Source organism: Haliotis asinina, chromosome 6 (genome assembly GCF_037392515.1).
Source record: "Haliotis asinina isolate JCU_RB_2024 chromosome 6, JCU_Hal_asi_v2, whole genome shotgun sequence".
NCBI classification, from domain to species: Eukaryota; Metazoa; Mollusca; class Gastropoda; order Lepetellida; family Haliotidae; genus Haliotis; species Haliotis asinina.
Window position 1 is genome coordinate 69,860,772 of NC_090285.1, and position 60,948 is coordinate 69,921,719.

Below are 60,948 nucleotides of genomic sequence, written 5' to 3' on the forward strand. Positions count from 1 at the left end.
TTTGGTTTTTACTTTTACACTTTGGTTTAGTGTATGTTAACATTTTTACATTTTTTTTCTTTCATTGTATTTTGACAGTGGTGGTTGATATGGGGCTTCACACTACATCTGATCGTCCAAAAAGGCGGATAAAGTTATGCATCATATGTCATTCACATTACGTCGGAAATGCGAATGCGTAGCGATACAATTCGATGCTATGAAAAGAGGTCCTGCACCTATTTCTGAAGCATTGCATTGGAAAACGCATGGGAATTCCTTTGATGACGTAATATATTTAGACGTGCTCAAGGGCGTTTTCCCCACCTCGTGTCCTCCCGTCTGTAGTTTGGCGTTCAGATGTAAGTGTCAATCGATATTAGCGCATTTCATTTGATACACTTAGTGTCCCAAATCAAAAGTCGATCTTATGGATGTTCGTTCAGCATATATCACTACAAATGGAAAATACAACATTTCTTAGGCTAAATACATTAGACTGTGACCTCATTGCATTAGCAGTTGCCTTAAACCGTGACATTGTCCAACAAGAGAATATTGTAACCTAAGTGTACATAGAAGGGGATGAACAGACGTGAGAGATTTCACAAGAGACTTAATCACTGTGTCACAGCGTTCAGGGTTCAAAATATACATACAGCCATAGTCACAGAGCGAAGCAAACAACAGTGGAATGTATACACAAGTGCATTGGATGTCCATAAACACAGTCCACAGTTCACAATGGTAGTGGTTGTAATCCTGCATGCGATGCATAACTGTTCTGTATATTGCCGTCTTCCAGAATAGTGTAGTACTGCCTGATGATCACGAAACCAAAAATAGGAACAATTTCCCCCAAGTCTGAAATAATAAATACCTTGTCACTAGTCACGTTTTGAAACCATAACATGTCGTGTCAACACATTTAACACAACTAAATTCTTGATATAAGACCAGAATTGATACCCAAAGTTTCTGCAAGAAACACTTTAAAAAGAACACATTTTCTAATCTTCATCAAAAAGTGACAATTTGAAATCTACATATTTAACTTTGTTGAAACCATAAATGTACTCACAAAGGCCTTTTCCTTACCTCTACCTCGACAGTATGAAGTTCAATTGTGTTAAATGCAACTAAGTAAGACTTTATATAGCAAATTTTACAGCCAAATGCATGTTTTTCATGTGTGTAAATCTATGTGTTTGGGAGCTGTGTTCCCACACTAAGGAGGTGTTTGGGACATTTGTTCCCATCTTAAAACTCTCTCTCTCTCTCTCTCTCACTCTCACACATACACACACACACACACACACACACACATACACACACACACCAAACAATCTCGAGAAAAGGGCAAGAAACGTGACGCTTAGTGAGTAAATAAAGTAGCGTCCAAAACAAACGCCACGAAAATATAAATGATTCTAAGGTGACAAAATACTGTCTGTTTGAAAACAGCTAAAATCCCATTTATTGAACACAACATGTCTATTCCCAATTGTTGCGAGAGTGTATATTCCGTGATTTGAGTTGTTATTGATTATCATTGCGGTGCTTGTAATTGAGTCACAATATTTAAGGTTTTAGTGTTAGTTATTCACATTTCCTACAGAGAATTATTTAACTGACGCGCCTCTAAGGCAGTACTTTGGAGTTCTCTACCCTTGGCTTTTTATTTGTTGACTTCCGGGAAACATAAACATGTTCTAGAGCGTTCCACATGAGTGGCGATGGTCGTATGTGCTCGAACTTTCAGGAAATGACTGAATGTATATGTAAATGCTAGTTGCTGTGTAGTCGACGGACATGGACACGGACACAGAGTTTAACTGGAGTAATATCAAACAGCTTTGTCAAGGCCTGATCTACTAACTGCTGCTTACATTCTGCATAACGGTTTCTCTCTCGCACTAAGACTTTGGTGAGTTTGCTACATATTGTGTGGCCCTTTGTCTCATTTGTATTTGAAATCGGTATTGTGAAATTGACTTGTGATTTTGTATAACTTGTTCTCTTTGCCTAATAATACAATATTTGAATGTTTTAGAGTTGTCTTTGTTCTGTTTTGCTGGTTTACAGGGGATTTCCTACACCATTAGTCAGGACCGTAAACGTAACACCAATGAACACTTGCACATACATTTAATTCGTATGTTGTGAAACAAGCAATGAATGGAATTAGTGCACAAACGTATCCTATCAATATTGGGTATACAAGCTGACCAGGCTTCTTCCCTTACATCATGTTTGTCGACTGACAACCAGGAACATGCCTCTTTTTACGGCAGAACATAGGGAGAGAGCAATGGGTTTGCCACAGATGGGAGCAACACAAGAACATGTGGCTAAGTCAATGGGATGCTGAAAATTGACTGTCACCATCACACGTCTACGACAGACTGGCAGTACTACAGATAGGCTGAAAAGTGGTAGACCGAAGGTCATTACCCAGAAGAAAAATGGTATTTACGGGGGTTTAACCTGAGGAACCGTGACGTCATCAAGCGTCAACAGCCTTGGACATCCAGTCAGCAGACAGACTGTGGCCACACGACTCCGCAGTTACAGGCTCCGTACCTATTGACCTTTCAAGGGCATGACTTTGGCATGCCAGAGTGCCAGACTGAGATGGACCAGGACTGTTCCACACTGGCAGCAGAGAATGTCCTTTAGTGACGAAAGCATAATATGTTGCAGCTCCTCAAGATCTGACTCCAGTTGAGCACCGTTGGGACCAAATGGGACGTCGTATTCGGAAATGCCAAAAATCAGCCATTGACGAGGCACACTTTATCGAGAGGAATGGCGTAGGATCCCTGATGAAGACGTCAGAAGACACGCCGACTTAGTTCGACTCCGGATTCAGGTCCACGTCACAGATGGGGTTGGCTAGACCTGGTACTGAACAATATCTGCAGCCCAGAAAGATGGAAAAGCTAACAGTCATTTCTGCATTGGTGATGAAATACTGGATAATGCACTCCAATGTCATTCATGTGCCATTAGACCACGAGCTGCGTCGTTTTTCCTCGTTGTCCACTAAATACCGTTGCTGAATGATTGCTTTTCACAATAGAACATTTAATTTTATAATAATTTGCTTTTCTCGGTTTTAGACCAGAAAAATATTTGGTGGCGTTTCTTTTAGACGCTTGTTCATATAGTTGAGAGTGTTGTGTTTTCAGACATTACGAGTGTGAAGAAATTCAGACCGGACAACGTTACATGTTGAACATCTCATAAACATGGTTGAAGAAATCCTTTGCTGTCCTCATCCTAGTGCATTCTCGTGTAATCACATCTTCAATTTGAGATAGGACATCCTGAAACTGTTCTGAAGGAAACTATTTTTCGGAAAGTTCCTTAATCAGTCGATATCAAGAGCCGTCCCTGTGTCTTCGTTCATTGAGTGGATGCACCACCATCCCCTCTCTGAAATATCACTATTGTAGTGTAGAGAGATTGCTCTGTTTTTTCTTCCTCCTCCATTAGAACTTCCATGTTAAATCGTGAATGCAAACGCAGTTCATAAACTGTGGAAAAACGTATATAGTGTGTATATAAAATTGCTTGGGTCAACCAATGCGTCAAAATTTTAGGTCGTAGTGTGGAGTCGGCCTTATGGTGACCAGACTGTTTACCACAATTCCGTTTTTTAAGGACACCTCAGGATTCAGCAGGGTAGCAACATCTGCTTTACCACGGACGGATGTTGTTTCACGGAACGTTGTCGTGCTGATGTCGTATATGTAATGTTAAGAGTGACATATATCCTGGAGCCGCTACCTAACACTCTTCCCTCCAACACCACAAAACACAACATGCCACTCAATTAGCATAATGGCGAGAACCTGAGTTTTATTGGGGCTTCCGGAATATGATTTTAACAAAACGTACGCCAGCTGTAAAAACAGCTGTGCTCTGAGTAGTTACAAACATCAGTAGATTTTATCATCCCAAACTGTTCCACGGAAATATCTTCTTCACTTGTGTGAAATCAAACGTTATCTCCTTTTGACAGATTTTGCACAATGCCCAGTGCCACGCGGTCATGAACTTGATGCTATGACATCGCTTTACTGCAAATCTAGTAGCAGTGCTGTGTTCAGAAGTTTTTCATTGAAAACTAATGAAGATTGATTTCGGATGATAATTAGAATCTCACTCCGTGTCTACTGATATAAGTTATATCAATACTTGTTGAAAAAAGTAGAAATATTTATATTTCTTACTTTATCAAATCGTGTTGATATATTTGATATCAGTAGACACGCGGGTGAGATTCTCTCTATATATTACATCGTATGTGGTAAACTGGTATCACATCTGCTGAAAGGTAAATTGAGATCATCGTGAAATATCATACAGTTCTACGGGTGCCAGTGAAATTGCCCCAGCCAAAAATCGCCGCAGCAGATTTAGTCAGAACGCAACATATTTTTCAAATCGCTTCACGTTTGATCATATCGTCCGAGGGGGTAGTCAGATTGTCCAAGTATATTTAAAATGGCTTAATATATAGGCCAAGAAAGCACATTTGTTTCAACTTCCGTATTATATTCTTCACATAATATTATATAGTAATATTTCTGACAGATTTTCTATTAGTAAACTATTAAGTAACATTCATGCATAGACACTGTAATGCCAATTATTTGATACTGAATTACAATAATAAAATACATGCCGAAACATGAGTCTCATTAATGGCGATTTTATGGCGAGGTTTAGGCAGCATACCTTAACTAAGAAATCTCAGACTGCCCCGACCGAAAAATCTCCGAAGATGGCCGAGCGTGTTTCCTGCATTACCGACATTGCTTCCGATAGGGGCGATGTGTTTCTGTTATTACCGCTAAACTACCGATGCCGCTGCAATTGTTTCGCGAGTGGGCTGCGTTTGTTTACATTTGAGATGCAATTCCTTCAAATTTGCTGTAATTCCTGCCATTACTTAGCGGGGCCTGATATTGAGTGGCTGGATTTTCATCCCATGTGGAGAATACATACACTAGGTTCTTACTTTCGAGTTATCGTTGTCTCTTAAGAAGTAAAGTTAGTAGAAAAAATACTATGTTTTCACTCACTGTCAGTGCCAATTAGTGACCATGTTAAAATCCACACTCACTAGATTAATTAAGAAAAGCTCTAAATTGTGTTGACAAGTACTATAAGGTGACAGGCCGGCGAAGCCACATTTTAAAAATGACTATTGCCTCAGTCTCAGTAAACTTAGTCTCTGTATTTCGTTACACTCCACCACTGAGTCTAACAAAACCTAGTAGAAGGTCGCGTCAGGTAACCTTTGAGCGACCAGTGACCGTCCAATCTAACGCGAGTCGGTTAAACAGATTTAACCAATCAGACAACGGCTACTATTTAGGGATCGGGGGGACTTTCAAAATATTCAGATCACTGACAAAGATCTTTCCACAAACAAAAATCCGCTTATAACACAAGTATTTGACCTGCAGTATATACGCTTTGGGGTTTCTGTTGACATGGTTACCATTAGGTAATATTTCCGCAAGATGACAGCCTTGAATATTGCCCCAAACACCCTTTTCAGCGATTGTTTACTCACCGTTGTCATGGCTGGACGTACGCCGTGTGCATCACCCGGAAACGAGCGCTAGAAAGTATTCGGAATCGTTCGGGTACGAACCTTTTCGAGATAAAAAGTTCAAAAGGTATGTGCGAATGTCCACTTTCGCGATTTGGTAAGCTGTGTTGTGATTGGTCCATCTCAAAGGTTACCAGACGCGACCTCGACTAATGAACATTTTATACAAACCTTTCAGTTTATTCTTACAATTGTTTACAAAAGCAACGATAACATGCAAGAAATTAATATTACAGTGTTGTCTATACATGAATATTACCTTAGCTCTTACCAGTTTATTAATAAAACATTAATCAGAAATACTACTGTATACTATATGAAGAATATAATAAGGACGCTGACAAACTACGCACTTACGGCTTATATTTAATCATATTAAATATACTGGGGCATTTTGACTACCCCCTGCTGCAATCTGACCAAACTTGGTGTGATATGACCACAAATCTGGGTCATTCTGACCAAATTTGCTCCGGCGATTTGACCGACACCCCGTTCCACAAGAACGTCCCACAGGAAAAAACATACATCATAAACGTATGACTTGCAAGGTCGTCTACAACAAACTGGCACCACTTCTGATCGCCCAAGGTCGGGTCGTCCACGTGTGACGTCACGAGCAGAAGACCGTGACAGATTTCTGCCGGCTACACGAACCAGTGTTGAGATGTTTAGAGGTCGATTGTCCTCACAGACCATTCGAAATCGGTTGCGGGCTGCCAATCTTCATTCTCGACGTCCGTGTCGTGGGCCAATATTGACACCGTTTCATCAACGTTAACGTCTGCTGTGGGCCCAAAGTCAACTTCGATGGACCCCGAGAGACTGGAATCGAGTCGTCTTTAGCGATGAATCCAGGTTTACCCTCAGATTCGCGAACGGCAGGCAGCGAGTCTGGAGGCGATATGCCCAGTGTTGTATACAGGAAGTCGACAGATTCGGAGGCGGAAGTTGCAGGGTGTGGGGTGCTTTCTGTGGGATCAACCACTCCCGACTTCTGGTCATTCGTGGAAACCTCACAGCTGCTGCATACTGCGACCAGGTGCTCACCGTGAACTTGTTCCTTTAGAGGCGGCTCATGGCCCAAGTCTACAGTTCCAGCATTATAATGCTCGGCTGAATACCGCGATGTTGACACGAAATTTCCCTCAAAACGCTGGAATCAACGTCATGGACTGGCCACCGAGGTCCCCTGACCATAATCCAATAGATCACGTTTGAGATGCACATGGGAATAGGCTTCGTGGTCTTAGGAACCAACCTCAGAATTTGCAGGCATTTGGCGCTGCTTTGCAAGAGAAATGGCCCAGAATCCCAAGTGTTCACAAGCATCAGGCAGTCGACGAAGAGACAGTGTTTGGCACTGGTGAATGCGCGGGTGGACATACGCAATATTGAACTGAGAAATTTCGAATTTTTATTCTTGTGACCATGTTTTGGAACGGCGGTGTAGCTAATGGAACTGATTGTGGCACTGTCTGTGTATCGAGTACATCACGCAGATCTCAGCAATGAAACAATAACAACTTAACCATCTTACCGTGGCTTGTTCTTTTATAGTGCCCTGAAGAAAGAATGTGAAGTTTCTTTTTGAGTACATCAACTTCTAAAATGCCAATGAACTGATGACCCTACAAATAGGACAATAACAACCAAGAACAAGGACGGCTATTGCCTTGTTCCACCTCCTGTATGAAACACAAGAACTGATCTGATTAAGATTCTCCTTTCTCCAAAAACGAATGACGAAGCTCCGTGAGTCTCTCAATGAAGTCAACACACAGATATTGCGTACTGAATTCTAATGACACACTAGGATTACTGAAGAGGGAGGATTATGGAGATGCTACGCAAACATCTTGACCCCAGCTTCAGATGGGATCAACCAACTCAACCCTTCTTTAATACTGGAGTTAAAGGACTAGGCACCGTTTCACAAAACTCTCGTAAGCCTAAGGTCTCGTAAATTTTCTCGTAGCATTTGTACCTGGCATACTGTAACATAGGAGGTGCAAATGCTACGAGAAAAGTTACGAGACCTTAGGCTTACGAGAGTTTTGTGAAACTGGGCCTTGGTTCAGAATGTCACTCACAGAGACATGTTTCAATGCAGACGAGTTAAGTTTACATATATCATTATATGTGTGCTGGTTTGCTGTTGGTGTGTTAAGGGTACATGCATGTGTAGTGGTTCCCTTGTTGGTGTGTGAAGTGTACATGTATGTATGAATGTTTCCCTGTTGGTGTGAGAAGTGTAGTACATACATGTGTGCTAGTCTCGCTATTGGTGTGAGAAGTGCACATACATGTCTGCTAGCCTCGCTATTAGTGTGAGAAGTGCACATACATGTCTGCTAGCCTCGCTATTGGTGTGAGAAGTGCAAATACATGTCTGCTAGCCTCGCTATTGGTGTGAGAAGTGCACATACATGTCTGCTAGTCTCGCTATTGGTGTGAGAAGTGCACATACATGTCTGCTAGCCTCGCTATTGGTGTGAGAAGTGCACATACATGTCTGCTAGTCTCGCTATTGGTGTGAGAAGTGCACATACATGTCTGCTAGCCTCGCTGTGTAGGTTTCGCTGTTGGTATGAGAAGTGTACATACATGTGTGTAGGTTTCGCTATTGATTTGAGAAGTGCACATACATGTGTGTAAGTTTCACAGTTGGTGTGAGAAGTGAACATACATGTGCGTAGGTTTTGCTGTTGGTGTGAAAAGTGTGCACAGATGTGTGTAGGTTTCGCTGTTGGTGTGAGATGTGTACATACATGTAGGTAGGTTTTGCTGTTCGTGTGAAAAGTGTGCACAGATGTGTGTATGTTTCGCTGTTGGTGTGAGTAGTGCACATACATGTGTGTAGGTTTCGGTGTTGGTGTGAGAAGTGTACATACATGTGTAGTGGTTTTGCTGTTGGTGTTAGAAGTGTACATACACGTGTGCTACTTTCGCTGTTGGTGTGAGATGTGTACATACATGTGTGTAGGTTTCACTGTTGGTGTTAGAAGTGTACATACACGTGTGCTACTTTCGCTGTTGGTGTGAAAAGTGTGCACAGATGTGTGTAGGTTTCGCTGTTGGTGTGAGAAGTGTACACATGTGTGTGAAGGTTTCACTGTTGGTGTGAAAAACGTATATACATGTGTGTAGGTTTCACTGTTGGTATGAGAAGTGTACATATATGTGTGTAGGTTTTGCTGTTGGTTTGAGAAGTGCACATACATGTGTGTAGGTTTCGGTGTTGGTTTGAGAAGTGTACATACATTTGTAGTGGTTTTGCTGTTGGTGTTAGAAGTATACATACACGTGTGCTACTTTCCCTGTTGGTGTGAGAAGTGTGCACAGATGTGTGTAGGTTTCGCTGTTGGTGTGAGATGTGTAAATACATGTGTAGTGGTTTTGCTGTTGGTGTTGGAAGTGTACATACAGGTGTGCTACTTTTGCTGTTGGTGTGAGATGTGTACATACATGTGTGCAGTTGTCGCTGTTGATGTGAGTGAGAAGTGTGCATGTGTATAGATCATGAGGGTGGTGAGTGACTGGGAGTTTTTTGTTGCCATGGTGATGATCACACATTAAAGGAGTCAGCAGCTAGTGGATCTTTAATTTGGAAGACACAAAGAAGAGAAGTAAATCTTCATGTGATGAAACAAGGTCATGTTCTCAACTTGGATCTTCTCCACACATAACTAAATATGGCAGGTATAATTACATCTGCATTATTGCACAAGGTAGAGAATCAATAAATCATGAACTAGAGATGACTAGCTGGGGCACTGTCCTGAGTAATCACATCCCTGAGATCAGATCAGGCTGAGACACTGTCTACAATATGGTGTAGCATGTGACCATGAGAAACTTCGCTTGGCACAGTAGTCTCCCTTTAAAGATAACAGGACTTATTTCCAGTGAACTTGTAAATCACTTGTGCTCGTCTTCCAAATCTGTGTGAACACCTGTGACTAACTGTCTGCACAGATCGTCATTCCTTTACTGCCTCACTCAACATATGACAGGAGGTGATTGGGGTATGATCTGGGATCTTCAACAATGTACTCTACCAAGGCCCGTTAAGGAGTGAGTATGGTTTACACTGTTTTTACCAACATTCCAGCAATATCATGGCAGGGGACACCGGAAATTGGCTTCACACATGGTGCCCAAGTGGGGAACTGAACCTGGTTTTCCAGCATGGCGCTGGATTCTTTAACCACTACCCTACAACCTGCAAATTCAGGAAGTATGTTGTCTTGACAACTGTTTCACTGAGTATGATGCATCTCTGCACTGAGACACTTGCTACTGTGTTGTGTGGAGAGGGGACAGATGTATGTTGCTCGGCCACGTATCAGCTGGGAGTGTCGCCAGATCGCTCTTCAAGTAGCTGGTCCATAATCCTCAGACCCTGTTGAAACATGAGTGACTGTGTACAAAGAAATCAACAAAGCAATATATTTCCAATCACTAGAATTATGTATTAATCAGCTCACATCTGTTAAACATGGGACAAATGCTCAGAACATACTTATCCTCTTTGCTTTAATCATAACGTAAAACAATTCAAAGTTAGACAATGTCAGGCAAAGAGTAAACCATCAGTTTGTCAAGAACATCTTTTTCTTTTTTTCAAACTTTTTTGTCCACCAGTTTCACAACATTCTCCAATGTAACATGATGATCATTAAAGCGGAAATGCCCACACTAAATGTTATGTTCCTCCAACCATACTCACCCTCTTCACTCCTGAATGTAAAAATCTCTCTGCAAACATTTCAAGGACTCTCCCGAATGGTCCAAAAGCCTTCACATCGATCACCCCATGTTGCTCCAGAACAGTCCTGTGACAGCAAGTTGAGAACTTTTCATGAACGTTGTCAAAATGAATTATTAAAGGCACTGTTTGCAGCAAACAAGTAACATAAGCTCTCAAATATAAAGGTCACATGCAACACAAAATCAAAGTTAATTAAAACACAGTCATCACTTATTCATGACATAAAATGCATTGATGATTAAAAAAAACAAATAAACAAAATTATAAGCATATAATCGCAAATCAAAAGTGCAATATTTGTACTTGGATTTACCTCTTTTAAAACAATGCAGCTGCAATACCAACCCCAGTCAGAGCTGGTGGATGTGCACTCAAATGGTATGATGCCTTTTCATTGGCCACTGGTCCATTTGCTGATACACTTAGCTGGCTCTTTGTTTATGGCTTTTAATCCCGATAGGTTAATTTCAAATTGCTTCCGGTCAATGACTGATGTTGCACAATGCATAGCAAACAGGCAGGCAGACATGCATGTGTCAATAAACCAAACTATATTAAAGGTGGTTTATATTCTGAAATGATTGCAATCATATTCACACCAGATTTGGGGGCTCCAAACTGCTACACAAAGTTTCGTACGCCAGTAATGTATCAAAGGTAAAGCTGACAGGAACCTGTGGAGTTTCCATATGCACTAACCAAAACTTCAGACCACCAGACTTTAAAAATATTAGTACTCCCTGTTGGTTGCAAAACATCAAAGAGTGATAACATTGGTAGTCAATGTCTGACATCAAGCCACCAGTCACGGATAACATAAGTACAATGTCAGATATTGATGACGAGTGAAGAATCCGATATAATACACATGAAGATATAAGAAGGTAACACACCATTTAGGATTCTCCTGACAAGGTTTAAATGTTGATTCCTCCCACATGTGGGCGTACTTGGACCATGTGATATTGCAGCTCCGCAGGCGAAACTCAGGTTTCCGAAAATCTAGCCATGCCTCTTCTTTCAACAACATGTTTTGTTCATTCAACACACTGATCTGAATGTGCAATAAAACAACAGTTTATAGTTATTGCATATCTGAATGTACATGATACAGCAGTGTATATTTAAAAATAAAAATTTGCAACCAAACATCACTTGACATGAGACATGCCTGTTATCCACAGACTGTTCAAAAGGTATTAGTGTGAGGCATTCTTATCTAGTTGAATAAATAATGGTGCACCTACCAGTAGAAGAATGAGATTTAATGTGTACTGCATGTGCAATAAACAAATATTAATTTCAGTCTAACTGGGGCCTAATAAAACCTTCTGTCCTTCTTGGTAATGCTAATTAGGTGCTGGAATAATGAAGATTTTGGTTTCTGGTGACCAATCAAATAGAGTGAGTGAGTGAGAATGGTTTTATGCTGCTTTTACCAATATTCCATCAATATCCAGGCAGACGACACAGAAATAGATTACCCCACTGACCCATTGCAATAGAAAATGATTAGTCAATACTTACAGACCGGAGTATGTTTGGAATAACGTTTGTGCACACTGCTATCCTTTTCCTGTAGTCAATGCCCAGAGTGACATCTGAAAAAACCGTTCAGCACAGCACAATCAGTAAGAGGCAAATCTCACAATCAGAGCGGCTACTGACATTGAGCGAGTGAGTGAATATGAAACAGCTCAATATGTAAAGGGGGCAGCCAGTCTCACATTACTTTGGGCAGCTACTGACATTGAGCTAGTGAGTGAGTGTAGAACAGCACAATATGTAAAGGGGGCAGCAAATCTCACAATACATTGGGCGGCTACTGACATTGAGCTAGTGAGTGAGTGTAGAACAGCACAATATGTAAAGGGGGCAGCCAGTCTCACATTACTTTGGGCACCTACTGACACTGAGCAAGTGAGTGAGTGTAGAACAGCACAATATGTAACAGGCACAGCAAATCTCACAATACATTGGGCAGCTGCTGACATTCAGCGAGAGAGTGAGTATAGAACAGCACAATATGTAAAGGGTGCAGCAAATCTCACATCACATTGGGTGGCTACTGACATTGAGCGAGAGAGTGAGTATAGAACAGCACAATATGTAAAGGGTGCAGCAAATCTTGCAATACTTTGGGCAGCTACTGACATTGAGCAAGTGAGTGAGTGTAGAACAGCACAATATGTAACAGGCACAGCAAATCTCACAATACATTGGGCAGCTGCTGACATTCAGCGAGAGAGTGAGTATAGAACAGCACAATATGTAAAGGGTGCAGCAAATCTCACATTACATTGGGCAGCTACTGACATTGAGCGAGAGAGTGAGTGTAGAACAGCACAATATGTAAAGGGTGCAGCAAATCTTGCAATACTTTGGGAAACTACTGACACTGAGCAAGTGAGTGAGTGTAGAACAGCACAATATGTAACAGGCACAGCAAATCTCACAATACATTGGGCAGCTGCTGACATTCAGCGAGAGAGTGAGTATAGAACAGCACAATATGTAAAGGGTGCAGCAAATCTCACATTACATTGGGCAGCTGCTGACATTCAGGGAGAGAGTGAGTATAGAACAGCACAATATGTAACAGGCACAGCAAATCTCAATACATCGCAGTGGCTACTAACGTTGAGCATGGGAGTGAGTATAGAACAGCACAATATGTAACAGTGTGTGAGTGAGTTTAGTTTTACACCACACTCAGCAATATTCCAGCTACTTAGTATATGGCGGCGGTCTGTAAATAATCAGGTCTGGAACAGACAATCCAGTGATCAACAACATGAGCATCGATCTGCGCAATTGGGAACTGATGACATGTTTCAACCAGGTCAGCGAGTCTGACCACCCCATCCCGTTAGTCACCTCTTATGACAAGCATAGTCGCCTTTTATGGCAAGCATGGGTTGCTGAAGGCCTACTCTACCCACGGGACGTTCACGTTTACAATATGTAACAGACACAGCAAATCAATACATTGGTGCGGTTGCTGATATTTCCCGAGTGAGTACAGCACAATCAATGACAGGTCCAGTTAATCTCACAATACACCTGAGCAGATACTGACACTGAGTTGAGTACAGAGCTGCATACAGTGAGTGAGAAAGTGAGTGAGTGAGTGAGCATGGGCTGTACCCATGCAGACTGTCTGTAAATAATCTTGACCAGACAGTCCAGTGATCAACAGCATGATCTACTCAACCGGATACAATGATGTCAAGCATGTCACCGAGTCTGATCACCCGATCTCTTTGGTTAATGAAGACCAATTACAGCCTGAACTGTCATCTGAGAATCAATCACAAAACAAAAAGTGATATATGTATCAGTGAACAAACACATGGATGAACAGTCTCATTACAGCAATACATCAATAACAACATTTGTGTCCTGTGATTCTATTCACTATGATTATGAAAAGAAATTTTGAACTGTAAGTTAACAATGTCAAATTGTGCCAAGGTAATAACCGCTGATGACAGGACCCGTGGACTGACCCCTGATTCCTATTTGCAGGATATTCTCCAGCCATATCAAGGGATCTGCCTCTAATCTACAGTTTCCCTGTTTTGTTATCAATATTTCTGTGGAATCCAGTAGGTGTCCAATCAGTGGGTTCTGTGTACACTTTAATAAATTCACCTGCTCAGTACCACCTGCACACTTCTCGTAAATTCACCAAAATAATTTGTATCTGGACCTGAAGTTGGGCTGAGTAAGCAGAAGCATGTCAGTATCTGCTGTGAAAGCATACCTGTCTTGTGTTCCACTGTTTCCACCCGCTCCACATACTTCTCCTGCTTGCAGGGATACTGTAATACGACACTGGGCGGTCAGCAACACAAGATAATTGTGTTTACATTAGATTCCTTATCTGTCCCCTACACACTCTCCAATGTAATTTTCTAAAGCTAAGCTAAATACCTGTTGAAGCTTCTGTAAAATCATGACCTCCACGTAATTTAAATTACTCCATTTAACTGCAGACCAACACATACAAACCCAACTTCCTATCAGTATGAAATCAATATATCTGATTTATTTAGATCATTGGGCAACCCATACACCCAGACTTATCTAAAAACATTTCAAATTCAATAAGCATGATCACAAACATACTTTGTATATTAGTTTTATCTCCACTGATGTCAACAAAAATTATAGATACAAAGATGTACTGGTGAGTAGTCAGATATTGCAATTTTTAGTGTTTTTTAACGATTTGCTTCACTGTTTCTTAACACAATGAAACAAATTTATCTTCATGATAGATTAGTTATTCACCGACGTTCCCAGCATGTTAACAGTAAACCAATCGTGTTTCAGAGAAACACAGTCAACAGGAAGTGTTGTAGTGTAAATTGTAATTTCCCAACAACTAACAAGCCAGTTATCACCATTTCTTAATATTTCATGCCATTCATTAAATGTGACATAAATTTGGTAATAAAACTATTGTGTTCAAAAACTTTATATATTGGAGAAATTTCAAAAATGGAGTTTTTGAAAAAAGAAATTTGAAAGAACAAAAGTTGCTCTCATTGTGAATGTTGACGGATGCTAATAAGAGGTGACACGAATAATGGAGATGTCACTGCGGGGTTGAACTTGTGAAAGTTGACTCTTTGAGTAGCTGTTTGCAAGTTTGGTAATGCCTGTTTTCTCTGGGGAAAAAATAAAGATAAAGGTGAAAATTGACTATTATATTTTGTCAGTATCGTCTGAATGTTATCTGTCGAGTCCATACAACGGAGAGGTCAATTCAAAGGTTAGTGCATGAGTGTTGGCATTATGAGTGTGTTTAGACAAAGTAAAACCTGCACCTTTCAGGGGCTGAACTGGAATGTCATCCATTCACAACATAGCCAGGATGATTCTCATTCAAGTTTCATCATTTATGAAATTTTATGTCACCACACTAATGGTCATTAGTGACGTTTTCGGGTTTAACCCCCTGGATGCCGAGTTTTTTTTTCAGGCGCACATTTTCATAAAGTTTGAAAAGTGAACGTTGTGCGAGATTTGCGCTCGCGTGGTCCTGGATCTGCGTACGGCTATGAAATTGCACAGACATGTAGGATATTTGATTTCCTATCCGTTGGTATAAATATAATTGCGGCTACCTCAGGGGTTTGAGAAATAGACACTGCTAAAGGTTGTCCAAAACTTTTGTGTGTGTTCAAAAACAGTAAATTTCTCAGTTTTTTATCATGCACCAATAAAAGCACTCTGCTACGATTTTTTTAATTTGGCATCTTTACGGGAAGTGTCAGCGAAGAAAATACAGCTTGATATCTGAACGACATAAGTGTATATGAAATGGATGTATGTGCTAATGCATAACGTCATACTCACAAAATCAAAAATGACCCGCAATAAATGTCAAAAATCGGTTTTCTACTATGACGTCAAACGTCGACAGAGAGGTCATGCACGTATAAAGATAAGGGGGCATAACTCAGCTATGGTTTACATTAGGTCAATGTAACTCCGATCACATGGAGAGAATTTGCTGTGGATATGGACAGTATATTTTCGTGATGTTTTGTTCACAGTGAACCAAACTATTCCAACACAAATTTCCCCAATGTGAGAGGATACCTTTTGGTAGTTTCACAATTTGTAAGAAAAGATGCAAGTGTACTACATCAAAAATCAGGCAATAGCGATTTGGATGTCCTTATCCCATACATATTTTAGTTCTTAGATTCCCATATTCTCCTGTTTGTGTATATGTATTTTTATTAATTTTCCATCATTATTAACGGAGTAACAGCCACATTTTCAAACGTAATGAAATAACTGAAAATAATGCGACATTTTAGTTGACGTCACAGCATGTTTTGTGCATTTTGTGACGTCGGAAAAAGACTACTCTGGTTGCTGATTAGTATATATCTAACCTAATTTCCACTCAATGTGTAAAAGATTTCGGCTTCTGTGTCAGAATTCAACACTTTTCAGCCAAAATATAAAATGAATGGTATTATCACTGAAATAGTGTCCTGAATATATCAACAATTACACGGTTTTACTACATATCTTATTGTGAGCAACACGCGCACCTGCCTAGCATCAATTTAGCATAAATGAAAATTTCACAACACCTGAATATTCATTGAGTATTCATTTAGGAAAAAGACTTTTCTTCTCATGATTACGAAATCAATTCCCTTCATAAGTATGCAATGAAAGGTACAAAGAGATCGATGTTTCAGTAAAGAAGTATTAGAAAATGGACGTAATGCTTGTCCAAATTAAGACTTGACCTGATGTATATATTTTTAATAATTTCCGTATAAATATTGTTTGAGTTAGACGTTCTGCCATCAGATATATTTTAATCGCACTTGAATTGACTTTATTATCGTAAACAATGATAATGAATCATGAAACGTTTTGACAAACTCGCACCTGGTCAATTAATATTGATAATAGTTTTGTGTATAAAAACGACACGAACCAATACAATGAACAAGACAATTCCTTTAAATAGTAGTATGTGTGCCCCTACATTTGATAAAATGTACAAATCATTTTCATTAATATTATCCGTTTTACTTATAAGTTGGAATTAAATCGTTGTTTATTAACCTGTTCATATGAAACTGCAATATTTGTCCCAACGTACTGAATATTGCACATCACGGGAACTAAAGCACATGTTGCAGTAATGGCTACGTGTGATCTTCCAACACTTGTGTAGAGGCTTAAAATGGGGTGTAGTACACTTACTGAGTCAATTTCCCACGTAAATATTAGTCAAACAATCAAAAGCTTTCAAAGAATAAAAACGGATACCTTATATCCACACATGATATGGTGTTGAACATGGATATACGTAGATACTGAAATCAGTTTCATGAAAAAATATCTGAACGATGCGCAAAATATACATCACAATACTAAAAGTGCAATCGGAATGGTATGGGCATTGTGTTTACTCTTGTTCAACCGACCTTCACCTCAAGAAATTGCCTAATATGTGCAACAATGTTGACGTATGACATCACTACCGATGATCGATTTCTTTCAAAATGGCGGCTTCGCTGAGAAAGGTACACAGGATTTTGCGACGACATTTTGCTTGATTCAGGGATCTTTTGTATATAAATGTGAGATGTAAGTAATCAGAATTATTCTGACTATCTGTGTATTGTGATATGTTCTTATCGTTTACATTGTAAATGACGGAAGAAGCCAGAAATGCCGATAAGTACCGTTGTCGTTCTGCGTGATTTTGCGTCAGTCATGGCGTCACGCTGCACTAAAAGTTTGACAGTTTCTTATGAATTACCAAATTATTTCATTGTATCTATTTTCAATTTGCTATTTTTTGCCACGATACTCTTCCCCTGAATATACTAAGCGTATTGAGCTATTGTAAGCAATGATTAGAGGGCTGGATGTTAGGAAATTTCCGAAAATGCTACGCACTGTAAAATTGGATTTTTTCTTTGTTTACATTTCAGTCAAGCGCTGTCTTTCGAGCAGAGCGTTCGTTTTCATACAAAGTATATTTCGTTTCGTTTTGTCTAGACAGTTGGTATTGGTGACAAAGACCATTTGTAATTTGATTCTAAGATATATGGGGAATTCAATGATGCATTTGTCGCAGCTAACTATGAAGTATACATGATGTAATGGGCTTCTCAATACCGGCCTTCTCGAAACGTGATCTTGTAAACACTATCCAATATGGCGGAAAGCGCACTTCGGCGTTCGTGTAAGTGTATTTTCGAAAACATCCCAACCGATTCTGGGTACATCGGTGACGTTTCAGAATTATCATTCAGGGTTACATGAAAACTTGATATCAGTGATCATTAATATGCTATTTTTGAAATTCATTACTCCCAGTAATTATCCGATTATCACATTTCAAAACATACTGCAAACAACGCTGTGAATCTCGATTTTGTACAGTTTGAAAAATGGCGACATTTACGAAGAAGCCTATTTTGAAAGGCGATTTTAAGCACTTTCGCTTGGTCTGAGATAATAGTGGATGGTATCAAGAAACTGGGAATTTTCCGCAGAATTCAAAACTGTGAAGTATATATATATGCGTGGTATATTTAGAATTTTATTCGACTTCAAAGTGAGGTATGTAGAGGAAGGACATATATGTCCCTGTGGCATCCAGGGGGTTAATACTTACAGTTATTATAACTTTCATAACCAATCCCTTTTGGTTATGTCAATTTGTGAAAAACTACGGGAGTACAAGTCAAGCTGTCAGCACAACCGCCTCAGCCAGATGGTGGCGATAACTGGTACGTGGCAATGACTTTTGTAAAGTCAAATTATAGCACATGGTTTTGAAACTCATATATCAAACTCTGACTTAAATGCGCGAGGTTTGATGGTTGATTATCAATTGCTGTTCTAGCCTTGTCGCATTTCACCCTTCACATTGCACAGCATATCAGGTCAGCACGTGCAACCCATGCTTACGTAACAATATATTTTCAAGTATCTTTCGTAGTGTAGAGCTAACACGTCAAATACACAGGTACCTGCCTTCGTGAAATGAGTTTGGACCACGAATTCCAGCGGGTATTTGAATATATGGCGAATGTCCACGGAGATAACCATGTTGTAGTTTCTGTACACACCAAAACAGTCTTTTGATGACTGGTTCGCCGTCTTGCATATATATGATTTTAAATTCTGTCGGTCGCGCGCTAAGAAAGTGGAACCAGTTATATGTTTTGATATTTTTATTCCGCCAAAATCGCGAGAGTTCCAAGGTATTTTATGTTTCTTCCATAGATTCTCAACACCAACGAAGTTAATTGTACATCACAACAAAACCACAACTTAATTTGGAAGACAATGTGTTCGAATATGATCCATGGTTTCACCATATACTGCCTGGTCATTTTAACTAAGTAAAACACATTTGTCGAACCCATCAATGCTCGCAGCGGTATGGTAACAAGTGCCATAGAGTTGTCTCCCTTCCGCCACTTCAGTCCTTGTCGAAAATTTCTCTTCACCTGTTATTTTCATAAGCCTGGTCGAAACATGAGGAGTTGAAAAAAATTGTTGTTTTGAACCGTGTATCTAAATGTTAACCTTTCTGTGAACAATGAACTCGTTTGTGAGGTTTGCAGAAAATGGCCTATCAGTTGTTGGGGGCTTTTTTCAATCAAACGCTAAATGTATATAATTTGTGACAATTCGTCCCACCGCGTATTGCCCGATGATGTATTTAGGATTCACCTTAGCAGTATATGAAGAGACCTTTTAAATGTATCAGTTGTACATGAAGATGGATCCACTTCTGTGGTACACCGAGATATGTTTGGGATCTGCCTGAGCAGTTCACTTGGATGTAAGTGGGCTCAACCTCCATGGTACATTTGGATCCATCTTAGCCAGAGTCAAATCGCTCCAGTTACAATCGAATTTGGTCGATTTTTTGTTAAATTGCCCTGTGAAGCAGGCCATATCTGCCCGGTATAACGGTCGCAGCCCATGAAAGCCAAATTTAAAGTGAAAAAAAGTGAGAAAGTTGAAAATGGTATGGTTTTGAGTGATTATGTGAATGTGGCTCTCCATGCAATGATAATCCATGTTACTGTAAACAATGGACATCAAACCAGCTCCCTCACATAGGACTCAACCATGTTTTACGAATTACACGATGCCATTTAGAAAGTGGTCAAATGCAATATATGTCATATTTGGGATTTCACTTTCTCGGTAAAGTACAAATTCTAGTACTTTTTGGTTGAGTCCCATCCAAGATTCGAACCCGCACCCTGAGAGTCAGGCACCCAATCGCCAGCGGCATCGAATTCCAGATGGGACTCAACCAAAAAGTACTAGAATTTGTACATTACTGAGAAAGTGAAATCCCAAATATGACATAAGTTGCATGTTTTACGAAGTATTTATTATTATATATAAGATGATTCATTCTTTTCTGATAATTGTTTGGGATAAGACTTATTAATTGTTGCTTTGGTTACATTTTTACATTCACATTGGTTACATTTTTACATTCACATTAAAAATTAAAAACACAATTTAGAAGAATGACCATTTATTGCACGATTATACTTATTAACAGTAAAATAGTCAAATTTTTCTTTTAATTTCCTTAAGTTTTGACATAGTATGGTTGTGGCCATTTTGACAAGGGTCAGTGTGGCCATGTTGTCATGTGGCCATTTTGACCTGTTCCCAAACACATAAATAAAAAAAATACAATCAAAAGTTTCTTAAGACCAACCGCTGAAATACATACAATGACTGAAAAACATGAGTTACAGGCATTAAGATAATACAATCTACATTAAAAGAAGAGAATGTAAGATTAAAGAACAAGATTGATGTTAACTAATAACTTTCACAAGAATAAAGAAGTCACCCATCATATGTCAACAAAACAAAGAAAGAACAAGACATTCGAACAGTTTTAATCCATTGTGGTCACTGGGAATCGTTTATTTGAAAAAAACAAACTGCATTGATTCCCTTACTCGTGGATTTCACAGTAATGAGGTTTGTACTTGAAACATGGCTTTAGCGGCAATGTCTTTTTTTTTTTTTCAAATGTTGCTTTCCAAGAGGGACACTGTCTAAACTTTCCATGGGGACAATCTCGCCTAGGCCAAACTTTTTTTGAGTTTGTCCTAGGATATTCTTACCCCAGGGAAGAATTGGGCGAGGTTAAGTTCTCTTAAAGTTGTCTTGATTTCACTTTTGTTACACATTTTTACCAAATAGTTCATTCTCTCTAAATCCATCCTGCACCTGTCCCATTCCCGTGAAGACACATTACACTAGTTTTCCAAATTATCTCTACATCAGATACATTCAATAACACATTTGTCAGTAAATAGGATGTTATATACTCAGGTTCCTTGCCCTTTTATCATGCTTTTTATTGTCTAATATTAGTTACATTTATGTATAAATGTAAGGAAACAATGTTCACATAAGCTTGTTTACAAATCCATAATCACTTTTGGAAAGTGAAATGTTTCAGATATCCACGCCTAGAATACCCCTTATCAAACCAGGTCTTTTGAATTTAACATTAGGCACTGCAGTGGATGACACAGAATTTGATATAGGTATTGTGATGGGTTGACGTTTATGTCTGCTCCAACTGTTAACTTGGTGTCGTGGATGCCATATTTAAAGCCATGAGCAAGTCAATAAAATTTTGAATGGATATTGACATCCAAGTAAAACCATCCAAGTAAATTAACCAAAAAATTAAAATTTCAAATATAGAAATAATTTTGTGATAAGCCAATTTTGAATAAGTAAATTACTGAAATATAAAAATAAGTAAATGATAATATGAAACTACAGTAATATGATATATAGTAAAGTTTAGATAAATTTGCTTTATATTAAATTATTTTGAACAATATGGAATTAGGTAACTGTGTTGGGTCTTACAAGATTGTTTCTGCGGATGGAAATACATATTCACATAAAAATATTTTCTTTAATTTCCTGTTACGCTAAAGGGTATGCTACATTGATAGGTACTGAAGTGAAAGAAATCACCCATTTTCCCCACTCTCATCCTTAAATAGAGCCAAAATATAAACAGCCTTCATATAACCCAGCTAGGCTATAATTGCAAGACGTAAGAACAAGGGAGGGAATAAGGTAGCCTTAAGGTTGAGTCAAGGGTGGGGAAAGCTTGTCCCAAGTGTTTGGCTGAAGGGAAAGCTTGGTGTACTACATTGGCTTTCTTCAAATTGAACCAGGTTGGGGGAAATTTATTTAATTTCATTTGGGGCATATTGACTATCCCCCTGTGGCAATCTGACCAAACCTGGTACATTTTGACCAAACATCCAGGCTATTTTGACCAGATTTGCATGGACATTTTGTAGCTGGGGTGATTTGACTGGCACTCCTTAGCACTATGCCAAGTTGTACTTGGGGATCAACCTCAGCATTTAAATGTGTCTGTAGTACAGATGTATTTTTGACATCTGGAGTTCACTAAGATGTATTTCCATTTTAACAGACAAATTACAAATACTACTTCAAACAAAATATATGCAACATTAGAAATATCAAAACAGTACTATTAGAAGTACCAGTTTAATATCAAAACAATACACAGCATGAAACATGTCAGGTATCTTTTGACTAGCAAGTATCGCAATAGCAACACAGACAAGAGAATGTTATAAGAGTATTGGCCACATCATCAGAATGGTTGTAAGGGGCCAGTATGCCCATGATCTCACATGGTAAAATGAAAAATTAACAAAAATACACACTGCCTTGGGCACATAGAAATGACAAGTGGATAGTTATTACTCCAGAATGACTTAGACCAATAAATTTATTTTCAGATTTGCTTTTAATTCAAACTTAATTATCAATACTGTCACCTAAATTAGTAGCATGTTTCACCAACAGATTGGTTTGGAACATAGTCACAGGCATGATCTGGTGCATAGAGCTTATCATGTCGGATATGGTATAGCAGCACATCATACCTTTGGCACTATCACTACATGATGTGTAAATTCATCATTTGATTATAGGGCAGTAGGATCAACAAAATACATTACATATATCATCAATCAATCATATACATAAAAAGGTGAAAAGAGGTATTCTCATTTAAATAATGAAGTCATAGCTGTCATTTGGCATTGTTGTGCCCTTATACGTTCTTGACCAAACAGCTGTCTGCACCTGCCAATACAAATACATGTCAGTACCTCTACCTGTCCACATCTACATGTCAGCACATCTACCTGTCAGTACCCCTACCTGTCCCCACCTCTACCTGTCCACATCTACACTTCAGTAACTGTACCTGTCAGTACCTGTATCTGTCCATATCTCTATATATCTGTGCCTCTGCCTGTCCACATCTACACATCAGTACCTCTACCTGTCCACATCTACATGTCAGTACCTCTACCTGTCCCCACCTCTACCTGTCAGTACCTCTACCTGTCCACATCTACACGTCACTAACTGTACCTGTCAGTACCTCTACCTGTCCACATCTACATGTCAGAACGTCTACCTGTCCACATCTACATGTCAGTAACTGTACCTGTCAGTACCTCTACCTGTCCACATCTACACGTCAGTACATCTATCTGTCAGTACCTCTACCTGTCCCTTCTCTACCTGTCAGTATCTCTACCTGTCAGTACCGCTACCTGTCTCCAGCTCTATGTGTCAGTACTTCTACCTGTCCACACCTACACACATCAGTACCTCAACCTGTCCACATCTACATGTCAGTGCCTCTACCTGTCCACATCTACACGTCAGTAACTGTACCTGTCAGTACCTCTACCTGTCCACATCTACACATCAGTACCTCTACCTGTCCACATCTACACGTCAGTACATCTATCTGTCAGTACCTCTACCTGTCCCTTCTCTACCTGTCAGTACCGCTACCTGTCCAGAGCTCTATGTCAGTACTTCTACCTGTCCACACCTACACACATCAGTACCTCAACCTGTCCACATCTACGTGTCAGTCCCTCTACCTGTCCACACCTACATGTCAGTACCTCTACCTGTTCACACCTCTACTCTAATTTTTCCTCTCATTTCAACAGAACCTCTACCTGTCCACACTTACACGTCAGTACGTCTACCTGTCAGTACCTCTACCTGTCCCCACCTACACATTAGTACCTCTACCTGTCCACATCTACACGTCAGAACGTCTACCTGTTCACACCTCTACTTGCTAATATCATATGCGAATTCCATTTAAAGAGTTGAATGTACAGTTTTCCTCTCTTGTTATCATTTGTTCTGTTCATAGTGTGTGTGTGTGTGGTCTGAAAAGTACATGTGTTATACCACAGAGTGTCAGTTTCAGGGTGGAGGACGACCTGAAGTAATGCAGGTCTCACATTTCATCTTAGGCATCACAGTTCCCTGTGGAGGGTTGTTTCCCTTGGGCATATGACCAACATATGATCATGGGTTCAAACCCGGGTTGTTTCAGTTTGCCAATACCATACACACAATTATGAGTTTCATCACAGTATAAACATCCAGGACCTGCATCACTTCAAGCAGCACCCACTCATTCAAATAGTGGCTAATTCCAGGAACCGTTGCACTAAACTTATTCCAGAGTACTGAGTGAGCAAGTTAGTTTTGGTTTACGCTGGCAATGTTCCAGCTATATAGCAGCAGTCTGTAAATAGTGGGATCAGGACTAGACAATCCAGTGATCGACAGCATGAACACCATGCAATTGACATATGTCAATCACGTTAGCGAACCTGACCACCAGATCCAGTTAGTTGTCTTTTACGACAAGCATGGGTTTCTGAAGATCAGTCCTAACCTGGATCTTTACAGGTAGGTAGTGTACTGAGAATGTGAGTCAAATACCTCTAGTAATATCTATATTGAGCATCAGTTCTGTCACTGGTATCAAGATAACAAAATCTATTGGTAAAACATAATTAACAAACCAATAATGTATGTATGATTGACACATCATTCAAATATATCAACTATTTTCCAAGTTGTCAGTCCTAAGAAATATCATCGTAAGAGTCATGTCTGCTGACAGTACCCTGGTGAGCACGGGCAGTCACATCATGACACACTGTCCTGAAGAAGGTAAGCTTGGCTTTCCCTCTCCTGCAAGAGGCTATCCATTATTCTCAAGCCCTGCAACAGAATATCCAAGACATGTCAGTTTCTAGGGAATGAGACAAACTGAACTAACACTGACATACAATTTGAAATGTTTTCAGAATACAGGTTCTCTGGAGGAATGACAGACAGAAAATGAAACATAACTCACTCTCTTCACTCCTGACTGCAAAAATCTCTGTGCAAACAGCTCCAGTACACGCCCAAATGCTCCAAACGCCTTCACCTCAACAACTCCATACTGCTCAAGAACTGTCCTGAAACAAACATCAGAAGTGAAAACCACATGATGGTCTGTCTGTTTACAGCTGTGGCTCATGGTGTGTTTCAACTGTACTTCATTGTTTTTGTTCAGATAGAGGTAAGATTTGTGCCAAGTTACTTTATTTAGACAGCAAGTCTTGAGTAATACAAACAAGGACAAATCTCATTTTCATACCACTTAGGATTGTCATGACTTGGTCTGAATGTTGATTCCTCCCATATATGGGCGTACTTGGACCATGTGATATTACAACTCCGCAGACGAAACTCAGGCTTATGAAAATTCAGCCAGGCCTCTTCTTCCAGGAGGAAATTTTGCTCATTCAGCACATTTATCTGATAGATGGAATATGTTCCAGTGCAAGGTTAGACAATCAATAAAAACTTGCAAACTATCATTACAAATACACACAAGGACACTAACAAAATTCAACATTCAGTTTGACAAAAATCAAGAAGAATGTTCATAAGGTGCACCAACCGATCAGAAATGCGATGTGTAGGAACAAACTGCATTAGTTAAGTCTACATAGCAATAGTTAAACCATTACTGCAAAAGTTTAACATACACGACAATGGTTAAATATATATTTCAATTGTTCAACCTTGATTGCAGTAACTGAACCAATATTGCAATAGTTGAATCTACAGTCAATGAAATGGCACTGTTGCCATGGAAACAGTGTCCTTGATGGCAGAGGCTGGCTGACTTACACTTCTCAGTATACTGGGGATGACATTTGCACACACTGCGATCCTTCTCCAGTACTCTACACCAAGAGCAGCATCTGAAACACTACTTTCTTGTGACTCCATCATGATATATTCCCCAGATCTATTCATGCGTTTTCATGTTTGAATGAAGTAACACCACAAAGACCTGTCTACAGACACGTGTGGGTACATTGGTGACTTGTAGAGAAGATATAGTAGATTGTAGATATTGTATAAGATCAAAGGGTGGCGAATCGGCCCAAGGTGTTCCGTAGATATGGTAAAGTATTATATAATCAAGGATGATTTGACAAGTAATGGCCAAGTAACTTGGATAAAATATGTGAGTACTGGCAGGTGGATGACACCAAAAGTATGGTTTCAAACCTCTGTATGTTACAAGTCGTGTACAAAGAGATCTATGTACAAATACATAAATCATACATTTTTGAGACAACAACTCAAAATACAGAAACTCCATCCAGCATTTCCAACCACTTCTCAAAGATATCAGCTCCATTGCAAAACATTGATTAAAAGTATTTTCCAGTTGTGATAATGTTTTTGCCCTATGCAGTTGAGACTTATTGGGCTAACGTACCTCTGTTGTGTTCCACAGTGTCAACTCTCACAACGAACTTCTCCCCTTTACTAGGATACTGAAACATTAATATCAACTGGTCAGCATCTCAGACATAAGTCATTGCACATGTTTAGTAGTAAAATGATATATTTTAATCATTTTTTAACCCAGTTTATCCATGTGTGTAAGAGGCAGCATAAAAAATAGCTATGGCCCACTAGCCAAATGCTAACTGATTGTGAATCGGGCCAGTCATATTTTTGTAATTATTGATATTATTGATACTAATATTTTACAGGGCCAGTGAAGTATGATGTACTCATGGAACATTTTAATTAACGATCCCTCCTTGGCAATGACTTTTCAAAATTTCATACACTGGTAAGAGGCGACTAATGGGATAAGTAGTCAGGCTGCTGATTTGGACCAGGGATACTCTATAGCTCTCTATATAGGCTCCCTGTTTGGACCAAGCATGTTTGTTGTTCTGATTGACTGGATTAATTACACATCTCCGTTAAGTAGCGGGAATATTTCTGTGAGCAGCGTCAAAAACTGAAAAAAGAGTAAACTACTGTTTACTGTGAAATCCCTTAAAGACCAATGTTTTGTGTGCCCGATGTAACATGCGTTGCACCCTTCAGTTGAAATAACACGAAGGCAAGTAGTCTGACAACTCGATCCAACAGTCGCTTCCTACGCCATGAACTATTGCGATTCTCCAGATCTGCATTGTGTATCGTTCGATATTGTAAATATTGTCAAAGTTTTACACATCTGAAGATAGCTTGTGCCACGCCCGCTGTCACTGTCAGTTTGATCTGACACAACAGGCGGTCTGCCCCGAGCTAGAGATCAACTGTGTGTACCTTCTGGAAATGTGTGTTTGCGACAAACTCAAGCGGATACTTGAATAAATGTTGTATTGTCACCGACACAACCATGTTTGAGACACTTTCTTCTGAAAGGGCGATCAGTCACTTTCCATCTAACATCAGTTTAATTTGTTTACACATTTACACACAACCAAAGACACATGTAGATCTATACGTCTTTGACACACCGCCATGTCCCACTGTGCAAAATTTTACACCGGAACTAGAGAGTTCCTCGATATTATACGGCGCTTCATAGTGTACTGAAACACACGGAAACGATCCAACACAATACATTACTTTGTCTTACCTTTATTATGAGCTATAAGAATATGGACGAATTTGACTGCTTCACATTATTTTTCAAATGGATTCGACAGTTTATGTATAGCCTCCTATACTCTAATAAATCGTTTTAGTATTTGTTTTAATAATTATTATTTGTTTTTATGTTTATACATATCAACAAAAGGTTAAGTGAAGTATTCGGTTGTTACATAGTGTAAACAGTTGTGGGCCCACTTGTGAAAGGTAACTAGTGTATCACTGTGTGAAAGGGTACAAAAACAAAACAGTAGTGACTACCAGAGCGAAACCAATTTTTCAACGTACAATTAAAATTAATCAATCATCCTGCTACATATGTCATATTTGGGATTTCACTTTCTTAGTAAAGTACAAATTCTAGTACTAGAATTTGTACTTTACTAAGAAAGTGAAATCCCAAATATGACATATGTTGCATTTGACCACTTTCTAAATGGCATCGTGTAATCACAATCATCCTGCTGTCAAAGTATATATTAAACAATAACGATGGAATCATATGATATGTGTGTGTTTTTCAAATCGAATATTGTGTAAAAGTTAAAGCATTACGATTAGAAGTTACTCTGTGAAGCAGAGTTAAGATCTATACTTTCTGGAAGGATAATCTCAGCAACTTCGCGGGGAAAACATTTGCCGCTATTTAGACTACTCACATGATTGTCGTAACATGCTTCTCAGTACCTATTGCATTCTCTCTCGTTCTGGTTTGTGATTTGGTTCAAAATAAGAACTTCACTCCTATTAAACTTCGAGTATATTTGGATGCAATACCCCCCCCCCCCCCCCCACACACACACACACACCCCCACACCCCAACCCCCCCCACACAGAGATACACATATATACAGAGAGATACAAACACACATATATATATATATATATCTATGTGTGTGTGTGTGTCTATTTATATTTATGTTATTTTCGTAATGGACGCCAATTGATTTTCTTTATGTTTGTACACCAAGCCCTATCTACAATCTACTCAATAATCAAATGAAAGTCAAACATTCGTTCGGAGAAAAAATCTTCTTAGTAACGTTACGTCACAGATAAGAAAAAAAGGCCCCGGTCGAGCACACAACAACGTGGCGTTATGTCATGACGACGGGAAGTTCGGTATCCATGTACGGGGCGTAGTGACGCGTAGACAATAGCGATAGCACAGTCGGTGAGCACACGGGTGTAAGTCGAGGAGCGCAGATAAGTCTGATATTGATCCGTACTAAAGGGGAGATCGGTCGCCTAGAACGATCAACAAGAACCTCCCAAGAAAAACTGAGGCAAAGTGATAGAAGACTAGCAGGAGGTTATTACAAACTCCCCACGATGGCACAGCTCGAAGTAAGACCCCAAATACCCATCAACAAAGAACTGGGTGAAACTCAGACAGTTGGATTTAATCCCAATCTCCACACCCTGACGTGGGAGCGTTTGGAAACTCTTCGACTGAAATCTCTGGGTATTCCCAACCGCTTTTCTCGACATTGTAACACCTTTACCCAACGGAATGTCACCAAAAGCCAAGTTCGGCCACCAGTTACACCCACGTTCGAGCAGACCCTCCGAGCCTCCACCCAGCCGGTTTTCACCAAACAGAAGACAACCAAAATTGGTACCATGGGAACTGCCAAACCGCCCAATTCTCTTGCACCATTCTACACTCTTGGCAAACCAACGTGCGGCTTTTTCTTCAGTAGAGCCACGGACAACAAGAAGCGAGACTTCGGCATCCCGCCCAGTGATCTTGTCCAGTGGCGTTCATTCGTTATGCATTAGTGTCCAGTCTTGCTCATGGAAATGGTCTGTGTTTTGCGACCTGAAATATTTAGCAGAAGGTGATCCCTGATTGATTTGTGGGTTGTTGCCAGGTGATCCTTGTTCAACGTTTCTTTATAGGATACCCCGCATACAGCAGAGTGAAACCACGAACCATATATACTGTCTCCCAACCTGTGTCTGTCTGGTCAACGCTGTGCTTGTTTCCTCAATAAACAATAATAAACAGTATTGGAACTACGTCATCAAAGTACGTGCTTTGGTTTGTATCCATAAAATGTCTTTTAATACTTTGAATATAACTTATGAAAATCCGCATGTCCCAATTGCGCACATTTGACATGTGTCATATTTATGATAACTGTGTTGATTTGTAACTGTCAAATATGTTCCCGAAGTGGAGCGTTGGAAAATGTGTAACTTAGACTGTGATATTTTGTTTGTGTGTGTAAAAACTCTTAGAAAACAAACGATTATTTTGAGAATGATTATCATGAAACGTTTTGCTCATTTTTGCGTTATTTAGCACTTTGACAGTTCATGTAAATATGTAAGAAGTGTTCACCCACGTTTGATGCTAGAAATGAAAGAGACATTCAGATGTATTTTCGATGCATTACGATATAGGGTACTTTAGGGTGTTTCAGCCCCCAAGGTTTTTTGTTTTGAGTTTTTTTTTTGTTTTGTTTTATATGTCATTTGAAATATTTAGTTTAAATTTATGTTTCAAGCATATTCTTTCTTTTGCCCGTCAGTTGAGTTTTGTTTGCAATCAAAGTCATACTTTCATATAGTGTAGAGAATACCGAACTCAGTATTACGTATTGGAATGTTCTCCAGTAGTCATGTTATATATTGCACTCTCCCAGCCAGGAAATGCATAGGTCCTACCTTCAAAGTGAGATAACGCATGTAGTTCTGGATCAGTTTTGACCAATTTCACAATACAAAAGATCAAGTTAATATCTTTAGGTCACAGAAGTAAAAACGTCCGTTCCCAGCCTCTGGTGTGGCCAGTATGAGCCCCCAAATCTGCTCTGCACCCGCTTTACATTCGTCCTTGTGGGATTCTGGCCTATCCATCTGGGGCCTGGCTTGACGTTCACGTTCACGTCAGCTATGGGCATCCCACGAACGTTTCGAATGAGTTGTGGTCGCGCCATGTGGAAGGCCATTGAAGAATTACTGTTCTCGTTCATCGCAGTACGGGGTCAAAATATTGTCTTCTAGCCCGTTGACAAAAGAGTATTATAACGGCGAAATTATAACAATCAGCTACACATTTTGGAAAAGTATCCTAAATTCTTTATATCGATATCACCCATGCGTTTCTGTTTTGGGAGAGTATGGACTATATCTGTATGTTTGGTTGTTGTGTACAGGCTTACACGTGTTGTTCATAGTTTGCAATACATTACATTTGGACATAACTAGGTGGGTTTGAGTTATTTTCTGAGTGAATTGCACTTTAGAATTGTTGCATTTTCCTTTTTCGTTTTATTATTATATTTAATAATATATTATTCATGATACGATTAGTTTGTTGTTCAATCAGTCCCTCGGTGTAATATGTATGGCATTTACTAGTATACTCAGCAGTAAAAGAAACGCACCGCTTGCTTTTTGTCAAGTGTTTAAATAGGAATCATATTTTTTCGAAACTTGAAGGTTTTTTTATGTTCAGTATATATGATCTGGATCTGTTCATCTGAACAACCGTTACTCTGGATTGACAAGCAGAGTTGACCATAATGTATCTGTACAGCCAGTCACTGGCTTGAAACGTTCAAAACATAAACATCAGTGGTAAACTGACCGTGGAGCAAATAAGAATCGATGGTGAGATGGATTGGGTGTCAGCCTGTAGCTACATCCGAAGTCGTCTTTATGCACAGCAGTGGTTGCTGGACGAGCCGTAAACTACATGTATTTGGGGAGATACAACTGCCCTACTGCTCCTGTTGTCTAACCGTGTATTATGCTGTAACTGTACGGGCACTTCGAACCTTGGGCCGCCAAATAGGAAATGCTGGAATTGAAAACTAAATCCAGCGACAGGAGACGGTGAATGTAATAACAAATGGATGTTAGTAATATTTAATGTCGAACATTCACGATCCGCGAAATCTCATGTGTGTATCAGCGCGTTACTTCACCGGGAGAAAACCGAGAGGGCAATTACAGCCACCATCTTAGCCACTAAACCGACTTACCGCTCTATGGGATCTGGGGTTCCTTTCACAAAGCATTAAGTTGATCGTAAGTCACTAAGGTAACCTTAGTGTAATGTTAAGAAATTGGAGTTATTCTTAGTGACGGTTGCTTCATGAGAGGAGCCTGTGGTGGATTGTACCGTGTGACTGAAAGCATCACACACGACCTTACCTGCTCCGTGTCCCCACCCCTTTTCTAACCACGGGACCTTGAGCCACCAAGTGAAATGTTGTGAAGTGTGACCTCAGTTTCCAAATCATTTTCTCCAGCACCTGAACTGAAATGCATCATATATGTATAAGAATTTAATCACACCCTTTTATCTTAAGACGCAAATCAAGTCATTATACATTTTGAAATACAGTGATTTTAACACTATTCAGTATCCATTGTTTATGGTTTGGCATTCCTGATTTCTCAGTTTAATGTGGGTTCGATTCTGCACATGGATGCACTGTGTGAGGCCCAATCTTAGTGTGCTCTGTTGTGAAATAGCTCGAATATTGCTGAAAAAGAAACCAATCATTCCCACTCAGTTCAAGGAAAATAGAATCTTCTATACACAGCGGTAAATCACAGGATAATTTCGTTTAGATGGATAGATAGATTTAGAGCTATCTACATAATATAACGCATAGTGTGCCTCAGCTTGTATGAATAACGGCTTTACGTTCCCTGTATGATCGACACCACTGTTAAACACGTATCGGCGTGACTCACAGTCGGTCCGTCACAACCAAGTAGGTCTTCCAAGCGTTAATTATTAATCAGGCCTCCCGCTTGCATTCACAAAACTGTTCAGAACCTTGTATCAATGTTTAATACTCTCGCAGGGGCGACTGGCTCTTAAAGGGAGCTTTCTTACAGATGAATGAGACCAGTTGTAATTATCTGGGTGAGCAAGTTCATCGGTTTCCTATCAAAGCGTATTGGTTATGTACCTCTCCTCAAGGTGGGCTTACTGACCGCCCAAAGTGTAGTCAACCGGCGTATCTACACAGAGGTTAAACGAGGTATACCAACAGCACATGCGCTATGTATGTACATGATGCAGATGCACATGTAGATTGTCGTAACGTGTAAGAAGTAGTAGAAATGCATCTTGTCATTTTAATAGTAGTATTGTCTTCATCACGGTCATCGTACTTGTTATTTATACTGTGGAGGGTAACTGGTAATGAGTACAGAGGGGCCAAGGGTGTAGTTTTCAGTGCGTATAGAGTATATCAGGCACGACACGTGGTTGAACAGAAGTAAGATAACGTCAGCGTTGAAACATGATACACTGTAACATGTATCTGCCACGCCTCGCACACTGGAACAAATATCGTAAAATGGGGCATAAAATAGCTTCTTAGACAGGACATGGAATAAAAGAAACAAATACATACTGACTTTTGAAATAAACAACTGTATTCACAGCTATGATAGGCCAACCTTTGTTGGTACTTGGTAAGGAAAATCCAGTGAGAAACGTGTTCAAATACATGTTTTTTTGTTTCATGCAGCAAAATCAAAACACCAAACACACATGTAATACATTTATATAACCCTACATGGCATTGAAATCTTAGGTAATACACTTTACAGTTAGTTTTTGCTTTCCTGCCTGAACCTACTGTCGAAGGATTTTGTTCGTATGTCTCGATATTTGTCCATGTGACAGCCTTTGGAACTGTTACTTTACCTGTTACCCCATCTTCTAGAATTTCTCATTATCATGTGCATCACTTGAAGTGTGTATGGATTTGCCATGGGGAATATTTAATCTTGCAGTGTTTCGGGGCGTTATTTTCAACACTCCCAAGCGCACTGACTTTCACGAATCTGTTTGTCTAGTTTGGACATCTTGTAGTTGGCTTCCTGTGTGTGGTTCCAATAATAACGGCACTAAATATTGCCATAACCTGCCCATCATATTTATAAATCATAGCAGTGTTTACCATTGCTCAACCGATTCTGAATGTTACATTACAAAGTTCCCGGATTCTGTATGCACGTGTTGTGCACGGTTGGACGATATATTCTGCAGTAGTATTGTATGCAGCTCCACTCGTCTACCAGCGTGTACTTGTACGACTGAGAGATGATGTACATACGATTGCCCACTGTTAGTATGTGATGTGTAAATCCAGGAGCACATGCTGTGTTTTTGAATAAACCCGGTTCATTTCCGGATTCGTGTTATCAAGGCATACTCGCTCATATTTTATATTCCAGAAAATAGATGAGCTACAGCAGCTTTTGCTCCGCAGTCTTGTGTCAAATAACAGCACTGATAACATTCATTCTCGTTTGGGATCCTAATTTTCATTAAAATAGGTCGATTTCTCTTTTGTCTCATAAACTGAAGTTTTCCGTAGTTGTTGAAAGAACATCAATTGACTAGCATTTGTCTGTGGGGAAGGGCGAAGTAACAGGGTGTTGCTTATCATTGTTTATTGACATACTTCGTCAGGTCGGAGTCTGAACCCCACCACGTAACAAGTAGAACGCATTTTCCTCAGACTGAGTACCTCCAATGGATTCATCGTATAAGAGTGCAATGTATGACTGGTAGGTGAATATCCTCCAGGAACTAATTACATAAACTGAGTGCGATAATCCCGTGCACTTCTGGCTTATCTTAATACTCACAGGCCAATCAACAACTGCCGTATTTTCTTGGCTTTAGATTAGCCCAGATCTTGCGGCACATCACACCGGATCAGTGGGTTCGATTCCCCACTTAAGCTGGATGAGACAAACCCCTGCCGTTTGAGTGCTGGACTATTACTAAGAGTGACGACAGACCTTCTTCGACTTATTGTTTGTATAAGTTTTCCGTATCTTTATATTTGTTTCATACAAAGTAGGTTAAGTGGCTTAACCCAGTTCATGGACAATGTGGACCGTGATTTGCCAGATGTGACATTATTTGTTTTTAGTTAAAGATGGTATTGAAAACGCCAGGGACAACTAAACGCTTGACTACAGGTGCAAATAAACGTGGTGCCAGCCTGACACCACACCGATCACCACTATGTCACAACGGGCACCTGCCATTACCATCCTCCTATCAAATTTCTATTAACTGGAAATCAATATTCTCATGTATACATGTGCACCAGGGGCGTGAGGTACAAGAAAACCGGTCTGACATTAACTGAGCTTCACACACCAAACCAGTGCAGTATTAGAGGTGCAAATATGTATTAAGAATATCTCAATAGGCCATACATTTACGTCACAGTTCAAAATGCTCCCCTCGCCTGCATGTAAACACAGCTGAGTATCACGTCCCAATCGATGCATTCCGTTTAGTAGTTTTCGTGTGAGGTGAGTGACGTCTTCATAATGGCATGCTCAGCCATAGAGCGTGTAGCGCATAAACTAATCACATTGTCTTGGTAGAAGTAGCCTGAGGCAAGATCTTGTCGATCACCAGTCTACTCTCATCAAAATATGAACGTCATAATTCCCTAAGCATTTCGTATTTCACAGTCTGACTCTTCGTGGAATGTTCTATACACATCTGTGGGGATCTAGGCGTGGTACTGGTCCCTTGCTGGGTGGTCCGATACCCTGGCATGGCCGACACCGTTCCATTGTACCCAAACAATTTGACCAGTGATCATAATGTTGACCACTGAATTGTAAGGTCCTCAACACACGGCTCTCACTGCTGGAATATTGGTGTGATCCGTGCTTAACACGTGTGTTACCAATCAACTGTCACCTGTCAATCAACTGTCACCTGTCAGGCCCATATGGTACAGACAGCACATAGCTAGGGCATGTTCAAACTGAACTAGACTAGAATTAGACTGGGACTCTAAAACCAATCAACCACATCACTGGACAACACATCCAGTCAACCATGTCACTGGACAACACATCCAGGCAACCATGTCACTGGACAACACATCCAGGCAACCATGTCACTGGACAACACATTCAATCAAGCACATCACTGGACAACACATCCAACCATTTATGCCACTGGGACAACACATCCAATCACCTGTCATCTGACAACACATTAAGTCAACCATGTCACTGGGGCAACACATCCAGTCAGCCATGTCACTGGACAACACATCAACTCAACCATGTCACTGCACAACACATCCAGTCAACCATGCCACTGGGACAACACATTCAATCACCTGTCATCTGAAAACACATCCAGTCAACCATGTCACTGGGATAACACATCCAGTCTACCATGCCACTGGACAACACATCCATCCAGTCAACCATGTCACTGCACTACACATCCAGTCAACCATGTCACTGCACAACACATCCAGTCAACCATGTCACTGCACAACACATCCAGTCAACCATGTCACTGGGACAACACATCCAATCAACCATGTCAGTGGGACAACACACCCAGTCAACCATATCACGGGAACCGCTGCCTGTCGACCATATATGACATCACTGGAACAACATGGATCCAATCAGCCATATCACTGGGGCAATGGATCAATTCTACAATGTCCCCCAGACAACACTGAGTCACTACAAACCACGATAAGCGATCTCACATCACAACCAATCAACCAACTGACCACTAACTAAGAATGAAACCAGATGAAAGAAATAAAATAAATCCCATCTTTACAACATGAAATATATTTGCCATGCATAAACAGTTACATTATACATTGTAACAACTAGACACAATCTGTTTTGCAGCAGCATTTAAAAAATAAAAGTAAACATCAAAATCAACGTAAATAAAGTTGATAAATCCAATTTTGTTATTTGTGTAAGGATTGTGGTGTCACAATTTCTTTTGGCCTAATTGATAATTTCAACAACTGATTCATGACTAACATTGCACAAAAGAGTTAAAAATTTGAATATATCATACTTGACACCTTATTCAGTTCTTCGGATGCACACAATATGAGCCATAAATATGTGAAATTTCTTACATAAGATATCTATATAAGATAGAACTAAAGCCAGACTTGATAAACAGTAAACAAGATCATGCATAGTAAAATGTCTTTTAGCATAACAAAATAAACACGCAAAAAAAACCAGGCACATTAGCAAACGACACTGACACAACTCATGTCTTTCAAAATGAAAACCATGACTTCATTCTATGGCAAACATTTTGAACTATTTTGAACTAAAAGTAAACTAAATAGTGCAGTGAGGAGCTTTCATTCTATGCATTCCACACAGTCCAAATGAGGGAGATTACACATCCACAAGAAGGAGATCTTCTGTCATCAACTGTGACAGCGAGTGAGTGTTATGGCTTTGATCAGTTATGGCACAGCTCTGAGAGTAAAGTGACTTACGCCAAGGTTTGCCACTCCTGTGAAACTCATTAGGACTGGTGCAGTGTGGACAAACCTAGAACACCAGTGAGAACAAATATGGGAATTGAACACACAACCATAGTTTCCCGTAGCACCAACTCAGCACACCTGTGAAGCAACATGAACAGTCGAGTCACCTCAGCTTCCCTCAGTCACATGCAACATCAATATTATAAGGTATCCATAATGTCTCACGACATAATACCCATGTACTATAAAGTAATCACATATATAAACATGCTGATGGAAGGAAATACTGAAGGTACATCAAGTGTAGCACATCCTTCCACTGACAAGACACATTCCGTATGAGACTGTCAGATAGGGACTAGTCATTTACTTGGACCATGCATCCACAAAAACTAAATAGTTAAAATATTTTGCTGCAATGAACAACACACACATTATTAGTTTTGATTATAAATCAAATCACTTAATAACTGTCTGCAATCTTTTATTTTCCTTAACAGCAGCATGATCAGCTTGTTCATGAACTTTCTAACTTGTTTGACGTTTAACACAAAAATGACTGGTCCCACAGATATAACATTCCCTGATCAGACTTTTACTATTATGTATTAACTACCAGTTGGTACATTATACAAAAATATAGCACTATTCTTCTATTAACAGTGTATTTTGTTGCAACAAATCAATATAGTCTCTAATATGTACAATAGAGTCTGTTTGTTTACTGTCCTCTGCTTTCAAGCATAAAACCAAACATATCACAGAGTATGTGCATATCTAGAAACAAACATAGGGCCAGTCATAAACTACTTTCAATGAATGAAAATGAATCACACAGCTCTTGTTGGGATCAGCAAAACTTTTAAAAAAAGTTCACAAATGAAATCAGTATCAATGAATATGTGGAAAATTGCTGTCCAAAATTTTCTTGCAGTAGCATTTTGTACATGAAGCTCAAAACTGGATAACACATTTGGTTGTTAACACAGTATGTTTAAAAATCATCTCACAAAACTTCCTCTGAATCTACCAATGATAGCAAAACTGTGATGTACCTATATGTCTACATAAAGAAACAACACAATTCATGTGAATTCTAGAAACAAGCAAAGATTTCTTGGCAAATAACTGGTGGAAATCATAAAGGTTTTACCATTAACTAACTGCAGTGCAGTCTCTTGGGGAAGATCATCACTTGAACAACATGTACCTGTACACAACACAGACCACAACCATTCACATCAAATTCTGCATAATACTTCCATCTGGTAGCCTGCATAGACAGATACAGTAACATTATTGACTTGACACTACAACACAAAACCTTGACAACAAAGGCATTAAAGTAGTTTTTTTAATTTTCAAACCTTAAGCTGAAATCTAATTTCCTTCATGGTTTCCAAACAGATGTTGCACTCAAGGGTTGTAATCCAAGACATTACCATAACATACCACCGCATCATCAGCAAGCTACCATATACATCTTTCCACCCATCCTGTAACAATAGCTACCATCTCCACAATACTACAAGAATTGGATCCACTGAGATGAGCAGGCTCTGATAAATATCTAATACAATATGTGCTGATATCAACTTCTAACACCATCAGTGGTACATCAAGACAAAAAATATCAACAAAGAGTTAAATGTTCACAAGGTTTGACTGACACACATGGCCAGGTGGTGCTGTCCACAAATAAACATTGCATGTACACTGTATAACAGTGATAGTTTAACATCATTCCTCCAAATGATGGCTGTACTGATCCACAAGTCAGATCCAACAGCCACAACTAACACTAGCAAACATGCTAATTAATTGCTTTAGAATGTAGCACTATTGTCCTGCATTAACATGGTATTAGTATTTTGTCAAATGATAGACACTCATTTCAGCAAGATGCATAAAAAAATATTTCAGATGCTTGTACATCTATTCATACTCAGACAGTCAATCAGTTCAAAAACAATCAACAAGACAGGAACACAAACTGTGTGGCTGGAAGTGCTCTCAATCATGACTTAATGTTTTCCAGTCATCACAAAACAATGTGTAAATATGTGTTTTAACAGTCAACAGCGGAAGCCAAGAATGAGGTAACTATGGTAACAAAGAGATCCTGCCATTAAAGCCTAAAAGAGAAACCATGCAATATAGCTCAAGGCAGGAATTTCACTGAATAATGAAAAAACATCCAAAATATGTGTAAGAAAGCTGAACCTGAGTACAAAGTATTCTTGAATATAATATGAGAGTTTCTTGAGTAACATCTTTACAGAACACATACATCTGCTGTAGCATGTGTTGTATCCAGGCCAGAGGGAATATGTAGTGTGTTAATGTAACATAAAGCAGTCAGTAGGTGATTTGCAGGAGCCTATCGTCACTGACATAAATCCTCATACCAAGGTGAGTCCAGTCATGGATGGATTTAAATCCCAATGCTAGAAATTCTGGACAATAATTACTGTGAATGCATTGCTACAAAGTGTATTACTTACACCAGCTGTGTCACATTTAACTAAATAAAGCTATTTCCTATCCAATGTGTTTCACTTTACATGAATGTTGGTAATCATTGATTTAATTTTTCTACTTTGCCGACTTCAACATCACATGTTCAAATGGGTTCCTGTTAACCTTAAATCTCGTAACACAGATACTTGATGACCAGCACATGTTACGGTCAGTGGTGAGCTAGCTCAAGACGTAAGCCTCACAGCACACAGTCAGGATATGTCCATTTGTGACATGTACCACAGGATCTACATCACACAGTCAGGATATGTCCATGTGTGACATGTACCACAGGATCTACATCACACAGTCAGGTTATGTCCATGTGCGGCACATACCACAGGATAAACGTCACACAGTCAGGACATGTCCATGTGTGACATGAACCACAGGTTCCATGTCACACAGTCAGGTAATGTCCATGTGTGATACGTACCACAGGATCCACGTCACACAGTCAGGATATGTCCATGTGTGACATGTACCACAGTTACACCAAACACCTACTCTATGCCATACTTTCATGTGCCAGGGAACCCAGAGCTTGTCAAAAACATTTACTGGGATGGGCTATCAGAACACCTGCCTGGCTGATTGTCTTCATCACAAACTGTCGTGAGGTTTTCATGCTATTGACCACTGGTGTGACGTAATGTTGCCATGATACAGCCAGGGGACATTTGCACAGAACAACATTCATGCAATGTCTGTTTTCAGCAAGCTCCTCACAGTGACAGTTTGCTTGCTGAGCTCTCTGTACCATATGCTGTCATTGGTCACAGCTCCAAGCTGCGTCAGACAGTCTACAACCATGCATGACAGATGTGATGCCAGACACTTCTGCCAGGTGTGCCATTTGTCAGTTTCAGTTATACATCATTTCAACTACACATATTCATAATTAGTACAAAAAGAATGCAAGCTGAATTAGCTTCCATTTCTGAACAATTGTAATTTTCAACTTGTCTGATGCAAAATGAAAGGGTAAATCATCTGAAAACTCAAAGTTTCCCTGATTCCCCGTGACCATGTGATGGGAACAGTTTATGATGCTTCTGTCACAACCATTAAAATATTTATGAATAATTTGACTAAAGTTAAAAAAGTGCTGAAAATGCATAAGATAACACACTAGAAAAGCAAATACAATCAATCTAAGTAAACTTAGACTTCAGTATTTTCATTACACTCCACTAATGAGTCTAAAGAAACCTGGTAAGAGGTCACGTCAGGTAACCTTGAGACTGACCAATCAGAACACAGCTTACCAAATCGCGCAAGTAGACATACGCACATACCTTTTGAACTTTTACCTTGGAAAGGTTTGCACCCGAATGATTGTGAAAGCTATTTTTCATATGATCACTACCGGGTAATGCACATGGAGCAAGCTTCAAAGAATTACTGTCAACAGTGATTAAACAATCGCTGAAAATAGTGTTTTTGTCAGTATTCAAGGATAGTTTGATTGGGCAGTCATAGGCCGTTCAAAGGTTACTTGGCGCGACCTCCTACTAGGTTTTGTGAGACTCAGTTGTCAAGTGTGATGAAGAGCACTGAGACTATGGTTACTTAGGACTGCAAATACAATATACTTTTTTCAGCATTTCCACTTGCAATTTCAAAACTCCATTCCCTTCAATATCACAACAGCACCAGTGGGACATCTATGACATGTACTGATGACATGAATTACTGTCAAACAGTGTTCAATCAACAGTTGAGAGGTCAAATGTAAATAAGTACGTGAGAGGGTTATTCGAAGTTCGAAAATACTGCAAAATGATGACTTAAAAAGGAATATGCAAGGATCACAGTTATAAATATGTAGGCACTGAGAAATATGCCAGGTATTTTTAATCTGTTTACTTATGTCATATACCATGACATACTCCTGTACTCCAGGGGCTTCTTTCACAAAGCAACCTTTTCTAAGATTAACCTTCACTCCCATTATTTAACAGTGCACTCAGGTTAGCTAGGTCTGCCTAGAATGGGAGTTGACGTTAACCTTAGTAAAGGTTGCTTTGTGAAAGAAGCCCCAGGGTTACAAACTGAAATGACAACTAACATGTCCTTCTCAAACCCTACAGTACAGAGCTGGGGGTCCTAGAGCAAGTAGACGCCAACACCACTGACTACTTCCTAAAACTGCTAAATGTTTTAGCATCACTGTGCCTACAGTGGCCATGATACATGCATAAATCTGACATCACTGGAACTACAGAAACTCTATATCCCTCACTCTCCATCCTCTAAAGCTGATAATTTGTCCTGCCTATTACTCAATGCCAGTCAACAGTAAATAGTGATCTTTAGTACAGTCCTCAGCAAATGATGGAAAGCATATGTTGGCAGAAATGATAAACTCGTCAACATTTTAAACACTGTCATTGATCAAATTCCCCCTGTGTACAGTGAGGGAATTTTCCCATGGACGACTAAAACGTGGCTGTCATGATGATGTGTCGAAACTCGCCTCCAGCACCAAGGCACATGTGGCTGTACTCTAACACCTGAAGCAGGGGAAGCCTTCATGATTGGGAAAGACGAAGTAGTTTGGCAATTTGATTTTCAATCTGCAAAAAACAATAAATGAAACTTATTTAGTGAATGTCATGAATTTATCACCATACAAGAAAGCTATGGCCATGTTTGATGAGTTGCTTCCAGTTAAAACAACATTTTATTCTATCTGATGGCATCAACAAACCAATGTTTCAGATTGCAAGTCACTGAAGTTTCACTCATACTCATAGGTCAGTTAAAATGGGGTTTACTGTGTTACTTAAGAATAAATAGCTCATATGATGACAACTGCTTGTACTAGCCCATATTTAAGCTTGTTTTATAGCGCTGGCTCACTGAGACAGATTCTCTACTGCATTTAGGCATGAATACGTGAGGTGAAATGGAGTTTAACATCATACTTAAGAATGTTTCGCCCATATGACGATGTACATGTGAGGGCACTGACCCAGACTCAAGCTGGTTTTAGGAGCTAGCTAAGTGAGATGCCATGCTGCATTTCAGCATGTACACTGACTCCAAGCTGAACAATCCTTGTTGTTCCCATTAATACCCAAGCTAAGCAAATACACTACATGTATTTATGTAACCATTTCAAAGCATCAATGATATTACATTATTTATCTGTCACTGCATATCTGTACTAAGTACATTACATTTATTTATGTAAACCTTTCAAACTTTCAATGATACTGCCTCATATGAATATCAACACTACATAATGTACTAGTGCATCTGTACTATGTACCACAGTGAGTGGTTTTAGTGAATAAATGAACTGAACTCAACTGCACCAGGCAGGTATGAACAAGTTAGTACCTTATTCACCATTTTCAAACATCTTTTGGTATTCTGTTTGAGAGGCATTCTAGAAGTTGCTGAGATAAAGATGACAAGGATTTTTATGGATGATCAACTTCTTTATTGCAGGGTAGCGACGTTTCGGTATAGATTCTTATACCGTTTTCAAGCGTGTGGGGAATGGCAGGGGGGAGTACAATATATGCAGAGATGAGCATGTGATGACAATACAACAATAACAGGATTAACAATAACTATTGAGGTAACAATACATTAGAGAAGTGTTGAGGTAAGCTGAAGGACTGAAGCCAGCGGGGGAGGGGGGGTAAGAGGGTGAGTTGACAGAAGCCAGAGTGAGATGAGTGGATTAATTGGTGGAAGCCAGGGTGAGTTGAGTGGATAAATTAAGACTGGGGGCCAGAGTGGGTTGAGTGGATTAATTAGTGTTAATGATGCAGTTGAATGCCGGAGAGACAAAGACGCCTTGATCCCTGTTGATTGTTGGGTTGTGTCTGCGGATTTGTACTGCTTCAGCAAGTTTGCGTTGTTTGAAGTCATGTTTGTTGTCGGAACACATCACCAAATTTCCTGACCACAACATCAACTGGGACACTGTCACAACACTTGCTAGCAACAAACATGACTTCAAACAACGCAAACTTGCTGAAGCAGTACAAATCCGCAGACACAACCCAACAATCAACAGGGATCAAGGCGTCTTTGTCTCTCCGGCATTCAACTGCATCATTAACACTAATTAATCCACTCAACCCACTCTGGCCCCCAGTCTTAATTTATCCACTCAACTCACCCTGGCTTCCACCAATTAATCCACTCATCTCACTCTGGCTTCTGTCAACTCACCCTCTTACCCCCCCCCCCCCCCCCGCTGGCTTCAGTCCTTCAGCTTACCTCAACACTTCTCTAATGTATTGTTACCTCAATAGTTATTGTTAATCCTGTTATTGTTGTATTGTCATCACATGCTCATCTCTGCTGTATATATATTGTACTCCCCCCTGCCATTCCCCACACGCTTGAAAACGGTATAAGAATCTATACCGAAACGTCGCTACCCTGCAATAAAGAAGTTGATCATCCATAAAAATCCTTGTCATCTTTATCTTTTGGTATTGTGCGGCCGAGGATCAAACTCACCTTTAACTCTCAAGACAGACATTAACAATGTTGTTATAGTCATCTACTTTTCCATTAAATAATGATTATAATTTGAAGTAAAGTATCACCAATGTATTTTTTTCTACACATTAAGGACAGTATCTGTATCATACATATGATTGGTTATATTTTACCGAGAATCCGAGCAGAAATTGCTTGGATACTATCAATACTTTTGAAAGCAAAGACCATAAGAATGCGCTGTCAACGCGATCAAAGTGTCTTTTCTTACACTGATAGAAAAGGAATCACTGCTAGTTCCTGCTGAGGTAGGTTGTCAAGAGTCGTCTCCCCTTTCCTGCAGTTCCTTCAACCTCATGGCCAGAGTGTCCCCAAAAGTGTTCCGATACTCTGGGCTCACTGTGTCTAGTAGCTGATAGATTGTCTCATAGTAACGTGAAGACTCATCTTCAATGACACTGTCAAACGACTTTCCCACAATCTGAAAAGCAAACAATATTGCATGTCACCATGGGTTACACTCAGTGTCCATAGTGATAGACACTGCATCTCAACACTGAATTAAAGGTCACATGCAACGTAAAACACAACTTTGCAGATTCTGATACCTTTCGGAATGCACATACCGAAACAGTTCATCAAAAATGCCAATTCAACCTATAAAGTTGAAAAAAAAAAGCAATGAAAAAAAAGCCCATGAAAACAGAGTTCAAACAATTCACCAAATTTCTCACAGCGATGGGGGAAAAAGTGGTTTCAACAGCTGTGCTGCACTGCACCCATAACTCATGCGCAATCAATAGGTTCGCGGAGCTTGAAACAGTATGCCTGCCCAGAGTCTGAGGTCATGAGCAGTAGTCTAATCTTGGTTGTGTACACAAACAAGTAAATAATCTACTCGTTGCATATAAAAACATGTTGATTGATTGATTCATTCACATAATTTTTGCTCTTAATTCTTACTATAATCCATTCATTCATTCATTGTAAAATTCTGACTGACACAATAAACTGGCTGAAGTTCTGTTAAACACAACTGAATTTGCGCTGGGAACAAGCCAAGTCACTGTGTGCGTTGGAGCATGAGCAGGCACACGTTAATTAGTACAAATGGTAAAGAAAGCAAGCGAGTGACCTATCCCTGTTGTAGAGTATCCCTGCTGAGATGATTTTTGATTGGGTCAAACTCACATTCAGTGAACATGTATTTTACAAAATCAACATCTCTATATACACGCTTTATAAATAACAATTTCTTCTAGTGTATATGATCTTGTTTGACAACTGTATAAAGAATCTTACTTTCTTGTGACTTGCCATACTTTTAAAATGCCCCTCAAACAGATCATCTTTCTGTACACACAAAGAGCCCTCAGCGTATCAGCAAATGAACCAGCCAATCGGAAGCTGTCATTACACTTGAGTGCAAACCCACCCCCTATGACTAGGTTCAGTCTCCCGAGGACTTCTTCCGAGGAAGTAAGCTCAAGTACAAAATATTGCACTTTTGAATCGCAATTGTACGCGTATAATTTTGTATATTTGTTCTTTAACAAGCAGCAATGTATATTATATGTCATGAATAAGTGATAATTGTGTTTTAATTATGTTTGATATTTTGGTTGCATGTGACTTTAATAAACAGACAACAGAAATATCAAGGTAGTCTAGTCCCGGCAACATCTTGACTTTCCAGCTGATAAACTGCCATAATGTTGCTGTGAGGATATGGACACAATGACCCATAAACCTAAAACAGAAATATTTTCCTTTCCCATTTCTTCTTCACACAGAGCTGCTGACAACATTCAGAGCATATCAAGAAAGAATACTTTGGATTTTTCACACAAAATGACCATAGCAAGGACAAATTTTGTTGGAAACCAATAAATAATAAACATATGAGCAAGCATTTCTATGCTAGGTGTTTTTCCTGTTGTTGAGATGAGAGGTGTAACCATGATAGCCTGGCTTCCTCACTGTAGTATTTACCAACCTAATCCCTGGAATACCCAGGTGGGAAGAATATGTGTACTTTTAATGTGTAACAGTCAAACTAGCCAAAGCCACAGTGAAGCATAATAGCCCAACTCAGACACATACTGACTCTGAGCCAACCAGACCCTGATGTACCCACTGATGCCAGTGCCAGGCAGGGACCAACAAGTATCAAATTCTAACATCTTTTGGTATCACAAGGGATCAAACCCATTGCCCTCTGCTCTCTAGGCAGACACTCTAATCTAGTGTTTGCAATAGTTTAATCTACAAGCCTGCTGTTACATGAAGGCTTCAAAGTCAACACAAAAAATAACAAAAACAAAACATAACAGAACACACTGTACACAGTTTCATCTGTTTCTACAAAATCAAGCGAGGCCTATGACACACAGAGGAGTTAATATTTGTTAGACTGGTGTTGACATTCCAACACCAAAGTGTTGAAATACCAGGGAGAGACTGTGGGTCTGTAAGTTACCCTAACATGATGGATCTTGGATGATTCCCAAACGTCAATAAAGGAGAAATTGGGAAACATATTTGAAACTGCCAGCCCGATAAAATAACAACCGGTGCTGGGCCTCTGGGCCGGCAGTTATTTCGAACACTGCTCTAAACACTACACCACGGGGACAGCCTAAGCTTTACAAACACTCCATGAAATATAACATTTGACCATTTTGCCCTGTTCCTTCTTTACAATGGATACCCACATACTAATCAGGTTATTTCATATGCGATCTCAAACACTGACAGTCCCATTACTACAACAACCTAGTATATTTTATTCTGAAGTGAAAGAGTTCCTTCTATTCCCCATTATTTTGTTTTTAACCTTATCATGCCTTGGGTCCTTATCATAAACGACGCTATATATTGTAACTAAATTTTGGGCTTTTGCCTTTTGTTATAGTTATTTTTGTGAGTTCTCCAGTAATTGTTGTTAGGTGTTGTTAATAGTATATATTAATTTATAAATATTAATTGGGAAGGGGGAACGGAACTCTTATCGTTTGGTTTTAGCGAATTCAAGCCGGCTCAATCATTACTAATAAAAACACCTGTCGTGAATTTACTGGTGGACTAAATACAGGGTAAAGTACACCATGAAAGGTCCGAGTTATCTCCCTTGCACAATGTTGCCGTGTTTATCATACTCAAAAGTTACGTGTTACTGCTGAACAAATCATGTACGTCTCTAAACTGTTTATATCATCACCGCGTGTTCCATAAAAATGTAACCTAGTGTCCACACACTTACGTCTTCGTTTGGTCATGTAAAGTCTAAATAGCCAACCAAAATAACAGTGGTGAAACTTTGGTGCATACCCGGAAACCGCTGACAGAAAGTTCTACACAATACGGTATATCTTCCTTTGTCCTGAGATTCAGGTAGACCATTTCCGCCGTTGACGGGAGCGTCTTGGACATTTCAACAGACTTGACAGCAAATGCTACCTCTCTGACGGCCTCCTGGGCCTCGATCTTTAAAACATGATCTTCGGAACACACGGGAGAGTCCGCCATCCTGCTTTCTCCCCAATCGGACGTTATCGGTGTTTTCCGGCGTCGTTCTATTTTTGTGATAATACTTGGAGACCCTTACGAAGGATGCGATTGCGGGAATGAGCTCCTCCCAGCGATAGTTCTTTGGTGGAGTTTAATATACTGAGGATAGTGTTTGTGAATACTAGCATGAGTTCCTATATCATACAAGATCTACCTGTACTAGATCTACACAAGTGCCTAGTAATGGAGACTAACAACTAGTCTCTGATATATTTTACTGAAAAGTTCATAGTTATGAATGAATAATATAATGAAATGGATCCCTGAGACTTTCTTCAATTTCAGAAGCTAAGGGAATCTAGACTTGCCACAGTTTCTAGACTTGCAAGGGCTTTCTTGGACATATCTGCTTCAGAGTCTGTGGTACAAACCCTGAAGTATAAATATCCAAGAAAGCCCACACAAGTCTAGAAAATGTGGCAAGTCTAGATTTCCATAGCTTCAGGAAATGAAGAAAGTCTCAAGGCTCCATTTCATTACATTATTTTTTGTTCACTATGTTCGTTTTTTTTCAGTAAAATATGTTCATTTCAGAGACCAGCTGTTAGTCTAAACAGACTACTACTAAAGTTGGCATTTCCCGAGTGAGAGCGAGGGATATACCGATATTTATGTTGGCACGATTGTCGAAAACATTGTGTGGTATGGGAATATATATATGCTCTGTTTATTACGTTAAGTCATCACGTTAAGGAAAATTTAAAGACAGATTTCTTCACTCAAACATGTATGTCATCCGACTTATACGAAATGAGTGTATTCCGGGGGTGTGTACAATACATAACTTGCACGAGTTTCGCAGACAGATGACACGCTTGCTCGAATGTAACAATTTCTGTATTTTCCATTTTGTTCATGTGGGGTTGGGGTGTAATCATTGCTCCATGTTAACAGCGTCGCTGGGTATGGCATCAGTCTTTCAGACTTTCTCACATTTTAAAGTGAAGGAACGTCAATATTTTCGGTATTATCATCTGAAAATGAACTCACAGGGTGTACATTTGTCACATGTTTTCAGTTCTTGCGCTGTTATGTGGATGTCTGTTATCCATCTCTCTACCGACTGGTGGATGTCTGTTATCCGTCTCTCTACCGACTGGTGGATGTCTGTTATCCGTTCCTTTACCGACTGGTGGATGTCTGTTATCGGTCTCTCTACCGACTGGTGGATGTCTGTTTTCAGTATCTCTATCGACTGGTGGACGTCTGTTATCCGTTCCTCTACCGACTCATGGAGGAGTCTCTTCTCCGTCTCTCCTCCGACTGATGGACGTCTGCTATCCGTCTCACTACCGACTGATGGTGGACGTCTGCTATCCGTCTCTCTACCGACTGGTGAACGTCTCCTATCCGTCTCTCTACCGGCTAATGGTGGACGTCTGCTATCCGTCCCTCTACCGACTGATGGTGGACGTCTGTTATCCGTTCCTCTATCGACTGACGGAGGACGTCTGTTATCCATCTCTCTACCGACTAGTGGACGTCTGTTATCCGTCCCTCCTCCGACTGGTGGAGGTCTGTTATCCGTTCCTCTACCGACTGGTGCACGTCTGCTATCCGTCTCTCTACAGACTGGTGGAGTCTGTTATCCATCTCTCTACAGACTGATGGTGGATATCTGTTATCTATCTCTCTACTGACTGGTAGACGTCTGCTATCCGCCTCTCTACCGGCTAATGGTATACGTCTGCCATCCGTCCCTCTACCGACTAATGGTGGATGTCTGTTATCCGTTCCTCTACCGACTGGTGGAAGTTTCTTATCCGTCTCTCTACCGACTGCAAGGTGGACGTCTGTTATCCGTCTCTCTACCGACTGCAAGGTGGACGTCTGTCATCCGTCTCTTTACCGACTGGTGGACGTCTGTTATCCGTTCCTCTACCGACTGATGGAGGACGTGTGTTATCCGTCTCTCTACCAACTAATGGTAGACGTCTGTTATTCGTCTCTCTACCGACTGCAAGGTGGACGTCTGTTATCCGTCTCTCTACCGACTAGTGGTCGTCTGTTTTCCGTTCCTCTACAAACTGGTGGACGTCTGTTATACGTCTCTCCTCCGACTGGTGGACGTCTGTTATCCATCTCTCTACCGACTGATGGACGTCTGTTATCCTTTCCTCTACCGACTGATGGCGGACGTCTGTATCCGTCTCTCCTCCGACTGGTGGACGTCTGTTATCCGTTCCTCTACCAACTGGTGGACGTCTGTTATCCGTTCCTCTACCAACTGGTGGACGTCTGTTATCCGTCTCTCTACCGACTGATGGTGGACGTCTGTTATCCGTCTCTCTACCGACTAATGGTGGATGTCTGTTTTCCATCTCTCTACCGACTGGAGGACGTCTGTTATCCATCTCTCTATCGCTTGGTGGACGTCTGTTATCCGTCTCTCCTCCGACTGGTGGACGTCTGTTATCCATCTCTCTACCGACTGATGGCGGACGTCTGTTATCCGTCTCTACCGCTTGGTGGACGTCTGTTATACGTCTCTCTACCAACTGGTGGACGTCTGTTATCCGTATCTCTACCGACTGATGGTGGACGTCTGCTGTGCGTATCTCTACCGGCTAATGGTGGACGTTTGTTATCCGTCTCTCTACCGACTGATGGTGGACGTCTGCTATCCATCTCTCTACCGACTGGTGGACGTCTGTTATCCGTCTCTCTACCGCTTGGTGGACGTCTGACATCCGTTCTTCTACAAACTGGTGGATGTCTGTTATCCGTCTCTCCTCCGACTGGTGGACGTCTGTTATCCATCTCTCTACCGACTGATGGACGTATGTTATCCGTTCCTCTACCAACTGGTGGACGTCTGTTATCCGTCTCTCCTCCGACTGGTGGACGTCTGTTATCCATCTCTCTACCGACTGATGGACGTCTGTTATCCTTTCCTCTACCGACTGATGGTTGATGTCTGTAATCCTTCTCTCTACCGGTTAATGGTGGACGTCTGTTATCCGTCTCTCTACAATCTGGTGGTGAATGTCTCCTATCCATCTCTCTACCGACTGGTGGACGTCTGTTATCCGTCTCTCTACAGACTAGTGGTCGTTTGTTATTCGTCCCTCTACTGACTGGTGGATGTCTGTTATCCGTTCCTCTACCGACTGATGGCGGACGTCTGTTCTCCGTTCCTCTACCAACTGATGGCGGACGTCTGTTATCCGTCTCTCTTCCAACTGATGGTGGACGTTTGTTATCCGTCTCTCTACCGACTGGTGGACGTCTGTTATCCGTCTCTCGACCGACTGCAAGGTGGACGTCTGTCATCGGTCTCTCTACCGACTAATGGTGGACGTCTGCTATCCGTCTCTCTACCGACTAATGGTGGACGTCTGTTATCCGTCTCTCTACCGACTGATGGTGGACGTCTGTTATCCGTTCCTCTACCGACTGATGGAGGATGTCTGTTTTCCATCTCTCTACTGCCTGGTGGACGTCTGTTATCCTTTCCTCTACCGACTGATGGCGGACGTCTGTTATCCGTCTCTCCTCTGACTGGTGGACGTCTGTTATTCGTTCCTCTACCGACTCGTGGACGTCTGTTATCCGTTTCTCTACAGACTGGTGGACGTCTGTTTTCCTTTCCTCTACCCACTGATGGACGTCTGTCATCCGTTCCTCTACCGACTGGTGGACGTCTGTTATCCGTCTCTCTACAAACTGATGGACGTCTGTTATCCGTCTCTCTACTGACTGGTGGACGTCTGTTTTCCTTTCCTCTACCCACTGATGGACGTCTGTTATCCGTTCCTCTACCGACTGGTGGATGTCTGTTATCCGTCTCTCTACAGACTGATGGTGGACGTCTGTTATCCGTCTCTCAACCGACTGGTGGACGTCTGCTATCCGTCTCTCAACCGACTAATGGTGGACGTCGGCTATCCGTTTCTCTACCGACTGATGGAGGACGTCTGTTATCCATCGCTCTATCGACTACTGGTCGTCTGTTATCTGTCCCTCTACCGACTGGTGGATGTCTGTTATCCGTCTCTCTATCGACTGGTGGACGTCTCTTATCCGTCTCTCTACCGACTGTAAGGTGGACGTCTGCTGTCTGTCTCTCTACCGACTGTAAGGTGGACGTCTGCTGTCTGTCTCTCTACCGACTGCAATGTGGACGTCTGTCATCCGTCTCTCTACCGACTGGTGGACGTCTGTTATCCGTCTCTCTACAGACTAGTGGTCGTTTGTTATTCGTCCCTCTACTGACTGGTGGATGTCTGTTATCCGTTCCTCTACCGACTGATGGCGGACGTCTGTTCTCCGTTCCTCTACCAACTGATGGCGGACGTCTGTTATCCGTCTCTCTTCCAACTGATGGTGGACGTTTGTTATCCGTTTCTCTACCGACTGGTGGACGTCTGTTATCCGTCTCTCGACCGACTGCAAGGTGGACGTCTGTTATCGGTCTCTCTACCGACTAATGGTGGACGTCTGCTATCCGTCTCTTTACCGACTAATGGTGGACGTCTGTCATCCGTCTCTCTACCGACTGATGGTGGACGTCTGTTATCCGTTCCTCTACCGACTGATGGAGGATGTCTGTTTTCTATCTCTCTACTGGCTGGTGGACGTCTGTTATCCTTTCCTCTACCGACTGATGGCGGACGTCTGTTATCCGTCTCTCCTCTGACTGGTGGACGTCTGTTATTCGTTCCTCTACCGACTCGTGGACGTCTGTTATCCGTTTCTCTACAGACTGGTGGACGTCTGTTTTCCTTTCCTCTACCCACTGATGGACGTCTGTCATCCGTTCCTCTACCGACTGGTGGACGTCTGTTATCCGTCTCTCTACAAACTGATGGACGTCTGTTATCCGTCTCTCTACTGACTGGTGGACGTCTGTTTTCCTTTCCTCTACCCACTGATGGACGTCTGTTATCCGTTCCTCTACCGACTGGTGGACGTCTGTTATCCGTCTCTCTACAGACTGATGGTGGACGTCTGTTATCCGTCTCTCAACCGACTGGTGGACGTCTGCTATCCGTCTCTCAACCGACTAATGGTGGACGTCGGCTATCCGTTTCTCTACCGACTGATGGAGGACGTCTGTTATCCATCGCTCTATCGACTACTGGTCGTCTGTTATCTGTCCCTCTACCGACTGGTGGATGTCTGTTATCCGTCTCTCTATCGACTGGTGGACGTCTCTTATCCGTCTCTCTACCGACTGTAAGGTGGACGTCTGCTGTCTGTCTCTCTACCGACTGTAAGGTGGACGTCTGCTGTTTGTCTCTCTACCGACTGCAATGTGGACGTCTGTTATCCGTCTCTCTACCGACTGGTGGACGTCTGTTTTCCTTTCCTCTACCCACTGATGGACGCCTGTTATCCGTTCCTCTACCGACTGGTGGACGTCTGTTATCCGTCTCTCTACAGACTGATGGTGGATGTCTGTTATCCGTCTCTCTACCGACTGATGGTGGACGTCTGCTATCCGTCTCTCTACCGACTGGTGGACGTCTGTTATCCGTCTCTCAACCGACTAATGGTGGACGTCGGCTATCCGTTCCTCTACCGACTGATGGAGGACGTCTGTTATCCACCTCTCTACCAACTGGCGGACGTCTGTCATCCTTTCCTCTACCGACTCGTGGACGTCTGTTATCCGTCTCTCTACAGACTGGTGGACGTCTGTTATCCGTCTCTCTACAGACTGGTGGACGTATGTTATCCGTCTCTCTACCGACTGGTGGACGTCTGTTATCCGTCTCTCTACCTCTTGGTGGACGTCTGCTATCCGTCTCTCCTCCGACTGGTGGACGTCTGTTATCCGTCTCTCTACCGACTGATGGTGGACGTCTGTTATGCGTCTCTCTACCGACTGGTGGTGGATGTCTGCTATCCATCTCTCTACCGACTGGTGGACGTCTGTTATCCGTCTCTCTACAGACTAGTGGTCGTTTCTAATCCGTTCCTCTACCGACTGATGGCGGACGTCTGTTATCCTTTCCTCTACAGACTAATGGCGAACGTCTGTTATCCGTCTCTCCTCCGACTGGTGGACGTCTGTTATTCGTTCCTCTACCGACTCGTGGACGTCTGTTATCCGTCTCTCTACAGACTGATGGACGTCTGTTATCCGTCTCTCTACAGACTGGTGGACGTCTGTTATCCGTCTCTCTACAGACTGGTGGACGTATGTTTTCCGTCTCTCTACTGACTGGTGGACGTCTGTTATCCGTCTTCCTACCGACTGATGGTGGACGTCTGCTATCCGTCTCTCTACCGACTGGTGGACGTCTGTTTTCCTCTCCTCTACCCACTAGTGGACGTCTGTTATCGGTTCCTCTACCGACTGGTGGACGTCTGTTATCCGTCTCTCTACAGACTGATGGTGGACGTCTGCTATCCGTCTCTCTACCGACTGATCGTGGACGTCTGTTGTCCGTCTCTCTAACGACTGATGGTGGACGTCTGCTATCTGTCTCTCTACCGACTGATGGACATCTGTTATGCGTCTCTCTACCGACTAGTGGTCGTCTGCTATCCGTCCCTGTACCGACTGATGGTGGATGTCTGTTATCCGTCTCTCTTCCGACTGGTGGACGTCTGTTATGCGTCTCTCTACCGACTGGTGTACGTCTGTTATCCGTCTCTCTACAAACTGATGGACGTCTGCTATCCGTCTCTCTACCAACTAGTGGTCGTCTGCTATCCGTCTCTCTACCGACTGGTGGACGCCTGTTATCCGTCTCTCTATCGACTGTCGGAAGTCTGCTATCCGTCTCTCTATCATCTGCATGGTGAACGTTTGATATCCGTCTCTCTATCGACTGTGGGACGTCTGTTATCCGTCCCTCTACCGACTGGCTAGCGTCTGTTATCCGTCTCTTCGTATCCACCTAAATCCGGATGACGTCTGATTTCTGTCTCTCTTCCGACTGGTGGACGTATGTTATCTGTCCCTCTATTGACTAAAGAACGACTGTTACTCGCCTCTTTATTGACTGGTCGGCGCCTGGTGTCCGTTTCTCTATTCCTGTTCACAAGTGCAGCAGATATATCACATTATAGTAATTGCAAACTACCGGGTAGAACAATGTTATCACCGGCTTCACCGTCAAAACAACACACACAAAGATAGATGTGAGATTTGATATTTATTTTACACACTGAATTCATTTTCCAATTATTTGACGGAAGATTTCGAACGAGTCAAAATAATAATAATAGTTAAAATAAAATAAAATACACAAATCAGAGTTCATTCAAAAATTGCATAAAGAGTTACATAATGAGCAAGGAGTCAGCGGACACGAATTCAGAAGCGAGTGTGACCAGCTGGGCATCTCCTCATTGACTGTCCTCGGCTGGTGACGTCAGCAGGAATTCTGTTCCATATGTTCAAGAGAGTCTGTTAAATTTCCCAGCGCTTCGCTAGAGGTGGTACGTGCATCTCTGCTGAGGGGCAAGATGATCCCAGAGATGTTCAGTGGGGTTCATGACTGGAAAACGCCCTCACAATACCTTAACATCAGTGTACTTTCTTGTTTTCTATGTTTATGCCCGAAAATTCTCGCGGTGAGATGTCATGCGTTGTTGTGCTGCCAAATGAGTCCTCTTTGCTGTTGTGGAATATAGGGCACCCCAAAAGGTCTCAATACGACATCCTTGTGTCGCCGGGCTTTCAGGTTTCCTCGGATGTATATGATAATCATCTTGTTCTTTGGTAACAAATGCCATGATGCCTAGCTACTCCATAGAGAACAGAGGAACTTCTTGAACGCACATGGAACCAATGGTTATCCTTTACGTCGAAAGCCTCATGAGATGCCATGGTTTCTGAACAGACTGAACATTTGTAAAGACCTTTCCCTTTCAGTTGTTGCTGCCACCGACGCAGAGTTCAGATCCATTACAGACCGTGTGGACGGTCAAGGCCATTTTACGTTCGTTTGCTGGTGGCGTGCCATAGTGCCGTCTCCGCCGTTGACGTCGTTGTAACAAATCTGTTCCGGGATAGGATCGTCCGGATATAGCGGACTTCGGCCGGTTTATTGACTTTTGGTTTTCCCGATCTTGGGCCGCTCTAGGTCTGTCCTGTGTGCGGGTAGCGATTTATCAGTTTGCTGATGGTGGCCTGACATCTACAGTTGGATGTTCTAATTGCCACCTTGCATTGTGAAGTCCCATACGGGCCATGCCGATCGCCCTGTCGCGTTTGGCTTGCGTAATTCTTGGCGTTTTCGTGGTGTTTTGTTTGTCTGGGTCCTGTTGCGAATGTTTTATGCTGGATTCAAACCCGTGCCAACGTTTTTTTAAACAGTGATAACTTTCTTTTGCCCTGTAGTTTATTTCATATTGAACAAACACGCCAACTTGGCAGATGGGAGTTTATACCCATCGTCACATCGTTAGCCTTGCGTAAAATCAATATCATGATAAGCAGATGTGTAGGTAAGTAAGCAGCTGGATGACAGCGTGTTTGCAGCTGAGTGAAACAACACCTGTATGGCCAACTGAGAAAACACACACGAAAGTTGATCTGCTACACTTGTTGGTATGTCAAGACCAGCTAAATCCGATTAAATACAATGGATACCAGATATATAATTCTAATGTACGGGAATATGACAATATGAACTTATAAACATACCAGAGAGTTGTCTCTACAGACTGTGTACCGTAATTGCAGCGGTAAAGGTAATAAAGACTGAGATTTTAGATAAACATATGTTTAGGTTTTCCACCAAATCTACACTTGAAAAAAATAAATAGAAATGTTCCCATACCATGCAAAATAAGAAGGATTTAGCGCTAGTTGTTTGATCTTAAAGGTCACATATACTCTAATAGGGTACAAACGCAAAATCACTTGCTGACATCGTTATAAATGAAACCCCGTCATTAAAACTGCTCATTTCGATCTTTAATTACCTTAAATCGACCTTTTAGTCAACAGTGCACAATTCTCAGCCGCAAACGAAATTTCAACCAATCAGAGCGGCGCGTCTCCGTGACGTAATAGTCGGTATAGAAATGAGGGTCTGTGCAGTATTCATCTACATTTCAGGGGTTAAACTATTTCGTTTACAGGTTTGTACAAAACTGAAATCGCGAAAGCTGTTGAGAAAAATGAAAGCTATATGTTCTCACAATCTACTATCATTTAGTTTTGTCTCCTGCTTTGCCTAGTTTTCGAGTTAAAACCATGTTTTCATAGACCATTCTGTCAAAATCACTTGGTTGTAATCCGTGTTAGGTGGTATAAACCTACACGTTATTTGTCATCATTCACTTGATGCTCAGTTAATGAATTTATAACAGGTATAATTAGTGGCAACGCCACTTAGATTACCCGGCAAAGACCCCCATTTGGCATTTCTTTTGTTTGGATCGATCAAAGGATTAACCGATAACACGCTGATTGATTAATTAGTTTTATGCGGATTTAAATGAGGGATTTGTCAAAAGGCAGTGTTTCTGTTATGTATGTACATTTACTAATCTCTACTGAATGCACTCTCTCGTGTCTGTGTCTATGTAAAACAACACCCTTCTTTCCAAGGATTAACCGCCAATACATTGATTGATTGCTCATTATTGGCTAACTTAATAACTTTTTATAAAGAATACGCACATTATGCAATTAGTTGCCAGGTGTGCTATCTTGGGTAACCAATGAAACTATAAGGCAGTGTGAAAAACCTGAAACGATACATCACGTTTTCTTATATTAGACTGTTAAAAGACACATCACTTTGGAAATCTGCAGATGAATTATATATCACTTGTTTTTGTGGATATTGATGGATACATTCCTCGAAAAAGGTAAGAGCCTGGCATTGCTCCTATAACAGTAAATTTTAATATTTGCATTTGTGTTTTTAATAAGTTGTCGTAGCTTTCAACAGAATCATTGTTTTCGTCGTGAAGTGTAATGATGCAGACTACATACACTAGGGCGTGCGTGCGAATTATGATTCATATAGGCAAACTATGAAATGTCTACATATTACATTCCTGTTATACATTCGCAGATCGCTTCTCTTTTTATTAAGTTTCAAAATGCATACAAGTATGATTATAAAGTAATTAGGATTATGAGACCAAGTATAAAGACGTATATTGACAACTGTCTACAAACTGGTGAGTGAACGTTTACAAACCAAGTATATTTGGCAGGTGAAGACATTTATCGCGCAATATTTTCACTTCGACTCCGATCTCGCGTATGTTATGTAACAGGCTGTGTCATGCATCCTTTTGGTCATGATTCAAATACATATTTAACTACTAGTAGAAAGTAGTTTTGATTTCGTAACTTGATGAAAACAAACCATAATCTCATTAATTCAAATGGACTCTAGTCTGTGACTTCACGATTTTCAAAAATGGCGGCGCCCTGTCTGAAGATAAATTCTATTAAAGTTTGTTTTCACCGACTCACAAAATCAAACTTACTTTTCACTGGTAGTGAAATATGTATTTTATTGATGGACAATAGGATTTTGCATGACATCGCTTATGACATAACAATTTCACTCTTGGGAGTGAGGTGAAGGTCTACATAACATTGCTTGCAATATACATGTCACTTCGACCCCCACCTTGCTTCCTTGGAAGAAGTCCTTGTGTTAAAAGTTGTGTCATGCAAAATCCTTTTAGCCGTGATTCAAATGCATATTTAACTACCATTAAAAAGTAGTTTTGATTTTGTAACCTGGTGAGAACAAATTATAATCTCAATAATTCTAACGGACTTTAGCCCGTGACTTCACGATTTTCAAGACTGGCGACGCCCTGTCTGAGGATGAATGCTATTTAAGTTTGTTTTCACCGACTTAGAAATGCAAAATTACTTTCTACTGATAGTAAAATATGTATTTTATTGATGGACATTAGGATTTTACTTGACATTGCTTATAACATAACAATTTCACTCTTGGAATAGGTCAATATAAGGGGTCAGTATAATATTACTTACGATAATATTGTCACTTCGATCAGAACCTCGTTTCCGAGGAAGAAAGCGTTATACCATGCAAAATCCTTTTGGTCAGTAATGTGAAGTAAGCAGTCTTGATTTTATAAACTCGATGAAACTTGAACTCCATTTTCTATCCTGGAAGCGTGGTAGGGGGCGAACGATCCGATTTAGCATATACCACAGGCTTCCGCAACGCTCACTTCGCACACTAACAACCAATTTAAGCACAAACTACGGAGTCTGGTGGAAATCTGTGCATAGTGACACCATCACCCGACCCCAAGGAACAATTGACGGCAACACAACAATTCGGCATGTCTTTGGTGACGTCGGGAAATCAGTAAAATGACGAGCTTCCTACACGTTTTCTATACATTTAACTGGAAATCGTTCCTTCTATGACGTCACTGTAGGGCTCTGGAGACAGTTTGTTTTGGGTTTTTTTAAAAACATGGTGTTTCGTTTATGACTAACCAGAAGTCTTTCATATGCAGTGATAAAAAGAGTACCAAAAATGAGTTTAGGGGTCCTTTAACGTTAAACCTCAAGGACACAAACAGCATTGAAGAATATTGTGAGGAAAAATGATAGGGTAAAGTTCTGAAAGAAGTTATTATTTTTGTCAAGCATCGCAATAAATATTCTAGAATTTGTTTATTTTTGACAATTAGAAAATGTCAGAAGCTATCTCGATATCATTTCTCTTGCTAAATAAACACTCACTGGATTACATACATGTCATGCTTGAGTTCTTTACTGATCCTACACTCTCCCGAAGGATGTGCGTAAAGAACTGATCTTAGAAATATAGTCTATGAGCAGTGACGGTGACTTCACACACAAAGCATTAACTTGTATATACACTGAAGCATGTTATGATCAAATTCAGTTACAAACTGGATGTGGTTTACACGGTACTTAGGATAAAGCATTTAGTCAGGAAGCCAGACCCCCAAAATGGTGAAAATGTGCTGCACCAAAATGGTGAATATGTGCTGCGCCAAAATGGTGAATATGTGCTGTACCAAAATGGTGAAAATGTGCTGCAATTCTGGCGGCAGAATGGGGCGTGTTTTTTTCGCAGTCGGGAATGATTTAGCTCTGCCTTAAAGCCGGTTGTTGTCAGCTATGTACCGTGTATTACTACTCTAATGAATAAATGCATAGTCAGTCTCACCATATGGATGGTAGATGAATCCAAATGCTATCACTCACAACACAAGGCATGTCGGAAGCATCATCTGGTTTGTGCACAAGACGTTCTTCAGAGACAATTGTCAAGTTGCATCTAATTACTATCAGCAATTCAATACACGCACTGAAGTTGGTATATGTTTACAGACGCTTTAGAATTAGATTTTGCACGGAAAACTCAGGGTTGTTTACCCAGGCATGATTGGTAAGACAAACAATAGGCAACCAGATGAGGTGGGGTATAATGGACAAGGGAAGCCTCGAAACGTCAATAAAAGAAGTTGTCATCCATAAAAAAAATCGTGTCTTTAAGTGTATCACTTCTAAATGCCATTCAAAGACACCGACAGATAGTTATCACATACATTACACGCTCACGTGAATCACTGTCTTCATCAGCTGATCAACGTCTACACTACAACGTCAGTTGTAAAATATTGACAGACTCCACTAGATGAACACTGCCGACTGCTGTCAACTGCATAGTTATATTATACAGACATTATGAAGCCACCAGCTGTGATCAGCAGAGCGTGTTTTATATGAACGACATCTACTTATTCTACAGATCTGTATTGAGTTTTGTGAATTAAGTGACCTACTTTTTGTTTCTATTACAAGGTCCCGGTTTTTCCTGGTGAAGCCTGGTAGGCATTTCGAAGGTGAAGGTAACTCAACAACGTATAGTGTGAATTTACAACTCCTTTACTCTGCCCTGCAACTTCATTGAGATGCTAGTTCCGTCCGTCCGTTCGTCATACTTTGTTCGAACCATATTTCCTAAACTATTCGTGATAGCTTAAACAAACTCTGTACATATATGAAATATGATCCACACATGTGTCTCTTGGCGCTAAGACCCAGATATTAATGTTATTTTTTGCGGTTACCATGACTTTGGCTGTGGTTATGATGTTGTTACCTTGTCCGGAGCAGATCTAAATTATACATGCTAGCGTTATCAAATCTGGTACTAAAATAATCATGGATATAACGTCTGTCAGAGATCCACTGCCAACTAGGACAAACCATACAGTTCTACTTGAAGAATTCAATCAGCGCCGACAGTCATGGAAGACGCTGCTTTCACTCAGCACAACAGTGGATCAACTCACACACATGGTAGAACACTTGATTACATTAGTTTACTCACATCTGCCAGGCC

The 60,948-nt window shown here is 40.7% G+C and overlaps 3 protein-coding genes and 1 pseudogene across 3 annotated transcripts; all 4 read right to left on the minus strand.

Moving 5' to 3' along the window:
* Positions 1–9,192: 9,192 nt before the first annotated feature.
* LOC137287092 (PRELI domain-containing protein 2-like) lies at positions 9,193–19,044 on the minus strand. The gene is made up of 6 exons (XM_067819221.1): positions 18,918–19,044; positions 14,149–14,206; positions 11,910–11,983; positions 11,276–11,436; positions 10,341–10,446; positions 9,193–10,013 (listed from the first exon to the last, which is right to left on the minus strand). The coding sequence occupies exons 1-6, from the start codon at positions 18,990–18,992 to the stop codon at positions 9,957–9,959; spliced, it is 531 nt and encodes a 176-aa protein (XP_067675322.1). The 5' UTR covers positions 18,993–19,044; the 3' UTR covers positions 9,193–9,956.
* Positions 19,045–21,772: 2,728 nt separating this feature from the next.
* Positions 21,773–27,688, minus strand: LOC137287627 (PRELI domain-containing protein 2-like). The gene is made up of 8 exons (XM_067820006.1): positions 27,468–27,688; positions 26,617–26,674; positions 26,016–26,089; positions 25,477–25,637; positions 25,189–25,294; positions 23,984–25,052; positions 23,495–23,902; positions 21,773–23,326 (listed from the first exon to the last, which is right to left on the minus strand). The coding sequence occupies exons 1-6, from the start codon at positions 27,540–27,542 to the stop codon at positions 24,978–24,980; spliced, it is 549 nt and encodes a 182-aa protein (XP_067676107.1). The 5' UTR covers positions 27,543–27,688; the 3' UTR covers positions 21,773–23,326; positions 23,495–23,902; positions 23,984–24,977.
* Positions 27,689–36,406: 8,718 nt separating this feature from the next.
* LOC137287592 (GSK3B-interacting protein-like) lies at positions 36,407–47,624 on the minus strand. The gene is made up of 3 exons (XM_067819963.1): positions 47,411–47,624; positions 44,352–44,561; positions 36,407–42,189 (listed from the first exon to the last, which is right to left on the minus strand). The coding sequence occupies exons 1-2, from the start codon at positions 47,606–47,608 to the stop codon at positions 44,397–44,399; spliced, it is 363 nt and encodes a 120-aa protein (XP_067676064.1). The 5' UTR covers positions 47,609–47,624; the 3' UTR covers positions 36,407–42,189; positions 44,352–44,396.
* Positions 47,625–50,217: 2,593 nt separating this feature from the next.
* Positions 50,218–54,401, minus strand: LOC137288027 (uncharacterized; annotated as a pseudogene).
* Between the last annotated feature and the right edge of the window lie 6,547 nt (positions 54,402–60,948).

Coding starts and splice junctions, on each gene's coding strand:
- LOC137287092 (XM_067819221.1), bottom strand. CDS start 18,992: ATGGTTATCTCCGTGGACATTCGCCATATATTCAAATACCCGCTGGAA. Junction 14,207..18,917: donor TCCAAACTCATTTCACGAAG/GCAGGTACCTGT, acceptor GTCGTATTACAG/TATCCCTGCAAGCAGGAGAA. Junction 10,447..11,275: donor TGTCAGGAGAATCCTAAATG/GTGTGTTACCTT, acceptor TTGCTGTCACAG/GACTGTTCTGGAGCAACATG.
- LOC137287592 (XM_067819963.1), bottom strand. CDS start 47,608: ATGGCGGACTCTCCCGTGTGTTCCGAAGATCATGTTTTAAAGATCGAG. Junction 44,562..47,410: donor TTTCTGTCAGCGGTTTCCGG/GTATGCACCAAA, acceptor TTTGCTTTTCAG/ATTGTGGGAAAGTCGTTTGA.
- LOC137287627 (XM_067820006.1), bottom strand. CDS start 27,542: ATGGTTGTGTCGGTGACAATACAACATTTATTCAAGTATCCGCTTGAG. Junction 26,675..27,467: donor CAAACACACATTTCCAGAAG/GTACACACAGTT, acceptor TTAATGTTTCAG/TATCCTAGTAAAGGGGAGAA. Junction 25,295..25,476: donor AGTCATGACAATCCTAAGTG/GTATGAAAATGA, acceptor TGTTTGTTTCAG/GACAGTTCTTGAGCAGTATG.